Source organism: Schistosoma haematobium, assembly GCF_000699445.3.
Source record: "Schistosoma haematobium chromosome Unknown HiC_scaffold_215, whole genome shotgun sequence".
Classification (NCBI taxonomy): Eukaryota; Metazoa; Platyhelminthes; class Trematoda; order Strigeidida; family Schistosomatidae; genus Schistosoma; species Schistosoma haematobium.
This window is the reverse complement of record NW_026137051.1, coordinates 12,337-81,325: the sequence shown is the minus strand read 5'-3', so window position 1 is coordinate 81,325 and position 68,989 is coordinate 12,337. Positions and strand designations below refer to the sequence as shown.

General features: G+C 36.7%; 2 protein-coding genes across 2 annotated transcripts; both read right to left on the bottom strand.

Moving 5' to 3' along the window:
- Positions 1-18,113: 18,113 nt before the first annotated feature.
- MS3_00010532 (uncharacterized protein) lies at positions 18,114-50,168 on the bottom strand (the record flags this gene model as incomplete). Its single annotated transcript, XM_051218906.1, has 11 exons — positions 18,114-18,511; positions 20,806-21,010; positions 23,130-23,323; positions 27,708-27,987; positions 29,633-29,968; positions 34,607-34,887; positions 37,898-38,592; positions 41,664-41,694; positions 44,212-44,274; positions 46,039-46,174; positions 49,590-50,168. The coding sequence occupies 11 exons, from the start codon at positions 50,166-50,168 to the stop codon at positions 18,114-18,116; spliced, it is 3,198 nt and encodes a 1,065-aa protein (XP_051064069.1).
- Positions 50,169-50,209: 41 nt separating this feature from the next.
- Positions 50,210-68,146, bottom strand: MS3_00010531 (uncharacterized protein; the record flags this gene model as incomplete). Its single annotated transcript, XM_051218905.1, has 8 exons — positions 50,210-50,349; positions 53,218-53,446; positions 54,525-54,588; positions 59,044-59,257; positions 61,788-61,821; positions 62,597-62,765; positions 64,620-64,894; positions 68,057-68,146. The coding sequence occupies 8 exons, from the start codon at positions 68,144-68,146 to the stop codon at positions 50,210-50,212; spliced, it is 1,215 nt and encodes a 404-aa protein (XP_051064068.1).
- Between the last annotated feature and the right edge of the window lie 843 nt (positions 68,147-68,989).

Below are 68,989 nucleotides of genomic sequence, written 5' to 3'. Positions count from 1 at the left end.
TGTCTGATTCTATGCAGTGTGATCCGGTGAGAGCCGTGAAGCTTTGTGAATGCATTTGTGGGGGATGTTGTGATGCCTGTAATTAATTTGTTGAATGCACACAGATATAAAAATCTCTCCCCATTTCCATTTCTTTCTCCCAGTCAGTCAATGTCGTCCCATGATATTTTCGAAGCCGGTGTTATACATTGCTACTTTGGCGTTCAGGCCTCCAATGGGGATGATCAGGTCATTTGCCGAGAACTTCTCCATGATCGATTGTACAACCTCGAAAACTCGATCTTTGTCGTTGTCACGGCTATCATTGCTGTGTGCATAACATTTAGTAGCATTCATTTTGATTCCTTCCTTCTTTGTTTCGAATGATGCTTTGGTGTTTCTGGGTTCATGAGATTCGCATCGCACAAGTGCTTCGGGTGCATCTTTAAACGGCATCAGAGCATCTCCAACGAATCAAAACCATTTGTCTATGTTGTGTCCAATGGGTTTGCTGATGCCGAGCACTGTCAAGTTGCAATTCCTCATTTACATAATGATTGAATAAACCGCTTGATCTATGTTGTGTCCAATCTTTTTGCTAATATCGAGAATTCTATATTGTACCAAAAAGATAATATTGAACAAAGCCATTAATAATAATAATGATAATAATAATAATAATAATAATTATTATTATTATAATAACTGTCAAGTTGCACTTCCTCATTTACATAATGAATGAATGGTTCTCTTGATCTCACACATTGTCCGGACATTCCATGTATAAAGATTAATTAAGTGTTGTTCTAGTTATTAGGAGGGAGTTGGTCTTGAGACTTCGGAATAATCTCGACTTCACCTTGAAGCATCACAGCTGTGGCGTAAGAACATCCCTCAAATTCCAGGTCAGAGTTCGTATGCTATAATTTGTTTCTTGTGTTTGGCATACTTTTAGGGAGGTTGCTTTCTGAACTATGGAAAAACTGATTTCATATTAAATCGTCCTCATTTACTTGAATATATGATCGACAATAACCTTAGACGAGCTACAGGATTGACTTGAATAAAAGTTTATGTGAATTGTCTAGTCAAAGCAGTTTCGTGTTAACTGCAGTCTTCTGTTGCTAGGTCTCAAGCTATAAAGAAAAATCTCAACATCAACTGATATGTCTAAACGAATCCAGCCACACATAGGATTCCATTAAACTATGATATCCAAACTTAATTAATGTTCAATGAAAGCATACACTTGGGTAATAGTCTAATGTGTTAATTCAGAATATCGGCTAACGATGAGTGTATCCTTCACAGTGATTGGTATAAAAGATACACAGAACGTGTTGTGGATTATTTATTCAGGATTATTCTCCACAGTCTCCTTCACCAATGATAAACAGGACGTGATAACTAGTCGACTTTTAAAGAATCGAATTTAATGATGGACATTTCACAGATTGATAAATCACGGACCTGAAACTGGACGGTTTTATGAGAAGAAACGACCACCACTACAATCATTTGACATTAGTTGGTGAATGTTTACAGTGATTATTCACAGCTGGAACAGGACCATCTATGAATTGACAACCAGAACATTTGCTTTCACTTCATCTTATTTTTAGAAAAGCAGAAATATTAATATGCAAAATGTGAATTTCACTCCGTTTTGATGTCAGCCAAATAAACAACAACCAACATTCATATGACACCCACGATACACAATAGAGAATACCATATTATTGATTGATTAATGACATGCAATGAGGTGATCAATGATGAACAAAGTATAATCATAGCTGATTCTATAAACAAAAAGAGGTCAACACAAATATGTTTTGTTCATTAGACAAACACGTTGTTTACACTGAGATTGAAGAAGGAGTAATCAATTTTACCTTGAAAATGTTATCGGATGTATATAGAAAAGATGAAAGAACGTGGTGTTATGTTATATTCAATACAATGAATCAGACAGAATTCGCAATTCGTCTTTGCAAATCTTATTCCTCAATGCATACGGTATGCAGGTTTGTGGTGTTCGTACAAATTAATGATACCTTTGTACTTGGAGACTGTCCGATTTCGAATTCCGAACACAATACGTTGGTCTGTCCTCATCTAGTTGTCACGCAATATAACTCAATCTTGATCAGGAAAGATGGCTGGTGACTAGCGATGGAATGCATGATGTGCCTTTCTCCTTATTTCTGACTTGTCAGCTGGACGTACCTGCGTCCAATAATTGATGTTACCTCCGTGACTCGAACTCAGGATCATTCCGTTCAAGCGCCATCGTGTTATTCACTTAGTTTGATTTGTATCTTGAAATAATCGAAATCTACACAGATTGAATATTGTGATATTTTGTTATTCACTGATCATTTAATAGTGTGATTTAGTCAACAATATGTTGAATGATTCTTCGATTCCCGGAAAATTGTATCATTCAAAGAGTATTGGTGTAATGCAGCTAATGTGATTAAGGAGAGTAAGTCACATTATTCTATAAGTTTCCTCATTCTGATAATTCTAAACTGAAATTAATCCGCTTCTAATTGCCGACAGACTTCAATATTGTAGAGATTCACGAATCGATCTGGAAGATTTAAAAATAGGTTCATTGTGGCATTTTTGATGATGATGCCTTCAAAAATGGCGATTCGATCTACCACAAAGTGGCAAATATTTAATTATAAAATGAAGATGAACATGAAGTCCGGCTTCAGTCATTTCTGTTGGACATTACTGATTGATTTCTTTACTACTTATACAAATATCAGTAGCTTCTAACAGTACATCAAAACACCATAATTCAATTCATGGTCTAATGCATACGAATGTTCAAATTACCTCAACTGCACTATTAAGATGTCGTGTTCATCTTCAGATTCAAAATGCTCTTAGGGAAAATCATTTAGAATATTAAGTGAGGTAGTGCAGCATACATGTCAGAAGTTTCTTCATCATCATCTACCTCACCAGGAGCAGTTTGGCAAGTTATCAATTAATATTGATTGCCAGATAAGTTGAAAATCACTGTTCACTAGGTGAAAGATGGTTTTGGTTAGGATCAAGATACATTGAGACAAACATTTGATGGAAGGTATACACTGGTTGAATCTGAATCTGAATGGCCTTACCTTCCCGCAACAAAATACCCTCTTACAATGTTGACTGGTTTATTCAAATATTCGTTGTACTCACTTTTACTGTAAGTTTAGTTAGTTCGATAACTGTTTCTACTTTCTTCAACATGATGAAATAAGGTTTATATCTGTGGGATTGAAGCAAAGAACAAATTCTTAGTTGAACTGAGAATGAACTGCATTTTAACGAGTGGTGAATTCTGAGTTGAAATGTATATGTAACATTCACTATTTTGATTATTATGAAGCTGTTCCTCCAGTTAAGTGATTTGTAACGATCATATTACAATTCTTTTGATAAGATGATGCTCAACATTACAAACTGTGATCAAATATTGGGATTTTAGAGAGAAGATCAGTTGCTCAGAAAGTTGATGTTGTATCTTTTGAATCGACTTATTGATTAGTTGATCTATAAAGATGGTCTCTTCCATGTCGTTGCACATTATAAGGTTCAATGTCCAGTAATTGAAAGCAATCAAGAGGAGCCTATAAAGGTATGCATCGTGTTAGTTGACAATGATCAAAAAGATGTATCTCTTCACTTTAGGGAACTTACGGTGGTTGTGAGATGAGAATCTAAGTCTCTTTCCATCTGAAACTAGACCATTAGGTATTTCGAAAATTATCTGAACTCTAAAGAATGAAAGAACATAACATTGATGTAACGAATCTCACTCACACAGAGAGCCTAATTAGCTCGGTAGTAACTGGTATTCAGTATCTCTTATTCAAATTCTTTTTATGTTTATTTCTTTCTTAAACTTCCCATTCATCTTTCCCAATTCACATTGATTCCTCTTCATCGTATTGACCTCGACTATACCGCATTTATTACATACTGAATTCACAACAACGTCGGTTATATTACTACTACTACTAATATAATGATTATAATTATATTGAGAAAAACCTCACTACAACTCATTCTGACCTTCATTAACTGACTCGGCTTATTTACAAATCACACCATCTTCAAGTAGTTCCATAGACACAGATGAGAATGATTATCATTTTTCACATATAACATTGGTCATTTTATTCATGCCTGCCTTATATTGTCATACCCTTTAGTTGTGTAAAATAGATTTAAACTATTTATCGCATGGAGTAGTTTACAAAAGAATCCTTACAGAGGCTCTCAACAGTGAAATATCTTCCTCACCTCTCCTCTGACTTGCAAATTTACAACCATGCTAATAAGCTCAACACTAAAGCTTCACTTGACATTTGAGAAGACAACAATCCATCAAATGAAATCCATCAAAGGAAAAATAAATTTGATCGTAACAAAAGATACTACTTATGTGAGGATTCTTTTTAAACAACAACCATTTCAAACAAACAATATAAAAATTCCGGTAGGTGGGAAAAACAGTGAGAAGATCAAATAAAAGGAGAAATTGGTGAATGGAACAGAACAACAAAGATGACGACGATAATGACAACATCGAAGCACGCACACACACACTCACACATGCTTGTTTACATGTTACCAGATTTTAAAGATTGTTAGTGTTTACTAATTGTAGGCAAATATATCAGTGTCTGTGTGTGTTCAAGCAAAGAAACTCGACAACAACTTCACATCACACTAAAGTGTACTAATACATGGAATCAACTAGATTGGAGACTATTTGAAAAATCAGACATGATGTCAGGTCCTCCCTTGAACTGTGTTGCTTGATAACTCATGCTGTTGCTACAATGTGGAATATTGGTACGTAAATGTTTATATGAGTCAAATGTATTGAGAGGAGAAGACATGTTTAGTCAGTAATCAATCAAGTTCAAAATATATCCCAACTGACCTGCTCTTTTAAGTGAAACTTGTATTTCATCATTTTGTTTCCTACAATGTTATATCATTGTGCTAGACCTGTGATTGTCTTGTATTTACGAAACGTCAATGTCGAAGCTGGTTTCAGATTTGCTTAAAAGATGAACTATGTAGGTTTGTGTCTGGTTTGACGGTATATTATTGTTGAAGGATTGTGTTATATCCGAGCGAAGATTAAATCACGAGTAGCTTCTGAGACATAATAATCGACTAATATACATAAGCCATAACAATTGGCGGTGATTTTGGAGTTAATATTATTATTAACAGTGAACAAAATGACGATTTCTTTAGAACAGTTACAGTTAATATTACAACAGCATTAGCAATAGTGTGTGAATAAAATCGCGTATGAGGGAAATTGGAAGTGAAAATTGTCAGAAGGAAACATGTACGTTTAGAGATAAGAGTCATCGATGACAATGTCACATTTTCTTCAGTATACGATCCGATGCTACAACAGTTTGTATAATCATTATGTGAATACAATGAACTGTTTGTACATAGAGAATTGTTTGTACCTTAATCTTCTAATATAGATGTACCACATAATGAAACTACAACGAGATTGTTGAAGCCTTTTGGAATAGACGTAGCATACAAAAAGCAACAATATAATTACAACAAATACTATGCAAATCAAAAGATGAAACGACAAAAGAATAATAATTGAACATCATCTACAATATAGATTATGTCAATTGTGAAAATCACTACATCGGACAAAGTGAATGCCGTCTTCCTCTTCGCCTGCACGAACATGAATTATTGGTCAAACGCCATAGCATATCTCAATTCTTGTCGTTGATTTCCTTCCATGTGATGAGATATTTCACGCGTGCCTAAGTCAAAGGAGATTAATTCAACTGTCGTTGTACTTTTAATCCGAACTTCAATCTATACGTTGTACAGAATGTATCGCAAGTAGTCTTTTAACATTTCACCAGATTAATAGTAAGAAATTTAAAAGTGCACAAATGAGAAATGTCTGGCTGATTGATTATTTCACAACGATACATAGTTTCACTCATTTAGATATGAGGAGTAGTATGACCTGATTTTCATTCACATAGTGTTAGCTAATTAATAATCAATTAAAAGAACAGCATAATAAGAATAAATTGGATGGTTAAAATGTTGATTTACAAATTGATTAGACGTTTTGACTGAATACATTTGGCCAAGAAGGAACAGCAAAACTCAGGAATTGGTACAATTATTCGTCGATGATGTGTGATTAGGTTGATGAGTTCGCCAACACCTGGACCAACAACTCAACAGTATCATGCTCATGGCTATACTCGAGGGTTATGAACTTGATCTCATGTGAATTCAATGGTGTGTTCAAAATGGAGTCTGGAAACAAATTCACTTACTAATCATTTTTTTGTTTCAACCGAATTATTGTCTGATGTAACTTGTTTTTGTCAAGACATGTACTGCTAATCAAGATAGACATCTCAAGCAACGAAAAGGAGTATGAGGTTTATGGAAGAGAAGATCTAGATGACTTGAATGATGACGATCTAATTGAAAACAATATTGTTTGCTTACCTGTGTTGTTCTAATTTTCACAATGGGAGTCTTGAATATTGAGGAAAAGTAATACATTTTCCTGTAGTGTCATCATTTTTATTGACATTTTGTCACAACGTTGCTTTCTATCCTTACTGTAGGTCTCCCAGATATGAAATTAATCATAATTATCCAATTCCGATGAACCCGATTTTTCTTATTTGCACGCATTTACTCTGTTTATATTCTTTACTTTTCAATCTTCCGTTTTTGTATTCGAACAGGATCAAACTCGTCTGAAGGTGAAGAGAGACATCTTAACCAACCTTCAGTTATTCATGATGTTTGTTTGAATGGGTATTTCTTAGGACTAGTTACATTTACTGAGTATGTTTCACTGAATATAGAAACTAGAATAATTACTTTCCTTGAAGCCTTTACGGTTCGTTTAAATTTGATTTATTTGGTAATCTTTGCCTTATTTCTTCTCTTTGAATCTGATATATATAACAGTGTTTTTCATGGTACTGCTGCTGATGTTGTATAAGATTTTGGTGTTGTTAGTAGTAGTAGTAGTAGTAGTGGTAGTAGTAGTAGTAGTAGTAGTAGTAGTAGTAGTAGTAGTAAGTAGTAGTAGTAGTGGGTTTTCACCACTAGTTGTTTTGCTTAATCATTTACAACAAGCAAACATTCGTTTTTCGGTTGTGAAAATGGACTACTTCATCATCATATAAGTAGTATACGTTTATCTGTCTAAATGGTATGCAATTTGTTTCAATAGATTTTGATTTTCTTTCATACTTTTTGTTGAAAAAGCTTTGATGTCCAATTTATTCACTTATAATTTGGTCATGTTTGATTTCTTAATGTGTGCCTTCAGGCTGTCGTATTTGAATTTCTATCATGAACAATAACGTGACCTAATTAGAAATCTTTTTGAATCACCAGTCATCATCTACACTTTTACGATTCTAGCGGTTTACTGCTTGGTGTATGTATCAAAGCTAGATTTGTGACATACTCAATCGTCATCAGTAAAAACGCCGCTTTCTTCGTCGTTCTCAATTTCGATGATCCACTTAAAATTTCGGTGCTCAGGTTTCGTTTATGGAAAGTCGCTTAATCAAACTATTTCAACGAAGTTATCTGAATGATCATCTACATTTCGAATTATTATACGACATTTTGGATTGTCAAACATTCCAGAATTTCCATTCAAGCATGCTCAGTTCAATAAATCTACTCGATAGTGGGAAACTTCACACAATGAAAATTGTTTATATTTGCTTCACTGTTGTTTCAGAATATTCCTTAACATATATCCGTAGATGCTGAAGAGGTATTGGTATGTCTAGAATGAATTTTGTTTAGAAAGTGGTTTTGTCTACTGCTTCACAGAATAAGACTGTTTATTCCATTCACCTTGATTCGATTAAATTATCTATGTGTAAAATGTGAATTGTACAGAATTATTTATGGTGATCAACCTCTACTCAAAGTATCCCATTGAATTAAACAATGAAGTTAAATATCTTCTTCATTCGAACCCAGGGCCTTCAGTCTCCAGGATATATTTGGTCTCTGGTATCATATTGTAGACTGACTAAGTATACAGAAAGTGTATTTCAACTTATTAATAGTAATATAAATGGTTTAACCGATTAAGCATCACCTCATTATACGAAAGTACTGTGGTGCGTGCTACTTATATTGATATAATTAGTATATGACGCGAGTAAAAACATAATGTCTGGCAGTAGAAGATGGGGTAAGATCAAGATAGGAAGAGTGACAACACAATGCAATTTGTAAGGCAACTCATGAACAATGAAATGTGAGACAATCGATTGATGTTTGCAACAGGATCAATCCAGGTTGATTTGATGCATTGACATTTTGCAAATTGACGATTTACTATATGGTTTTTAATTTTACCAAGTAACTCTGTAATTTTGTGCTAAATGCAATCCGGTTGTCCTCACCTGTGTTCTCCTTCTCTACATTTGGTGTCGCTAGCTCCACTATAAGGACTAAGATTCCATGGCCGAAGGCATTTGAGGCGGAGATGTGCTGAACTCCCTGAAGCAGTTTGAGGCCGTGACGGAGCTGTTGGGGGTGAAGGGGCCGAGGGCGAAGCTGGTGGTAGTGGGGACGCTGCTGAGAGGCATTGCGAAGGCTGTATATGACAGCTTGGACGGTGCGGGCGGAGAGACGACATGGGAGACAGTCACGAGGCGGTTGTTGACGGAGTTCGACAGTCCAGTGGACAGCGAGGAGGCACTGCAGAGGTTCCGGTTGGCAAGGTTGCCGGTCGATGGTGACCCACTGGTGCTGGCTGTGGAGCTTACCAGATTGTTACGCCGTGCGCTGCCGAGTCTGGATGAGGAGTTGGAGGCACAGTTGCTGGCGTCGCAGTTTATCGAGAGCGTGCCTGCCACCGTCTCCCAATAGCTGAAACTAGTGAACGCAGCGCAATCAATGGATATCAGTGAACTGGCGAAGGTGACTCTTCAGTCGATGACGCGAGCAGTAGCTCCGGTCGGGAGATAAATAACGTCGAGAAGAAGATTGAAGAGATGCAGCGTGAGATTGCAGCAATTCGAGTGAACCATAAAAGGAACGATAAATGTTACGCTTGTGGAGGGACAGGACATTGGAAGATAAACTGTACAACAAGACGAAGGCGCAGATATTTCGGACGTTACAACGAGTGTTCTTTCTATCCTGAGAATCTGGAGGCTGTTGCGTTAGTAGACAGAGGAGCAGTGTATACGAGAGTGAACATAAATGAACGACATTTAGTTTCTCTGATCGATACAGGGGCAGCAGTATCGTTAATAGGCAAAGAACAATGTAAGAGACTCAGGCCGTGTACGTTAGTTGTCCACACTACAGGAGGCCATGTGTTAGAGGTGTTGGAGGCATCTAACAGCATCGTAAAAGTAGATCCTGAGATAAATTTTCCGTTCGTCGTAACCACAAGCTAATAGAGACTGATAGTAGGAGTAGATTTTCTATGAGGAGTAAAAGGGATAGTTCACCTAAGAAGCGATTGAGTGGTCACAAAGTATGGTTCATTGCCTATACACGAAGGTAGTGAAGTGGCTGAAAAAGAGTGGCAGCGAATGTCTCGTCGAAGAACACAAACATTACCGTGTTATCCAAAAAGTACGCGAAACAGTTCACTGGAGATGGAGAGTGATACGTCGTGTGGATTGAACGCTATATTAGTTTCCTAAGCTATTCCGGTAACCTGCAGTCTAGAACTACACAGCGACTTGAACACCAGAGAGAAGACACAAGTATGAGAGAAAATACTTTATCCCAAGGTTCATTTTATTACAGAAAATATAGGGTTTTTATAATATATCTAAATGTCCTTGTGTTGCTGGAATATTCTGGAACGCTACTAAACATAGTAGCAGTGTAGTAGCCAGCCAATCAGAGCTTCCGCACGTGACGTTTAGCTACCTTGATATTTTTGGTCAAAACTCCAAATGAACGCTGATTGGACGAAACACTTCTTAGTGTTTCTTGATGCTTGCTTGTCCTTTGCGAGCGACTTCTGTATCACCCCAACACCTCCCACCTTACGAAAAACAAAACCTCTTCTGCGGGTCTACTTGCAGCTTGATACTGGTTTCGGTATCTTGGTTCATCATAGGCCAGTATGCGTAACTTCGAGCCAACGCTTTCATCTTATTGATACCACGTTGACCGCTGTGGAATCGTCTCAGAATCTTATAGCATAAAACTTTCGGGACAATAATTCTGTCACCAAACATAATACATGAGTCGACCATCATAAGTGAGTTCCGTCGGCGAAAATATTGTAGCATTTCTCCTTGAAAACGACGGCTCGGCACTTGGTGAGAAGATAACCACTAACTTCTCTTAAAGTCTTGTCATTTTCCGTGGCTTCTTTGATGGCCATCAACTGCGTCTTCCAAAACTCGATGTACTTCTGTTTCCGTCCCGATTGCTGCCACCAAAGTGTCTTCTTCCGGTTTTACTTGTGAGCCAATCAGTCTAGATAAAGCGTCAGCTTGTCCAAAATCAGTAGTGGGCTGATACTTGATCTTGAAGTCATAATCGAAGAGTGCAGTTCCCCAACGTTGCAGTCTATTTGCAGTGTATACAGGTATAACTTTCTTCGACTTGATGATGGCTAGTAATGGTTTATGGTCAGTTAATAGGGTGAACTGACGTCCAAATATCATCTTGTGAAGTTTCTTGACAGCGAAGATAATCGACGATGCTTCCTTCTCGGTCTGACTATAGTTCCTTTCGGTCGTTGTCAAAGATTAGGCAGCGTGTGAGATAGCTTTATCAGACCCTTCAGGAAAAATGTGAGAGATAACTGCGCCCACACCATAGTTAGAAGCATCTGAAGCGACGACTATCGGTAGCAAAGGATCATAATGTGTGAATAAGAGATTGGAAGTCAGGAGTTGCTTGATCTTCTCGAAAGACGCTTGGCAGTCTGCAGACCAATCCCATCTTGTATTCTTTTGTAGTAGGTTGTTTAGAGGAGCACGTAGACGATTGAGATCGGGGAGGAAGGTACCATAATGGCTGACCAATCCCAAGAATGATCGTAGGGTAGTAATGTCCCTGGGTCTAGGCATTGTTTTCACTGCTTCAATGTTCTCTCGATCTGGTCGTCTTCAATCTTTATCTATTATGATCCCAAGGTACCGTACTTGCTGCATATAGAAGTCACACTTTTCCGCTCGGAGGCGAAAACCATAATCGGCTATGCGTTCTAGTACCTGGTCCAGTTTCTTCTGCAGGTCCATTTTTCTACTCCCATAATTATGATGTCGTCTAAGTAAGCTGCTGCCCCTGGAATACCTTGTAACATGGTACCCATAATTTGCTGGAAAAAGAGGGCGTTGTCTTCACTCCAAAAGGTAGTCGGTTATACCGGTACAGACCTTTGTGTGTGTTGATCGTTAAGAGATCTTTGCTTTCATCAGATACAGGGATTTGTAGGTATGTGTCTGATAAGTCCGATCTCGCAAAATATCTGCCACCGTTCAGCTTAGCGAAGAGATCTCCCGGTAAGGGCAACGGATACTGGTGGGACTCTAGAGGTTCATTTAATCCCGTAGAGTAGTCTGCACATAGACGGACACTTCCATTCGACTTCTTGATCACCACTATTGGTGCAGCCCAATTCGAGAAGTTTACAGACTCGATAACACCCACTTGCTGAAGTCGTTGTAATTCTTGTTCAACCATTGGAAGAGCAGCATAGGGTACAGGTCTTTTAGGTCGAAAAACGGGAGTAGCTGCAGGTTTTAGAGTTAGCACTGCTTTGGCCTTCGTACATTCCCCCAATCCTTCTTTAAACACAGTTTGGTGTCTTCGTAGAATGGCATTTTTCTGGCTCCACTCTGAGGTGTTGTCTGTTCTGATTCGTCTGCAGATACTGTTAATAGAATGGTCTGCTAATTTAAGTGTTTCTATAAGATCTAACCCAATTAAGTCGAGTGCTGGCCTCTTTGTAAGATATACTGTTGCATTTGTTGTTACAGTACCTTTAGAAACAGTGCATGGCAGTTCTCCAACAATATTTAACTTCCCCCAGATGCACTGTGTGCCAGCTGTGTTGTTGAGAAAACTGTGAGTCTTCCAATGTTCTTCCATGTTTCTGGGCTGATTAGAGTAATATCAGAAGCTGTATCAAGCTGAAGGCGGGTACGGTGTTTAATAATATTCAAGGTCACATACTTTCTTTGGTGGCAACTTCGTGCTCCGATATGTGATACCAATATCTTGTTGGTTGGAGCACCATATCTGTATTTCTTCGAGTAGGGCTTCAAAGAATGTCGTTTATGGGTTCTTTTTCTGCAGCAGTTTTCTTTATGCCCCTTCCGATGACATCTGCTGCAACGATGTTCTTCATATGGGCAAAACCTCTTATAGTGCCAACCTCTATATGCTCAGCATAGAGATGATGGTTTGTCGCTGTTATTTCGAAAATTATGGGTAAAGGAACCTTAAAAACTTTCCTCTTGACTGCATTGACGTTATGGAAACAGTTACCGTTTTCTACCATTGAGGTATCATGCTTCAAGTTTACTAACATTTGGCACTCGGTAGTCACTTCCTGCAGGGTCATAGTAGGGCAGTGTTCGAGTTTGCTTAGGATTCTGGTTCGGATATCGGCATCCTCGGGTGGACGCAGGCTGCAGATAAATACTAAGCATTTAAACTGATCTTCAGACATGGACGACAATCTGAACCTTTCACATTCTCGGTTCACAGTTCCTGCATGGTTCACCCAGTCATCTCCTGGTTCTTTCGTTAACTTGAAGCACTGGTAACGGATATTAAATGGAGATGATTGTTCTCCGAAGATTTGGGACAGGGTTTTGACTGTATCATCAAAACTCAAATCTCGTGGATTCGTCGGAAGAATGAAGTCGCTATAGCGTTCATGTTCCATAGTCCCAAGTTTTCTAGGAAGTATTCTGATTTTTGAAGCATCATCCAGTTTGCAAAGATCAATGTAAAACAAGTCTTTATACTTCTTAAACCACGACTCGAAAGTTACACCTGCTACACCATCAAAACTAAATTCATGGATGGCGTTAATGACTGAATCAATATGTGATACTTGTGATTCACTAGAAGCAGGGTTTCTCTCGGACAGGCAGAATTTCTGCATCAGGGTTTCCATGATTCTAACTTGCGACCCTTCAAACCTCTTTTCTTGACGCATCATATAGGCTTCTAATTGCTCCAAGGAAATATTCACTGTAGTTTTCATCCCCGTCGCCACTGATAAGTCGTGTGGATTGAACGCTTTATTAGTTTCCTAAGCTATTCCGGTAACCTGCAGTCTAGAACTACACAGCGACTTGAACACCAGAGAGAAGACACAAGTATGAGAGAAAATACTTTATCCCAAGGTTCATTTTATTACAGAAAATATAGGGTTTTTATAATATATCTAAATGTCCTTGTGTTGCTGGAATATTCTGGAACGCTACTAAACATAGTAGCAGTGTAGTAGCCAGCCAATCAGAGCTTCCGCACGTGACGTTTAGCTACCTTGATATTTTTGGTCAAAACTCCAAATGAACGCTGATTGGACGAAACACTTCTTAGTGTTTCTTGATGCTTGCTTGTCCTTTGCGAGCGACTTCTGTATCACCCCAGCAGGGAGCCGTATGTATTTTGTGACAAAATAAAGCACGAAATCCCGATAAACAACCACCGAGTAAATATATTTGCAACACGTCGTGTCCCGGTGCATTTAGAGGCTGAGGTAAATCGTCAGGTGCAGGAAATGTTGAAAGAAGGTATAAATGAGGAAGCGGACAGTTCACCGGTACTCTTGGTAAAGAAACCAAATGGAAAGTATAGATTTTGTGTCGACTTCAGAGAATTGAATAATATAAGAGACATGAAACCTTGTGCAATACCAACAGTGGTGGAAACATTAGATCGACTACACAATGTCGCGGTGTTTACAGTGCTGGATTTACGGCCAGGCTATTGGCAAGTGCTCATAAAACAGAGCGATCGGAGCAAGACAGCGTTTAATGTACGTGATAAACAGTATCAGTTTAAACAAATGCCGTTCGGGTTGACGGGTGCACCGTTCACGTTCAGAAGATCAATGACACTACTGCTCAAGAATCTAGATAATGTCGAGGTATATGGCGACGATGTAGTTGTGTACAGTCAGACAGAAACAGATCATGTCAAGCACGTGGAAGCGGTCTTAAAGCGAATTGACGAATTTGGACTTCGAATAATTAAGAACAGGTCGCCGATAGCGAGAAATAGCGTCACGCTGTTGTGACATAAAGTGGGAAATGGAGAAATAAAACCATTGCCGGAGAAAATTCTTACCATAAAAAATATTGCAGTACCTAATTCGAAAAGGAAGTTGAGACAGCTCCTGGGAAGACCGGCGTTCTACAGTCGGTTTGTCAAGAATTTCAAAGAAATAGCAGCACCCCTATATAAAATGTTGTGCAACACCAAGTTTACCTGAACTGAGACTGCCGAACAAACGTTCAACCGAATCAAAAACATGCTAAATCTCAGCACGGATTCAGAAAGCTCGTTTGGCCTTTGCCAACTTATGTCACCTCAGGCAAAGGAGAGCTATTTGTCTATCAATTAAGGGTCAAATATGCTGTGCAGCAGTTCGTTCTGTTCTACATTATGGCTGCGAAATGTGGCCATTAATTATAGAAGATACTCGAAAGCTACTAGTATCTGACCACAGATGCCTTAGAAATATTGCTGTTATCTGCTGCGATCATCGGGTAAATAATAGTGAGGTTAGACGCAGGGTATTAGGGGATGATGGTGAATCAGTTGATGAGGTTATGAATCTTCATCAACTGAGATTGTTGGCTCACGTGTTACGTATGCATGAACACTGATTACCACAACGTGCAATGTTGACTAGTGTTTGGAATGGTTGGAACGAAGTTAGGGGTGGCCAAACGAAAACTTGGCGTCACTCCTTTAAATCACTAAATTCTGGTGTGAGCCATTTTGGTAAATACAGACTACTTGGTTGGTGTCCGTGTCACTATCATAACCAATGGTTGGAGATTGTGGGTGACATAACTCAGAATCAATCGACCACAATGGTATGGGTGTATACACACTCTGTCTACCCTTAAACTGTGAGATTGAAATCGCTCCATATCTTTCTTTGTACCAACTAATTCTTTCTTTCTGCGCTATATCCTTACATAAAATCTTTCTTTTATATATTAATACTGTTGAATTAGCTACTTTTATTAATCCTGTGTTCGTGTTTTTGTGCTAATGAGGTATTGTAATTTGAACCGATAATTATATATGTCAATAAAAAACTATAAGAAGGAGTCCTTGTGAATATTTTGGTAATTTCAATAGTTGAATTCATGAATCAATTGAAGCTAAACCACCATGACAAACATGAAAGCATTGGATAGCCATTTTGTCCTATTATGGGACTCCTCAACACTGCGTATCCACAATCCAGAGACTAATATGTCCTGGGGTCAAATCTTCCGAGGCGAGAAATCTTATCGATACTAACCAGTCATACTATTAGGTCTTACTCTGTTATAGACTCTAACGAATTATATATATATAATTTTCTAAACATATAACAATATATCAGAAGGGGTTTTGTGGAGATTTTTAGAAATTTCACTGATTGAAATCATGAGTCAATTGAAGCTAGACCATCATGGTTTAGTTGGCTAAGCGCCTGGCATGAGACTGATAGGTCATGGGTTCGAACCTCACGGGGTGAGGGATCGTGGATGCGCACTGCTACTGAGGTGTCTCATACAAGGACGTAACGGCCGTCCAGTGTTTCCAGGTTTTCCATGCTGATCTAGCTCCAATTGACTCATGATTTCGATCAGTGATATAACAATTTATTAACGACGACGACGACGACGGGAGGTGGGGAGAAGTAGAAAAAACAAGAGAGTAAAACAAAGAATTATTTATTTTTCTTTCAATTTCTTCGTTGATTCGAATTCGATCGACTTTTTGAACTAGATTTTGAACTTCTTGATGATTTAATTCTTGTGCTTTTTTATATTTTCAATTCGATTTAGAATTGGTTCTGTATTATCATGTTCAATCATTGTTTGATTGCATGATGCTTCTTTATCAATTTTATATTGTTTTATTATGATATTTCTATAATTCATACACATTTCGTAGTATTTATAATGTGCTTCATCAGTGGCGAACTATTGATTTTAAAAAAGAAAAGAAAAAATAAGAAGAACAGAATGAAAATAACACAATCCTAAGTACATATTATTGAACAATAAATATCCAAACCAAATGAGACGAGTCAATTAGAAGCGTTAAAGGATTTCATGGTGATGGCGCTATTTTCAGTACCTGATGCCTACGGAAACCTGCACAAACTTGGATGTGTGCATCATGTCGTTATTTACAAGCGTTATTTTGTGGACCCTACAACTGGAGTACTCACTGACAATATTGAAGTTATGTGGTCGAAGCCAGAAAAGTTCTTACGACCCTATCATGGCTCGAGAGGTCGACTATTATAGAGCCATATGGATGAGTCCCTCTATCGTATGTACTATTATTTCAGTACCTCTGAAACTTTTTCAAATCACGATTAGTCTTCGAACCACTTTAATTCTTTGGGTTTTTTTGTAATATATATATATATATATTTATGAAGTACATTCAAGATTCGTTCAAAGGTCTTCCATAGAGTCTCGTCAATAAGAGATATAATCAAAATATTAAAAAAGTAAATAATGATGAGTTGAAGATCAACTAGAAACTAATCAACATGAAGATCTACACGAATAAGCTATGAGTTATATGTGGAGAAATGCGAACATTTCATTACTGATGATAACGTCCAGAAAAGCGACGAAATCTTCATAGTCAAATGATTTACTTTACTGAAGTAAACTTCATCTAGAATATGTAATAAAACAAAAACTGGTGAGATTATAATTTATAGACGACTCATTTGGAGTTAAGTATGGAAAATGTTGGATTTTGACATGAAATTCATTCATTGATTTGGTTAAATACTGTTATATCCAAGTGAACATTACATTACGAGTAGCGTTTGAGATCTATTAATGGACTAATATTATTTATATATTCTTGTGGTATAGATATTCAGTAACTAGACTGTGTATATCCATATTTCCCTGTTATAAGCTTCATTTCAACCTTTAGATCATTAGTATATGGTTTATTGTTCTTAAGCTATGTTCAGTTTATTAACCAGTGCCTTCCACGTTCATAGCCACATTTTTGACGTTATTGTGTATGTTATTTCCTATTTTATGGTGTGTTGCAGTGTGTTTGTTTGATATATAAACTCAGAATGTCTGAAATGAATGATTCGCGTAGTGGAGGCTGTAGTTGGCATTCTGGACTCAGCTGAACGGGTTAAACGAACAACGAACCATTAGGACGATAGGCTGATCAGACTGGTTGGATGTCGTTAGTTTAGTACAGTACACGGGCGAATAAGTCATATTTTGATTGTCGAATAGATCACGTGATAACTAGCCCAGCATAAAGACATAACAAATACCATTTTGATATTATAGCTGGTGTCTATTCATGATGAAAATACTAAATCTAGTTCCCAAGTCTAACATTCGACTGTAAGTGCTAATCCTCATTCCTCAAACTATATTATAACTGCCATTTAACCTTAGTAAATAGGTGAATATTGTCAAGGTCATTTTAGCGTTTCTTAGAGGTTGTCCATAAATTATAGTTGCACCATTGACTTCAGTAGTATATTAAGGTTAATCTGTATGGATAAATGATCGTAGTCTTTTAAAATTGACAGGTATTTTTTGTGTTTAACTGTAATATTGCCCATGAATGCCCTGTTATGGCCGAGGGTGGGTATAGTCCACTCTCCATCTCGAAATGCGCTCATATGGTCACGCGTACACAGCCACTGTCAGGGAAGTCCTACTCACTGTTGTTTACGAACTTGAAAGAACGAAAAGCATCAAGCACTGAAATTCGCATCGTAACCTTGAAATCTCTTTTAAACACCTTTGATTGACTCATTCATCAATTAGTTGTTATATTATATTAATCACAATGATTATTAATACTTACTTGAATCATTTTCAATAAATCAATATAATTTTGTTTATATTGATTTTGTTTTTTTTTAAATTTAAATCTTCAAATTTTAAATTTTTTAAATAATCATTAAATAATTGATATTTGAATTTTAAAATGTCATTTAAATTTTTATAAGATAAACATTGAATTTGTTTTAAAGAATATTCTAGAATAAACCATGGATTCATTGAATAAGAATTCATAATAGATTGAACTTGTTCAATACGTTTACATTCAATCTCATTAAAATGATGATAGAATTTGTTTAAATTCATTAATTGAATTGGATAAAGTGTACGATTTAATTCTGGTGGGAATTTTAAAATATAAATTTGAGATGGATCTAATAACAAAGTGTGATCTAATGGAGAATGATCTTTTATCATTTGTATTAGATTATCTAAAGAAAGAAAGAGAGTGAGAAAGAGAGAGAGATGGAGAATTTTATTAAAACAAAAGAAAATGAATGATTTATGAATTGATCAACATAGTGAAATCTAATTTAACGCATGTTTCGTCTTTTGTGAGATTCGTCAATTGTTCATATCTATGATTTACGATTTTATTTCATGTTAACTTCAGGTTATAGAATAAGTTAACCATGTATTGATAAATTATTTAGTGATGTTTAAAAGTTGAAAGAAAACAATCAAACTTTTTGAGAAAAAGTGAGTAGGATTTGTTATATCCGAGCGAAGATAAAATCACGAGTACCGTCTGAGACAAATTAATTGACTAATATTATCCATACATTCTTATGATATAACCATTCAATAATTGGATATAAATCGAATGTTCGAGTTCCCTAACTGAAGCAGGTGGGTTTCTCAGGGGTCATAACCAGAGCCTTTAACCTAAAGCTCTAATCCACAAGAATGTGGTCTCATGTTAGCTGGTTACCAATAATTGATTCATATGCCATTTGTTTCCTTGGGATATTGGAGCCCATGTGAATCAAGATGTTGCCACTCCCCTATGTTATATCCGAGAAAAGAATAAGTCACCAGTAACTTCTGAGACCTATTAATGCACTAATATTATTTATATATTCTTATGATATAAATATTCAGTAACTAGACTGTGTATATCTATATTCCCCTTGTTAACAGCTTTATTTTAACCTATATATTATTATTGTACGATTTACGATTCTTAATCTATGTTCAGTTTATTAACTACTGCCTCCTACATTCATAGTCACATTTTGGCGTTAATGTGTATGAATGTTATTTCCTATTTTATGCTCCGTCGCAGTCCGTTTGATTGATTTATAAACCCCAGTATGTGTGAAACAAATGATTCGATTCGATTTGCATAGAGGAAGCTGATATTGGTGTTCTGGACTCAAGTGGATGGACTAGGCGGATATAAGACCAATAAGGACGCCAGACTGCCTATACCAGTCGAACGTCATTGGTTTTGGCACAGTGCGAAGATTGTATAAGTCGTATTTTGATTGGTGGATAAATCACATGATAACTAGCCGGATATAAAGTCATAATAGGAATTGTTGAGTTATTACTTCTTCAAATGATACAGATGTGAATTTAACAAGGAATTGAATGATTGAGTTTTCATACCAGGGTCGTAACTACAGTGCAATGTGAATATTATTACAAACAAAATACTTTCCTAATAAAAACACTGGTAAGAGTAGGGAGAAATAAGCGTTTGAATAAATGAAAGATTCAAGATGTAAAAGAGAAGAGGTGAATGCATTTGCTTCATGAAAGTTCATTTCCATTTTAACAGTTAAGTTAATTATTATTTCAAAGTTCTTACAAGTTTTCAAATGACTATTTATAATTTTCTGTGATCAACTCTATGTCTTACGATGTTCCTAGTTAATGTTCAATAAGACAAAATATTACAATCGATTGATCATTGGGTGATGATCAATGTTATGTATGTCAGGTCCTTCTTAGTACAGATTGAATCCTATCGACCAATTTGTAATGTGGCCATCAGTCTAGGTGATTCGACATAACGTGCACTATACAACTTGATCGATAAGATTCGATCTGCACTAAAATCCAACTGACATAAATGGCATTGATCACTACTCAATGATCAATCAATTGTAAATACATTTCAGTCATACAGGAGGTCGGTCGAGGCCCGGATAGCTCAGTGGTTACGTCTCTAACTATGAAGCTGGGTGTCATGGGGTCGAATCTGCCAGGGAGCATCAGTCTACTCAAGATTACAGGTACACATTGCTGACAAGTGCCAAGTAGCACGAAACCTAGGTCAAGGGGTTCCTATTGACTACTTCAAACCACCATCTTATCTCAATATGATATCACTCCAGCTTAGTACGTACACAGAAATAGATGTCTGGGTATCCGTAACACATATATTGATAATTTTATTTCACAATACTAGTGACTTCCCCATTCGTGTTTAGGTTGTGGGTAACAGCTGACTGAATGTTCTAGGAATTCAGATCCGACAATATTGACAATTATCAGTCAAAACTCTTTCATACTCACATTTATAAAGTTTGTGAATTTCAAATGGACATGTTCGAATTCTGTACAATTTGAAACCTACAATGTAAATCAGTTCCATCAAGACTACAGACATGCTTAGTTTATGAGTAATGGTTGAGTTGAAACTTAGATTAAACAAGGTCTCTTGATGACAACACGTACAACCAACAATAAAAAAAGTTGATTGATTCACACAACTAACCATCAGATTTAGTTGTGATCGTCGATCCTGAATCATCTACAATAGTTTTATTATCCAATTTATTCATTAGACCGTATTCTTCAAGATAACGTGCTCTTGATAATTCAGCTCTTATTGCTCTACCAGGTTCCATTTCTTCCCAAGCTCTTTTTAAAGCTTTAATTTCTAATATTTTATTATCCATATTAATGACTTTAATGTCATTCTAATAAAATAATAAGAAAGTAGAAACATTCTATAAGCATAAAAGCAGGCAAATCAACAACATTCTATTCTTTCACTCAATTTCTATTCTCCAGAATTAATTATAAATAGTATTACTTACCTACTTACTTACTTACTTACTTACGCCTGTTACTCTTCGTGGAGGAGCATAGGCCACCGATAAGCACTCCCATCTGAACCTTTTCTTGGGCAACCCTTCCCAGTTCTTTCCAGTTGCTATTCATATCTGTTTATATTTCCCAACTTAATGTGTTCTTTGACCTTCCTCTTTTCCGCTTTCCTTCAGAATTCCAAGTTATCGCTTGCCTCGTGATGCAGTTTGGTGATTTCCTCAATGTATTTCCTATCCACTTCCAACGTCTTTTCCTAATTTCTTCTTCAGATGGAAGCTGGTTTGTTTTCTCCCACAAAAGGCTGTTGCTGGTGGCATCCGGTCAATGTATGTTGAGTATCTTGCAGAGACAACTATTTATAAATAATTGTACGTTTTCGTTGATGGTCGTAGTAGTTCTGGAAGTTTGAGCTCCGTATAGTAGAAGTGTGTTGACGTTCGTATTGAAGATTGTGACTTTGATGTTGGCTTACAGACAGTTGTTTTGAGTTCTATATGTTTTTCAACAGCAGGAATGCGGCCCTTTCTTTGACGATCCTCACATTTACGTCTGCATCGAATCCTCTTTGTTCATCGGTGATGCTTCCCAGGTATATGAAGGATTCCACATCTCCCAGAGTTTCACCATCAACTGCAGCATTACTCTGAATGAAAAATCTATTGCATGATCATTGTAGGTAATCTGAAAACGTTTCAATTGCTATGGTGAAGGCAACAATGAACCATCAACGTTAGGTACAAATAACAAAAGGAAGAAACAGCCCAGTTCAATATGACCAACCAATAAAACGAGAACTCATGATCTCAAATATTAAGATTACTATAATATCTATAAAAACCCCTTCTGATAATAATCAATATACGCTCACTAGTGACTGGTTTTTCAAAAGATATTTCATGAAGTTCTAGTGAGAAGCAATGACCAGTGAAGTTGAACCGCGTCTGTTGTGAGATAGTAATTCACTGAAAACAATGGTGAATATGTCGCTGAATTTCTTGGATTAGTTGAAGTTAGACGTTAAGACTGTTGGATGCTGGTCGGCTCAGTGATCTAATGGCTAAGCGCTCGCGCGCGAAACTGATGTGTCCTGGGTTCGAATCTCGCGAGGCGGGATCGTGAATGTGCACTGTTGAAGAGTTTTATGCTATGACAAAACGGCCGTCCAGTATTCCCATGTTTTCTATGATGATCTAGCATCAATCCACTTATGATCTCAACTATTAAAATTATTATAATATCCACAAAACCCTTTCTGATATTAAAACGAGAACATGCTTTTTTCAACTGACTAGTTAGATAAAACACACAGTATTAGCATCCTGAACTACAATACGATTGACATTTATAAATGTATACTTGAATTCATAAGTCAATTATATCTAGACTAACATGGAATTACTGGATGGCTGTTTCGTCCTCATATAGAACTCCTCAGTAACTCACTGACGATAGGGTAATTTTGTGAATTGGTTAAAGTTAGATATTTGTAATGTTCTACTAACAACTATGCATCTGTAGTGACCTACTGTTATCAAGAGAACGCGACTGGTTTAATGAAAATTATTATTATAATCAATTGTACCAATGATTGTTTTACTGTGCTCGTTTGTTTAACTGCGCTAAAGATAGCCTTATTGCTCTTCCATTATTCTCCATTACTGTTTCGCCGTTCGTGACTCCGTTTGCACGTACTTTCTTCAGCCGATTCCGCTTGTACCTTTTCTTAGCACGATCTCGGTATTCATTTGATACCACGAGATCACCAACGAATAAATTTGGTTACGTTCAACCTTCGCCTTCTGATTTATTTGGCGCGTGTTTCTTTGTAGTGGTGTTCATAGTCGATTGGGACTCGACACCACGCTACACATTTATTAACATGAAATAAAATTGACTACCATTAGAAAAATTGTCATAAATAAACAACAGATAAACATCGAAATAGTTCCACTTAAGAAACATACTATTTCTATGAATAAATCTTACAGAATTATTACATATTATTCTCATTTTCCAATGAGCTTGATTAAAATCAATTTTTGCTGAAGTACCACGTGTAGAACCAGATTTTTGACCAGTGATACCAACTGTTTTGTTTCCAGGTGATTTTGTTGCTGATTTAATAGTTCTACTGTCAGAACTTTTATCAGCTGAAGTATTTCGAGAAGTTGTATTATTTACTGAAAAAGTAAATCAATGAATGAACGATGATTAAGACAAATGATATTCTATTATTGTAGTATTTTCTTATAATGAGGTGATACTTAATTGGTTAAACCACTTATATCACTAATAATAAGTTGAGATACACTTTCTAAAAACTTGGCCAGTCTACAATATGAAACCAGAGACCAAATATATCCTGGAGACTGAAGGCCGTGGGTTCGAATCCCGCGAGAGGAATCGTAGATGCGCACTGCTGAGGGTCTCACAATAGGACGAAACGGCCGTCCAGTGCTTCAAGGTTTTCAATGATGGTCTAACATCATCACTCGGTTCATGATCTCAATCAAAACTTAACAATCTCCACAACCTCTATACTGATATATCCTAGAAAGTTGAATTCCCACAATAATTCGAATAGTAATTGACACAAACCTATAGTATATACATGTGTCAGGGCTGACCGAAATAGATGTGTGCAAGGAATTTTTGGTCCGATGAATAATGCACTGACATACTAGAGTCTATTCACACATCCATCCATCGCTTGTTATGAGATCTTTCAACAACTAAACATATTGGAATCCTTCTTCACCTTCTTCATTTCAGGAAGCTAGGTCGTTTCACTAGCATATGCAATGTGATTCAAAGCCGAGTCCGTAAACAAATATTTAGTAATTCAATTACTTAAACATAAAAAGCTTTTTTTGATTTAAATGATGTAATTATAAGCATTTTTAGACAAACATGTCTGCAACTCTGGACGTTCTTAATTCTTCAGCCAATTTCAGAGTCGAACTAGACAATATGATATTAGTTGATTTACTACTTATCAATTTTGAACGGTTTTGATATTTCTGAGTTTGATGTTTAGATCATGAAGCTTTCATTGGTTTTTTAAATATCCACATAGTACAAACTTGAAATATTCATTACATCATCTCGTCTACAGAATGCGATACCATTGAAACTCATTTTCTGTCTCACAGATCTCCAAAATACCAAGTCAGTTTATCAACCTATCGTGTTTCAATATTCTGTCATGTTAAATGACTGTATTATATGTTTCTAACAGTCGGTCAACCCAACTATTCAGCGAGAGAAAAACAAACTGACTAAGAAGCTGTGTCATCATCTGGTCCATGATGAGGGCGTGAGTTCGAATCCCACCTCCAACACATACTTAGGAAAGTAAGCTCTCCCTTTTGAAATGCTCTCAACTGGCCACATGCATACAACCACTGTCAGGGAAGTCCTACTCCCTGTCTTCTGGTTGCATTGCTGTTGTTTACGAAATTGAGAGGGCGAAAAACGAATATCCGGTACTTCAACCGGGTTGGTTTACTCGGGAGTTTGAAGACCATGGTTATAAATCAGGGGTGTACATGCGTTCCACGATCCTGAAAAAACATATGGTGTATGAAATAATCGTTGGTCACCTGCTACCATGAGAATACATCTCCTTACTTTGCTCCACTACTTTGTGGATCAGACCTTCAGGTCGAAGGCTCTGGGCGTGGCCCCATAACAAAACCACTTACTTCGGTTTGGGAACCCGGGTAGTATCACAGCCCTCACACAAGTCAAATGAGATTCGTGTGGCGCATATATATCAGCTGCCCTCCTTGTACCAATGTTTGTGTTTAAATAGATAAATAAAAAGCTGTATCATCAACCTACAAATAATTTATTAACGAACTTTACGTATTTATAGGTGCCCAGATTGATACAGACAGGGATATATGTGCGGTTACCGTGGATACATGAATGACCTATACTTATAGCTGACTGATCATCTGCATATCATTTCATAAAAGCTGAGAGTCAGAGAATAAGTTATACAACACAAACAACTAAACTAACTAAGCTTTTCTCGGGCATATGTTAGTTCAAACAAAACCAGTTCCATTTGTAATGAGTAATAGATGAACAAAATAGTAGAATTTCACTGGTCACATAGTGTCATACGATTTGAAAGATTTCAGACTGATTATTCGAACCTAAGACTATCAAATCACTTCTCATGTTAGAAGGTTAGGTGAAATCTATAGGAATCCCTATATTTCATATACATTTCATACTAGGTGAAACGTATCAGCAAGGCATGTATCTACACGTTTGAAGAAATAGATATTTACTCTGAAACACAAAGCTGCACTAACCAGTATCAGAGTCAAAAAAGTTGCCACTATTGTAGAACGTATAAATCAAATCTTCAATGAAGATGTTAGAATAAACATGACATACTCATTGATCAGTCAGTGTGTATATTCTGGTTATATAGAAAATCAATCACGACTCAAATAGCCACATTAGTAACATCTTTATGAAATTGAGTGATATGGGTTCAAGTCCAGTAAAAGAAATGGGATTCTTCGAGATTGTGAATATGTATTGATGAAGGATAGTACATAGCACTGGGAATTATATCTAATACCTCTTCTTGATAACATTCTACGACCTACCACTAGAAAAACTGGGTACTTAATGTCAAGTCACCCATGATAATGATCAAATAATCAACACTTGTTGAGGACGATAGATCCCCAAACTCATATTTTGTGATTTTATCATATCGATTAAATGATTAAATAGCAGTCAATTGACGAACTTATCGATTGAATATTTGAATGGCTGTCCATTGATGGACTTATTGATTGATGTTTAAAAATTTTACCATGACAATATCGATTATAAATATTTGCATAAATACGCTTGACTTGTGTGCCTGATTGACTTGACTTGATCTGACATGACTTGGTATCTGCTGGTTACCTGTAGAATACACTTCTACGTCTTACCAAGACTTCTTGATCGAGTTAGCTGAGTCGGGGACAACGGACCGGAATAGTTCATCGAATCTCTGAATCCTGATCCTTCGTTCCGTTCCGAATAAGCCGAATCAGTAGTACCATTCAAGCTTAACGAACCTAACAATTTGGCGACGGTGGTTTCGGGAACATGGATCCTTCTAAACTTGAATTATTACTCGAGCAGCAGATGAAACTTATTCAGATGTTAACAGATACAAAGCTTACTAGATGTCGCTGTGGTAGTTTTATGCGAGTTGGGTGGTTGTTGGACTACATGAACTTCGGCACGATCTGAACCACCACTCTGTACCATCGTAGTATCACGCTGTAGGTTGATTAGGCGTTGATATTCGTTTGCACTATCATTAAGAGTTAGTTTTGGATCTTGATTCAAACGACTTAGCAAGCGTGTTCTAATGTCACTGAACTTCTGCGATTGAAGGCTGCAGATGAGAATGAGTGCTTTAAGTTGGTCTTCAGTAAGCGACTTCAACCGGAAGCGTTCACATTCTTGGTTGACGATACCCACATGTGTGAGAAAATCATCATCTTCATTCATAGTGAACTTCAAACATCGATAGCGCGCATTGAATAGTGAGTTGTCTCCGAATTGTTGGCTCAATGACTGGACAGTGTCCAAGAATGAACGATCGCGTGGATTTAGAGGCAGAATTAGATTGCAATACCTGTCTAGTTCCTAATATGCCGAATCAGTAGTACCATTCAAGCTTAATGAACCCAACACACTATACTAGACAAGAATGAGTTTGATAAATCAGTATCAATGGTGTCTTCGAATCAATAATTGTATATCCTGGAACAACCGAGTAAGTAATCCAGTTGTTAGGAAACGAGTAATAGATAAGGATGGCAAATCAATTGATGAAATGATGAAACTTAATCAGTTGAGATCAATGAGACATGTGTTACGTATGCCCGACCACCGATTGCTCCGACATGTGATGTTTTATGATGTAGGAGTAGGCTGGAAGAAAACCAGGGGCAGCCAAAACAAAACATGACACGAATTCATGAAGTCACTAACAAGTGGACTGAGCCATATTGGTTGGTGTATACTACCTGATTGGGATCCACGAGATGATAGTAACTGATGGTTAGAGACCTTGAGTGACATGGTTCATAATCGTTTGCAATGGTGCGGGTGCATCCACCCTCTATGTTCTCCCAAGTTATAATCTTCTGAATTCTTCATGTCCTTTTATTTCTTTTCTCTTTGCAACTTTATTTCACTGGGTTGTACTCCCTGAATAACATTTTCAAACTGTAATGTTTCCGATTACTGCTTATACTTTTACTACTTCTACCAGTATGGGATTTGACTGGACAATTGTATGTGTGTGCTGATGTGGTATAGCAACTCGAACTGATGTACGTACGTACGTACGTACATACGTACGACGTTCTACGTTGTTGTTGACTGACTGACTGATCAGTCAGTATATAATAGCCTTGATCAAACCATGGACAATTGTTTTCATAAAACTTACTTAAATTATCTGCTTCAATATCAAATAAACAAACAAATAATGAAAAAAAGAAAGAACAAATAAAGTAATCAATAATTAACCTTGACACTCTTCAAGTTTATTACAACGCTGTTCTTCTAAAAATGCCCAATTACTTATACTCAATGGCCAATTTTTACCATCTACATAAGCTTCAATCCAATAATATCGTTCTTCTTCTTTTTCTCCTTCTATTTGCTGACTATCTGATCTATGTGAATGTGGTGAACTGGAATTGAATTGTTCATATTGATTTGATCGCTCTATATTAGCACTATTAGTACTACTAGAACCTCGACCACTTCCTGTTGTACTACCACCAGTTGAACTGCCAGAACTACTCTAAATTATGAATTGATTTGTATAGAGGAAACATTGTTGTTAATTATTTAAAAGGAGTAGAATACTAAGTTAAGTAAAGTTATCAAATATATTAGAAAATAATGGCAACCTGTTCAAACGTTTAACTCCGCCTGGAGCCCCTCTTGGGCTACTGCCGATCCTAAGCTCGAATAAAGGAGGGTTGGGCATGGGGTTAGCAACCCCATCCCGTAGAAAACGAACTCGCTAAAAATAATTCAAACCATTTAAACTCTGCTCTGAAAGTTAGAATGTCTTCATTTAAAGTTTTTAGTTTATGTTTAAACGTTCGCATTACCTATTTTCTAATTGTACAATATCTTTCTAAATAACTATTCTGTTTTACATTTGTTTGAAGTGAATAATTATGATACCCAAATGTATGTGCTTACTCAGTATTATGAAAGAATTAAAACCCATCATAATGGTAAATTGTCGAGGAAGGTACTGAGTTTAATTTCAAATATGAATATAAACATTAGGCTGCTGACTAATCCAGCTGACGAATCTCAAACAGGATGAAACTCGCTTCCTGTATTTCACTACTACATATAAATATATTTATTATATACTGTTGTTGTTATTTCGATACAACGCCGTAACTACTAAGATGACCGTACTGATTATTTTTCTCAGTAAATGTTTGAAGTGGTCGGAGGTAGTCGACTGGAAGCTCTAGAACTAGGCTTTGTGTTATTTATATCTCGTTAACAAAGAATACCTGTAACTCTTAGTAAACTGGTGTCCCTTAGTAAACTTGATCGTGCGTCATATAACCTTACAATCTGAGACATCACTACTGAGATGTTTACAGTGCTCATTCTAGTAGAACTTATTATTCCTATGGGATTAGAACCCAATTCAAAATTTACTGAAATAAGAGACTCCAACTATTTTGTCTTAGTTTGTCACTAACCAGTTGTGTACAGACACAACTTTAAACTGGATCGATCCCAGAATCTTGACGTTTGGCAGCTAGTATAATAATGCCAAGTCATTGAATACACTAATCCAAATTCCCAGCTACAAATAATATGTGACATAATATGATCCCTAACCAATGTCACTAGTGAGCTTATAATTCATTCTCAGGTTGAATGGTCTAAATAATCTAAGTCTACCATTTAAAGACTTCTAGAAATTCATACCGAAACTACTCATTAGTAAGCATAAAATTATTATTAAGTAACTTCTAGTTCTCATGAAAATTAGCTTCTAACTGTATAAAAACTCTGGAAGCTAATATTTGAAGAATTAGTTCGTATCACTCTAATATAAATCTATTAATTAGTTGATTTGGTATTTCACAGGTTGAAATCATGAGTCGATGGAAGCTAGACCACGATGAAAAACCCGGAAGCACTGGACGACCGTTTCGTCCTATTGTGGGACTCCTCAGCAGTGCACATCCACGACCCTGACTCGCGGGATTCGAACCCAGATCTGGCTTCAATTGACTATTTGCAATCATTCATCAGACCTTCTAATGTTCTGTTTTTTTTTGTAAGGTTGGAAAAATTTGAATGTTCTATGAGATTAGTAACCATGATGAATACAACGTCATAACTAATGGATTGATTACATAAAATACGTAATTATTTTCATTGATAGAATTTATTCAACTTACTCCCGGTTTCATATTTTTCTTCACTGATGCAGATCTTCTTGGAGATACTTTAGTAGTATTCAATTTATTCGATATAACTTTTGAATTGGTCACATCTTTTATACTTAATTTGACATTGTCACCTTTATTCACTTCTAATAGACGTCCTGAATTAGATGTTTGACTATTTCTGTCATCTATTATTGTATCAGCTAATATAATATAAGCAAAAATACATGCTGCACCAAAACCTTCAGCAGAGATCATTTCTTTATTGCCCATTTTAATGCATAAACGCGTATAAACATTTGGTACAGATAATCGTAAATGAACCGTTGTCAAACTATCATTAGAAGCCTATTAGTAAATGAGAAAAAAAAGAAAATATAAATGGTTAGAATTTTTTGATTGAGATCATGAACCGATTGATGTCAGACCACCTTTGGAAACCTGGTAGCACTGGACGGCCGTTTCGCCCTATTTTGGGACTCCTCAGCAGTGCGCATCCATGATCCCGTTCGTGGGATTCGGACCCAGGGCCTTCGGTCTCGAGCGCGAACGCTTAACATCTAGACCACTGAGTTGGCCGGCATGCGACGGTGTTAATGTCCAACTTCAACAAATCCACGAAATCGCGCGACCATCTTCCATTGTACTGAGACAGATACCTATCTCTACCCGATATGGATTAGCTCCACTGGTCACGGCGAATAAGTAGTTGTTTTCTTCCAGATTTTCCATGGTGATCTAGCTTCAATCGACTCATAATCTCAACTATTGAAATTATTATAATATCCATAAAAACCTCTTCTGATATTCATCAACATATGCTCACTAGTGACTGGTTTCAAGAGATATTTCGTGGAGTTCTTCTAGTGAGAAGCAATGAACGGTGAAGTTCAAAGGGGTCTGTTGTGTGATAATCACTCACTGATGACAATGATGGACAGTGGTGAGATTTCGTGAATTGTTTGAAGTTAGACATTAACACCGTTACGTACCAGTCGGCTCAGTGGTCTAGTGGTTAAGCGTTATCGCGTGAGACTGATAAATCCTGTGCTTGAATCCCGTGTGCGGGATGGTGAATGCTCACTGTTGAGAAGTCCCATACTAAGACGAAACGGCCGTCCAGTTTTTCCATGTTTTCTATGGTGGACTCATGAGTTCAACTCTAATTTTATTTAGCTTATTCGATAACTGTTATGAGATAGAGAACCATTGAAATCTACATAGCACTTAACAATCGTTTCTTCATAACTTATTCGCAGAAGTGAACAATGATGCTATATGAGATTGATAATATGAACTTCAAATTACATAAACTGGAATATATACCCTATCATAACAATCATCATATGTTTACTAGTAATTCTTGAAATCCGAATAAGAACCTATAAGCTATAGAATTCAGGAATTGATTGAATTTAGAAATAGAAATCTTTACATTCAAACTTAGTAGTCTAAAGGTTTGAGGTCTCCTACATTCAATCCAAAGTCAGGGTTATGAACATGCTCTGTTGATAAATCACATACTAGAATGAAATAGTTATGTCATGAATTGACTGACGTTAGACATATCAATGTTTAAAGCTATGCCTCGTAGTCTAATAAAGGTTCTAGATCTCTTATGTTCAATCCAAAGGTACAGTTATGAACATACTTTGTTAATCAGTCATATACTTACTGACTTACTTACGCCTGTTACTCCTCATGAAGGAGCATAGGCCGCTCACCAGCGTTCTCCATCCAACCCTGTCCTGGGCAATCCTTTCTAGCTCCGTCCAGTTGTAATTCATCGTTTTCATATCTGCTTCTATTATCCGACGTAATGTGTTCTTTGGCCTTCCGCTTTTTCGCTTCCCATCAGGGTTCCAAGTTAGGGCTTGCTTCGTGATGCAGTTTGACGATTTGCGTAATGTATGTCCTATCCATTTCCATCGTCTTTTCCTAATTTCCTCTTCAGCTGGAAGTTGGTTTGTTCTCTCCCACAGAAGGCTATTGCTGATGGTGTCCGGCCAATGGATGTTGAGTATCTTGTGTAGACAGCTGTTTATAAATACTTGTACTTTCTTGATTGTGGTTGTTGTAGTTCTCCAAGTTTCAGCTCCATACAGTAGAATTGCCTTGACGTTCGTATTGAAGATTCTCACTTTGATATTGGTTGAAAGTTGTTTTTAGTTCCATATGTTCTTCAATTGTAGGAATGCGACCGTTGCTTTGCCGATCCTCGCCTTTACGTCTGCATCGGATCCTCCTTGTTCATCGATGATGCTTCCCAGGTATGTGAAGGACTCTACATCTTCCAGAGTTTCGCCACCAAGTGTGATTGGATTGCTGTTCTCCACTTCGAATTTGAGGACCTTAGTTTTCCCTTTGTGTATGCTGAGGCCTACTGATGCAGAGACTGCTGCTACACTGGCTGTCTTCATCTGCATCTGTTCGTGTGTACGTGATAGGAGGGCTAGGTCATCTGCGAAGTCCAAATCGTCTAATTGATTCTGAGCTGTCCATTGTATTCCGTGTTTTACTTCAGATGCTGAGGTCTTCATAATCCAGTCGACCACCAGAAGAAAGAGGAAGGGAGAGAGTAAACAGCCTTGTCTGACTCCGGTCCTTACTTGGAATGCATCTGTCAGCTGTCCTCCATGCACTACTTTGCACTGTAGTCCGTCGTGTGAATTCCGGATAATATTGACAATCTTCTCAGGAACTCCGTAGTGTTGAAGAAGTTTCCATAATGTCTTCCTATCTACACTGTCGAATGCCTTTTCATAATCAATGAAGTTGATGTATAGTGATGAGTTCCACTCAACTGATTGTTCGACGATGATCCCTAGTGTTGCAATTTGGTCTGCGCACGACCGATCCTTACGGAATCCAGCTTGTTGATCTCGAAGTTGGGCGTCTACTGCATCTTTCATCCGGTTCAGGAACACAGTTAGAGACTTTCCGTGGTACTGACAGTAGTGTGATGCCTCTGTAGTTTTCACATTTGCCCAGATCTCCTTTCTTTGGAATCTTGACGAGGTCTCCTTCTTTCCAGTCCATCGGCACTTGTTCCTCCTCCCAAATCTTTTTGAATAGAAGATAAAGCATGCTTGTGGTTGCTTCGATGTCTGATTTCAGTGCTTCAGCTGGTATGTTGTCGGGTCCTGCTGCTTTGCCGTTCTTGATTTGTCTGACGGCCATTCTAATTTCTTCCGTAGTTGGTGGATTGACATCTATAGGAAGATCTATGTGTGCTGCTTCGATGTCCGGTGGATTCACTGGAGCCGGCCTATTCAGGAGTTCCTCGAAGTATTCTACCCATCTGTTACGCTTTTGTTGAATTTCGGTGATTTTCCTGCCTTCTTTGTCTTTGACCGGCCTCTCTGGTTTACTGTATTTCCCTGATAGTTTCTTCGTTGTATCGTAAAGCTGTTTCATATTTCCTTCTCTAGCAGCTTTTTCTGCCGTCGTTGCTAGTTCTTCAACGTATTTCTTCTTGTCGGCTCTAATGCTCCTCTTCACTTGTTTGTTTGCTTCTATGTATTCAGCTTGTGCTTGGACTTTCTCTGCTCGTGTTCGGCTGTTGTTTATTGCTGCCTTCTTGTTCTTCCTTTCTTTGATCTTGTCCAGTGTTTCTGTAGAGATCCATTCCTTATGATGGTATTTCTTTAGACCGAGAACCTCTTGACACGTTGAAGTTAATGCTTCCTTGATGCCTTGCCAGTTTTCCTTCATAGTAGTTTCTTCTTCTTTCAGTAGATCTTGTAAGGCTTGGAACCTGTTGTTGAGAGCTATCTTGAATTCATTGAGTTTGTTAGTATCTCGAAGGAAGGCTGTATTGAACCTTTGTATTGCTGTTTGTCCACTTGTCCAGTTCTTTTTTAGCTTCAGTTTCAAATTGGCTACAACTAGGTGGTGATCTGAAGCTACGTCAGCACCTCTCTTGGTTCTCACATCTTCCATTGTCCTTCGGAATTTTTTGTTGATGCAAATATGATCTATTTGGTTCTCTGTAGTGTGGTCCGGTGAGATCCATGTAGCCTAATGTATACGCTTGTGTGGAAATATTGTGCCTCCTATGACCAATTTGTTGAATGCACATAGATTTGCAAATCTTTCTCCATTTTTGTTTCTTTCTCCCAGTCCATGTCGTCCCATAATATCTTCATATCTAGTGTTGTCTATTCCGACTTTGGCATTTAGATCTCCCATCAGAATAGTTAGATCCTTTCTTGGGCATTTCTCAATGATTGACTGCAGCCGCTCGTAGAACTGATCTTTAATTTCGTCGTTGCTATCATTGTTGGGTACATAACATTGGATAATATTCATTGTGATCCCCTCCTTCTTTGTTTTGAATGATGCTTTGATGATTCTGGATCCGTGAGATTCCCATCCTACAAGTGCATTTCGTGCTACTTTGGACAGCATAAGAGCGACTCCCTGAGTGTGTGGAGCATTGTCCTCTTCGTGACCGGAGTATAGCAGCATCTCTCCCGTAGCTAGCCTTTTCTGTCCAGCTTGGGTCCAGTGGGTTTCGCTGATTCCCAGTACTGCTAAGTTGTATCTCCTCATTTCCATTGATATTTGACTGGTCTTCCCGGTTTCCCACATTGTTCGAACGTTCCATGTACCTATAAAAATTTTTGCTCTGGTTGTTAGAAGGGGCATCGGCCTCGTGGCTTCCGAAGGAACTCGGCTTTCACCATGAAGCGTCATAATTCTTCTAAATGAAGACCTTCTAACTCCCAGGGCAGAGTTGAAATGGTTTGGATTATTTTTTCTGGTAAGCGTTTTTTAGCGAGTTGGTTTTCTACGGGATGGGGACGCTAACCCCATGCCCAACTCTCCTACTTTTCCCAGGCTTGTGACCGGGAGCAACCCTATAAGAGCTACAGGCGGAGTTAATCAGTCATATACTTAAATAAAATAGTTGTTCAGGGTTAACTAGTTTTAAAAATGATTCCCTAACAACAAATAAGGCAGTTACTATATAAATAAACTTACTATAATTCTACGTCGAAATAATAGATTTTTCCGATTTGGTTCATAATAATCTTCTAATTCAATAACATGAAAATTTGACCATAAATTTAATGTTGTATTTAATGGTTTAGGAAGATTTTCATTACCAATGATACCTGGTCCTAATAATTGTAAATTCCATTTACCATTTGGTATAGGTGTTATATGATTAGTTACTAATCCTAATAAACTATATCCATGTTTATTTTCTTTAAGATTTAACCAACTATAAGGATATTCAATGGATGGATGAATGATTTCACCTATAAAAAAAGGAAAACATACATATATATAGAAAGGGGAGTGGTAAAGTGGATAGTTTATGATATTTTTCTTGCTTTTAGAAGTACTTTATATAACTAATCACTTCATATCATATCTAGGATTTACAATCCAGAATAAACAACCAGATTCAATCAGTTAGTCAGTAACAAAGTAGAATTTTGTACGTATGTACATCATTTCAAGTTGCTATACCACATCAGCACAGAGATACAATTGTCCATCTAAATCCTATAGTGGTAGAGTTAGTAAAAGTATAAGAAGTAATCGGAAAGATTGAGGTTTGAAAATGTTATTCAATGAGTATAATACAGTGAAAGGAATTTGGAAAGAAAAAATGGGATATGAAGAATTCAGAAGATTAGAATTTGGGAGAACACAAAGAGTGAATGCACCTTGCGCACACCATTTCAAACAATCTTGAGTCATGTCATTCAAGGTCTCTAACAATCGCTTACTATCGTCCCGCGGATCCCAACAAGGTAGTCTACACCTACCAATATGGCTCAGTTAACTTGCCAGTGACTTCATGAATTCGTGCCGTGTTTTGTTCTGGCCGCTCCTAGTCTTCTTCCAACCTACTCCTATACCGTAAAGCATTGCTCTTCGAGGCGGTTGGTGTTTGGGCATACATAACACGTGTCCCAGCCATCTCAACTGATGAAGTTTCACTACTTCATCAATTGATTTGCCACCCTTATCTAGTACCCGTTTCTTAACAACTGGATTACTTACTCAGTTGCCTCAGGATATACGATCAATGATTCGAAGACACCTATGATCGGATACTAGTAACCTACGAATATCCTCTACTCTTACAGGCCATGTTTCACAATGAAGTTACAAGTGATCACTCTCCATGAGTCCGGTGTATAAATCAAGGAGAGGAATGGAAATCACATATTTTCTAGTTCATAGGTCAAGTGCCTATTCGTTCACACCCAATGAACAATCATATTTTACATTCATAACTACAGATCAATATCACTGATTGATATGAGATAAAAAGCTTTAGAAAACTATAAAACTTTATGTATTACATTTATTTCATCATTTTGAGTAATACATAATCATAGTTCAATTCGTTATCCAACATATGATCAACAGTGAACATGATAGTGTTAAACTACCAATTCAGAATCCAACACTTTATATTTCTCATTTCACTCCGTTGAAAATGGTCATTTATTGGTTCTATGTTCAAGGGATTAAGATATCACCTAGGATCAGCAAACGGAACGAAAGACAGCAAGAAAACAACAGGACAAGCCAGGCTATTTACCTGTACCTCAGCGCTGTTAACTAAAAGGAGAAGGCAAGCCCTAATCAGAAAAATATGTATTTCACAAGGAGCCCGAAAGAACGCAACTCATGCGTATATATACAATTCACTTGAAAATTATAAGAACTAAGATAAATACTGAAATTACTTCGAATAATCAGAGTTTTTTAGAAACATCCGAGAGAATTCAGAGAAAGACGTTAGTTTTTCATTATCCTGAGTGGACAACTACCAATTTTAGTATGTTTTCCAGAATCTCACATCTAATTACATTAATATCCTTGTACTGTGTTCACTACATCATCAAGCAGGAATTAGATCCGATGTTTCACAGCGTGAAAGCTTCTCGAGTACTTACGTTTCCCCAACTCTGTACATAAACTAAGCTCCAAAGTTAAACTTCTTTCATATTTACTATTCGTTCGTCGTTCAAGAGTATAAGAGTTTTGGGGAGCAGGAAATAATAAGGAAATTTGTGCAAAATCGCTCGAATATAAGATGTATCAGAATGACTGAAAATTAGATAACGCTAGATGACTCGATAGTCATGAATATGAATAAAACTATTTACCTGTGTCCCCTGATTTTCAGTGATATTTTAATCTCAGAATGGGTTTTGTGGAGAGTTATTTTTTAGAAATTTCACAGGTTGAAATCATGAGTCGATGGAAGCTAGACCACCATGGAAAACCTGGAAGCACTGGACGGCCGTTTCGTCCTAGTATGGGACTCCTCAGCAGTGCGCATCCACGGTCCCGCACCACGCGGGGTTCGAACCCAGGACCTACTAGCTTCGCGCGTGAGCACTTAACCACTAGACCACTGAGCCGGCATCTAACGGTGTTAATGTCTAACTTCGACTAATCCACGAAGTTGCGCCACCGTACACCATTGTCTTTAGTGAGTTGTTATCTCACGACAGACTGGTTGAACTCCACTGGTAACGGCTTCTCACTAGAACTCTAGGAGTTTTTCCTGAAGTCAGTCACTAGTGAGCAGTTGATTATTATCAGAATGGATGCCCACTGCTGAGGAGTCCCATACTAGGATGAAACGGCACTCCAGTGCTTCCAGGTTTTCCATGGTGGTCTAGCTTCCATCGACTCATGATTTCAACCTGTGAAATATTTTTATCTATTGGTTTTCAGTGTCAAATCTTATCACCAAGTAAAGTTGACCTTTATCCAATAGACTAGCTGTTTCTTATAGAGTAGCTGACTGTGGGATACGGTAAACAGGTTAGAACTGGATTTGTACTGGTGTCCAGTCATAAAGTTCAACTGAACATTTATTACTCTAAAATCTTGAATATTATTCATCAAACTACTTAAAAGCTACTTCTTATTTTGTAAACACATGTTGTCACTTTGATTTGTAGCTTAGGATATATATATATATGAGGTTTTCATCATGAACTGACATCAGCTATAATGATAAAACTTTATTTAGCCAAATGGATAAATGAATTTAGCGCCAAAATCCGAAACCTATTATCTTATACATGATTGGTTTGTCGATAAATTTTAGCCTCGCCGTTTTATTAGTTATAACCCCTCAATTATCAGGTTTTGTATGAACCGATTTTACGTTAACATCAGGTAGTGGAATTGGCACCGTAACCTTGAAATCCTTCAGACACTTCTGATTGGCTCATCCATAACTATATACTACTCATATATAGTTACTTATTGTACATATTGTAAACTTACCATTATCATTATTGATCAATAGGATATAACTATCCGGTATAGTAGTTTTTAAACGAAATGAATATTGAATTTCTTCTTCATCATTGATTATTATGCTCTCATTTTTTAAACATTTTGATGAATAAATACAATCACGAAATAATAAATGAATCCAATCTTGATGTAATGAATTATGTAATTGATTCATATGATGTAATTCTGGTCCTGTATGATGCATTGGACATGGTGATGGTATATCACCATAGTTACCAGAATATTCTTTAATACTTAAATAAGAATTCATATCTTTATATAATTTATTTTGTATACTACTACTATTATTATTATTATTAATATTACCAGTAGTAGTTTTGGAATTAGTAAGAATTAAGTTTTCAATTAATCGATTTCCCGCCTCACATTGTAAATGACCTTGTCGTAATACATTTAAACAAGACATCCAACCAATTGATAAACGTTTAATTCTTAATAATGATCGCTTATGCATCAAATGATTATTATCTATATTTGATTTATTCTGTGAATTGATGATAGATAATAAAGTTTCTATTAGATATTTGGTTTGACTTAAACGTATTGTATTTCGAACACGACAACCACGATAGAATGATTGTATACGTACTATAGCAATTAATAGATCAGGATTAATGATTGGTTGATTCCAACGATTAATAATTGTTTCTTCAATTGGATTACTATAAACCAAAGTAAATCGATGGAATAAGAAAAAAAAAGAAGAGTTATTGGTAAAACTATAATTGAAGGATGAACATATGCGCCACACAAATCTCATTCGATATGTATGAGGGCTGTGATACTGCCCAGGTGCCCTAACAAGAGCGGATGGTTTTCTTAGGGGACCACACACAGAGCCTATGACCTGAAGGTCTGATCCACAAGGCAAAGGAGCATCGTAAGGAGATACAGTCTCATGGAAGCCGGTGACCAAAAATTGGTCCATACGCCATTTGTTCCTTCAGGATACTGGAGCCCATGTGCACCATTGGTTTGGAATCCTGTTAAAGCACTGGACACTCGCTTTTCGTCCTCTCAATTTCGTAAACAACACCTCCGCCAGGAGAAGGCAGTGAGTAGGACTTCCTTGGCAGAGGCTATATACGCGTGACCATGTGAGAGCATTTCGAATGGGAGAGCGGACTCTCCCCACTCTCGTCTGCACCAGGGCATTTGGGGGCAAACGATGGACTAATCAGGTATAAGTTCATTGGGTTTCGGAGGTTAGAGCAAAATTCATTCATCTATTTCTTTAAATTGAGTTTTGATATTATAGCTGATGTCAGTTCGTGATGAACAACAACCCCCCCCCATCAATTGTGAATCATAATTCTAATACTTCACACTGGTTTATAACATTTATTTGATCTTAGTTATTAAGCGCACACTCTCATGGTCAGTCTGGCGTCGCTCAAAGTTGTCCATAAATGATAGTGAATTATTAGTGGATAAATATAGTCAGGCTATCATACAGAAATTCAAGATCCTCAGTCAATACATTGAATCAGTTCTTATACAAACAAAGTTTCGACTAAAACAAGAGAATATCATGTGATTAATCATAAGGAATAGTGCTAAATTCGTAGGTCATGGAATCATATAAGTAATATATACGCTTGATAAGAAAGGGATGATAAGAAGATGAAATTAGTTAGGGCAATATATATATATATATATATATATATATATATATATATATATATATATATATATATATATATATATATATATATATATATATATATTATCAATTCATTATGAACGTTGGTCAGAGTTTGAACTACGTTTAAGGTGACATTTTCAGGTCACTCCTTTTTCTCCTCACTAGTGACTAGCTTCGCGAGGGAATTCTGGGAGTTCCAGTGAGAAGCTATGACCAGTGGAGCTAGTCCGTGTTGGATAGAGACAGGTATCTACCTCATTACAATGGAAGATGATCGCGCGATTTCGTAGATTTGTTCAAGTTGGACATTAACACCGTCGGATGCCAGCAAACTCAGTGGTCAAGAGGTTAAGCGTTCGTGCGTGAAACTAAAGGCCCTGTGTTCGGACCCGCGAGGAGGTTTGTGGATGCGCACTGCTAAGCAGTCCCACAATAGGACGAAACGGCCTTCCAGTGCTTCCAGGTTTTCAATTGTGGTCTAAAATCAATCATGTCATAATCTGAATCAAAAACATTTTTTGTATCAATTCAGTATAAACTTTGTTCTACAGGACAAGTATGAACTCTCGCCCATAGTGACAACTTTATTCCCTCTGATAATTCAGGTGAACTACATTTATTGTATGTGCTTTTACAGTAACTGTAATTACTTCCCCCTTTATGTACTATAAACTTGTTATATAAATGATTGTATTATAGTCTAAAGATGGTGTGATTTTGAAATTTTTTTGGAGACGGGTTTTCAAAGAGTCAGTAAATCTTCATCACAACAATCTTTCGTGTTCTCACTTTGTGTTGTGGGAATTGGAGTGGATGGAAGGACGTCAGTGGTTCCAACTTATCAAGATTATCAAGGCAATAAGACTGTGAATTCAACAGAGTCGATACGCACATATAAAGCGACAATCCCCTATATTTAATAGTTGCTTATCCAGTTACAAAAGTGCCGAGAGACTCAATTTTACAGTTATCATAGAGATAAAATGTATAGGTATGTTCATCACTTAGAACATTTCAGTTAAGAAAAAATGGGATAGTCTAATTTGAACTAAACGATTGTTTTAAAGTGTACAATGTGTGAATAATATTAGAATCCCGATTGAGCATTTCATCCTATTTAGAGATTATCAGTTGTATTTACCTGCTATAACTCCTCAAGGTTGATGTTTACACTTAACCTCAAGTCCAATAATTTACATGTCAAATACTAACGTATCATTCACTGAACAGATAGCCATCAACCTTTACGACGGGTTAACAGTATTATATTGTTAGTTAGCGTTTTTAGGAATAAACTAAAAGCACATATAAATGCCATACTATTCTAGTTACAATCAGGTTTAAAATTTACTCCTATAGTTAATTGTTACCATTATCAATAATAGTGTTGAATGACTTGAAGTCGAAATTCATGAAAAGATATTTATCATATTGTTATGATTGATACGCAAGAATATATGAAACAATGGCCCCCAAATGCTCTGGTACGGTCGAGAGTGGAGAGATTAAGCTCTCCCTCTCCAAATGCTCTCATATAGCCACGTGCATATAACCACCGTCAAGGAAGTCCTACTCACTGCATTCTCTCGGTGAGGGGTATTGTTTACGAAATTGAGAGAACAAAAAGTGAATGTTCGGCGCTTTAACCAGGTTGGTGAATATGGAGGATCCCCCTATCGAGGTTGGAAAACCCTCATTCCGAACTAATGGTGAACATGGGCTCCAGGATCCTAAGGAAACAAATGGTGTATGCAACCATTGTTGGTCATCGACTACTCCGGGACAACACCTCCTTACGTTGCTCCACTGCCTTGTGGATTAGACCTTTGGGTCGAAGGCTCTGGTTGTGGCCCCTTGAGTAAACCGCTTGCTTCGGTTTGAGCACCCGGGTAGTATCACAACCCTCAAACAAATTGAATGATTTATGTGGCGCATATCTATTTGGTGCCTCCTTGTGTTTAAATATATAAATAAATAAATGAAATAACAGTTAAACAAAGAATCATATCGACTTCATTTATTCACTCATCAAATTGGGATCATTTTTTTATTACACTGATTATATACAAAACATGAAAATCAACTCACATTTTAACTGACTGATTAGTTTTCTCTCCACCTATTGAAAGAAAAAATGTTTGATAGATGTAGTAGAAACTTAGCGAACAGAACACCAGTGGGAACAATAGAATGCGTTTAACACAAAATTACAGGACTTGCTAATAAAATCTAATAATCAAATAGTAAATACGTACTTAGCAAAATATCCATCAGTTGTCGTCTCATAATCACTCAGACTTCATTGTTCTTACATTTTCATACAAATTGCATTCTTTTCCCATTCTTTACTATTCAATCCTCTTGTGTCTCTGCTGCCAGACCTTCTGTTTACGACTAACATCATCTACTACTTATGTCAATATAAGTAGTACACACCACGGTAACAGTAGAGTGAATAGTACTAGTAGTGGTAGTAGTAGTAGTAATCACTACTAGGATTTCATTTCACAACCGTTTCTATTCGAGTTGATTCATCTATATAACGTTCGTTGTTAATCCAATGCAATGTAGTAAAAAATTAATAAATATGTTTCTCTGTTATGAGTCTGCTATATTTGAAGACATTAAGAGATCACCTAAATTGGTGAACAGGACGAAGTCAGTCAGTCAGCTACAACAAAAGACCAGGAACATATATAAGCATCGGTTCAAGTTGCAATACCTCATTAGCACAACAACACGAACACCAGATTCATAGGAGTAGTTAACTCAATGATATAAAAGAAAGATTGCAGATAAGGTTATAGTACAGAAAGAAAGAATTAGTTGGTACAAAGAAAGATATGAAACGATTTCAGTCTCACAATTTAAGGAAAGACAGAGTGTGTATACACCCATACCATTGTGATCGATCGATTGTGAGTCATGTCACACACAATCTCCAACCATTGGTTATGATAGTCACACGGACACCAATCAATTATTCCAATGCACCCCAGCCTCACTAACTAGAGTAAGAATTTCAAGTTCAGATGAAAAAAAGTACATTCCAAAATCCTTCAAAAGTACAAACAATAACAAGCACACAACTTAGGCGAATATTTAGCACATAAAAATGTCCTTGGGAAAAGTCACACATTAAAATGTCCAACGAACCAATGACATTTAGGATCCTTTCAAGTAGAAAATACAATCTGAAGGTAAGAATGGGCGCTCTTGGTGCGAAATCCAGAAATAAAATCACAAAAGCAAGACATTTACCAAGTTAGTTCTTGGTGTTCTAGCATCCCCAACAAAATCGTAGTGAATCTTCAATGATTACTGATTCTACTCAACTAATCTCTGATTACATAGATCATAGTTTAGATTCGAAAGCTCAGATCCTCGATCAACTAAGCTGAATCTATAAAATAATTTCTAAATGATGCTTTGTAACTATTCCCTTAAGCTAGATAGGTTTGGATCCAATCCTATTCAACTAGAGCATACGAGTCCGCAGTAATGTTTATGATGCGTATAAATCTGAAACTGAATATGAACAAATCACTAGAACTGAACGTTTAAAATGATACTTTTTTCAATCATTGTAAAAGATGTTGAATTTGTGAGTGTTGATTATCAGCAGGAAGCTTTAAACACATATTTAGCATTTCAGTAGTTGAAATCATGAAACAATTGAAGCTAGACCACCATGGAAAACTTGGAAGCACTGAACGGCCGTCTCCTCCTGTTGTGGTACTCCTCAGCACTACGCATCCACAATCCCCCGCGAAATTCAAACCCAGGAGTCCCATACACGGACGAAACGACCATCCAGTGCTTTCAGGTTTTCCATGGTGATCTAGCTTCAATTAAATCATGTTTTAAACTACTGAAATCCCTAAAATCTCCACAAAGCCCCCTTCTGATATTTAGCATTGTTATCGCTCAAATAAAATATTTGACCTTTAGAAGTGGAAGTAAATAGGATGTCCATTCTTTGAGATGGTAATGTTAGAATTTAACTCATACAGTGACAACCGCTAATGAAAATCACATTGAACTAGGCGATTTGCCCCCAAATTCCACGGTACGGACGAGAGTGGGGACATTAGGCTCTCACTCCCAAATGCTCTCACATGGTTACATGTATACAGCCAATGTCAGCGACGTCCTACTCACTGACTTATCACCGCATTACTGCTGTTTACAGAAGTGAGAGAACAAAAAGCAAATATCTGGTGCTTTAAACGAGTTGGTGGACACGAGAGGTTCACCTAGGAAAGTTGGAAAACCCTCATTCCAAACAGCTGGTGCACATGGGCTCCAGGATCCTAAAGAAACAAAATGTGTGTGAACCAATCGTTGATTACCAGCTACCGTGAAAATGTATTTCCTTGGGTTGCTCCACTGCCTTGTGGATCAGGCTTTCGGGTCGAAGGCTCTAGTTGTGGCCCTTAAGAATAGTGCCTATTTCCGTTTGAGCACCCGGACAGTATCCCAGCACTCATATAAATTGAATGATTTATGTGGCTCATATCTATTTGGTGCTTCCTTTTATCAATGTTTATGTGGTTAAATAAATAAATAACGAAAATATGGTATTTCAGCTCAAATAAAATACTCGGAAAGAATAATAAATCTATTCAATACTTACGTGAACTAAGCACTTTTGATTTTTGTTTTGTTATAACTGAAGGAGCAGGATTTGAAACCGTTTCTGAAATATTTTTTTTAAAAAAAAGTCTTTAGAAAAAGATATAATTCCTATTGTGATGTGAGCTACTTATATCCACATAAGTAGTATATGACACTTGATTGTCCCCACGCGTGTTCTTGTTTACTACACTATGGATATCAACTAAATTTCTGTCATATTTTCTGGAAAGTCACTTAAAATCTGGAAAGACAACATAGCCGTTTCTACGTATTTCTTTCGGACTCCACAGTGTTATATACGTCGACCAAAAAAACTATTTGAAAGAAAAGTAATTTTACTTACGCCTGTTACCACTGATCGAGGAGTATAGGCCAACCATCGACATTTTGCATTCAACTCTGTCCTTGAGAATACTTTCCAGTTCCTGTTTATCCTTTTCATATCTGCTTCCAACTCCCGACTAAGTATTTTCTTTGGTCTTCCTCTTTTTGTTTCCCTTCAGAACTCCAAGTCAGGGCTTACCTCGTGATGCAGTTTGATAATTTCCTCAATGTGCGTCCTATACACATCCAACATCTTTCCCTAATTTCCGCCTCGACCGGAGGTTGGTCTGTTCTCTGACACAGTAGGTTGTTGTTGATGATATCCAACCAACGGACATTTACTTTCTTACGTAGACAACTGTTTAGAAATACTTTTATCTTTTTGATAATGGTTGTAGTAGTTCTCCACGTTTCAGCTCAGTAGAGTAGAACTGTCTTGACGTTCGTATTGAAGAATGTGACTTTAGTATTGGTTGACAGTTGTTTTTAGTTCCATATGTTCTTTAACTGTAGGAATTCTGTCCTTGCTTTGTTAACCCTCGCCTTTACGTCTGCATCAAATCATCCTTGTTCATTGGTGATGATGCTCCCCAGATACGTGAAAGATTGCACATCTTCCTGAGCTTCTCCATCAAATGTGATTGGGTTTGTGTTCTGCGTGTTGTATTCGAGGACCTTCCTTTTTCCCTTGTATATGTTGAGATCTGCTCACGACAGGAAAGTGTGGATTGGCGGCCTATGCTCCTCCACGTGGAGTAACAGTCGTAAGTAAGTAAATAAGTATGTTGAAGCCTGCTGATGCAGAGACTTCTGCTTCACTAGTTGTCTTCATCTGCACTTTTCCGTGTGTATGGGACAGTAATTTTAGTGCTCACTAATAATTTGCTTTTATATAGATACTCCAATTTTATTGTAAAAAACAACAAACAGTTAATCGTCAATATGTAACTTTTAAACTTCATGTTGAATAAGTAAAATCATATTTCATTACCAGTCATTCTAAAACCAAGGAATAGTGGAAAGTTGTTTCAGACTAGTATGAGATTTCTCAGTAGTAAACACCTACAACCTCCAAACTCATTTAAATTTACTACCTTCACAACCTTTACCATCGTTGTTATCTATCTCACTTTCAACATCATTGAACTCTATCTATCATAGATGATAACTAGAGCTTCAGAGATCTATCTTAAATTTGGCCGCTAGTAAGGACATCATCATTTTCAAAATGATAAGGTTAAGCATTCGCGCGCTAGACTGAAGGCCATGGGTTTGAATCCCAAGGTGCAAAGTCGTGGATACACACCGCTGAGGAGTCCCACAATAGAACGAAACAGCCTTCCAGTGCTTTCAGGTTCTCAGTGGTTGTCTAACATCAATCGGTTCATGAATTAAATGTCATCAATATGAATCTACTTGTTGAACTCCATATCATTACATATACCTAAACGAGCTAATCAATGAAATAATAACAAAACAGACAATTATTACATCATATTACCATGACTATAAACTACTCGAAATGGATTGATTGTAATAAAATCTGTTTGTAATATACGCCAAGCATAATTCATATCGGATGTTCCAGAATTTTCAGTGAAACGTTGTAGTATTGACAATAAAGTTGGTTTAATTATCTAAATAGAAAAGTATATCATACTTAGGATTATAATTATGACACATAGAATGAGATTTGTGAGTACCAAGTAGTACTGAACATGTAGTGACCTACTTTTATCAAGAGAACGCGATGGGTTTAATGGAAACAATCATTATTATAATCAATTGTACCAGTGATTGTTTTACTATGCTCGTTTGTTTAACTGTGCTAAAGACAGCCATATTACTGCTCCATTATACTTCAATTGATTGTGACCTTGCACGGGTTGGGTTACGCTCGCTTACCACGCTTGTACTCCTTTGGAACGATCTCGGTATCCTTCCGATACCACGAGATCGCCAACAAATGCATCTCGACTACAGCCATCAACTGCCTTCTGATATTTGGCTTACGGGGGTTTTTATCGGTTAACTGGCACGTAGACTTCTTGTAGTGAAGTTCATAGTCAACCACGACTCGACACCACACTACAAACATCTACTATATCCTAGTTTAGAATTTTATTTGTAATAGACATCAACAAACTATTAGGGATCAAATTAAATATCCGCAAATCGATTGAAGATTGTATTACTCCTAGATTGTTAGGCTGTATACTAAAAAGTTCCATATCTGATAAATCTTCTTAATTTGAACGCTTTATTCGGTTCCTAAGCTATTCTATTAACCCGCAAGCTAGAACTACGCAGAGACCTGAACACGAAAGAAAAGGCGCAAATTAAGCAAAAACACTTTAATCCAAAGGTTCATTTTTGTACAGGAAAACATGGGTATTTATAGATGTTAACATTTGTTAAATCAACATCATATTTTGGCCAATCCGCTAAAAGACATATTATGCTACTGACCAATAGTAGCACGCCACGTTGGCATTCTAGAAAGCTCCATCATGCTCTGATTTTCTAGGACTCTTCGGCTCTTTTAGGGCCTCTAGAGGCTCTGCTGCAGTTCTCGGAAAGCCGACTCAACAATATTCCGATAAGATATCCATCTAGTGTTCTTTTAATTTTCAATAGTTTTCTAGTTAGTAACAATCCATGATGTACAATACCTTTAACTAACAATTTACTGAGGAATCTAATAGAGATTCCAGTTTAACGATCTTTAAAACTGGATTACAGATTATAGCCTTGTGGCCTTGTTCCCCTATCAATATATATGACGTAATGATACCGTCAATTAAAAAATAGTGACTTATCAACCGGATTTATGATGTATAAACCCGTACGAGAAGTCTAGAGTTCTTATCGGTCATTCTTCCTACCTGGCTCTGCCTATCAAGTTCAGAACATTAATCTCAGCCTCTATGATATGAATCATGATATTTCAAACATACTGGGTTTATATACAAACGAAACAGACTACATCATACTATAAAATGGAAAATAACATTTATACAAGATCTAAGCCAAAAGTCGCTGTGAATGTGGGTGACTGTAATTAATAGACAGGGCATAACTCAAAGACGGCGAATTGTATAATAATAATCTTTGAGTCAAAATAAAGCGTATAATAACAGGAATATAGATATATATGATCTAGTTACTGAATAGTTATAGAATAAGACAATGTGTATAGTATTAATCCATTAATAGATCCGAATAGTTACCATTCAGTATTCTCGTTGAGATATAACAATATGATCTAAACGTATTATGTTCTATCTAATAAATGTTCATCATGTTCTGAATTCATAAATACAAACCATGATAAAAATCCTCCTTGTTCTTCTCTGACTATTCGATCACTACACAACCTTCTTATGATATTTGAATGTTATGAACACTTTATGATGTAATCTATTTCTGTTCTTTTGAAGTCTCATATATCTGCTGAAGAGTCTTATAATAAGACGAAACGGTCGTCCAGTGCTTCCAGATTTTCCATAGTGATCTAGCTTCAATTGACTCATGATCTCAACTAGGGAAATCTTTCATATATATATATATATACTAAACAACTTAAGGACGAGACTATAATTTATGGATGAACCAATCAGGTATAAGATAATAGGTTTCGGATTTTGTAGCGAAATTCACTCATCCATTTGGATAAATAAAGTTTTGACATTATACCTGATGTCAAATCTTGATGAAAACCCTAAATCTAATTCCTAACCTTAACCATCAACTATAATCCATAAATCGAATTCCTCTCACAGGTTTTGAGATGGTGGAGAAGATTTGTGGCTCAGATGGATGATTTTGGTGGAGTTTTGTTCTCTGAGCTGAATGGTTTGGTTGTGGAGCTTTCATCGTTCTTCTGAACGACATCATCAGCACAAACTTCAGATAGAAGTGAAGTGTTCGAATTTCTCCATATGTGTGTTCACAGCTTGTTCTGTGCACAGAACTCCACCAACATCCCACAGGTTTATAACCCTCATTTTGTCCTAGTTACTAGGTTTACACTCTGAAGCTCACTTTACCGTTACTCAAAGGCAGAGGAAATTCCAAAAACACCAGAAAAATTTTAGAAGCCTGGCACTGAGGTAAATCAGCAATCAACAAGCACATTGTTATTGATCCAATATATCAACCAATTAGAAAAATTATGCACAAATATAGGAACGAAAATCAAAACAATGGGGAACACAACGAAAACAAAGAAGTAAACAATGACAAATCTAAGGTCAATAAGAACCAATCAACATCGAGCTGTACAGAACAAGCTGTGAAACGCATAAGGAGAAATTCGAACACTTCACTTCTATTTGAAGTTTATGCTGAAAACAGATATATCCAATCAAAGATGGATAGTGGCTAGCAGTGAAATCCAAGAGGCACGTTTCGTCTTTATTTAGGACTCATCGGCTGGATGTACCTGCACCCCAAAGTTGATTTTCACTTCAGGATTCGAACCAAGTACCTTTCGCTTCAAACCCTGGGATACAGATATATCCAGCTGATGAATCCCAAATAGGATGAAACGTGAATCAAACTGGATTCCACTACTAGTCACTATCCATATTTGCTTATAAATGCTTAATTAATGTAATATCGAGACATATGCACAGTATGCACATATGCCGATAACAGATTGATCAATTGCAGTCTTAAATCTCAATGGAAAGATACAAGCCAAATAATACCATATGAATTTAAATTCACCCCATTGCACAAGTAAGTGGCTATCAGGACTCAGTAGCTAAGTAGATAACACAATAGCGTTTGAAGCGAATAATACTGAGTTCAAGTTCCAGAGTGAACATCAACTCTTTAAGATCCAGGTACATTCAGTTGATCAATCCCAAATAGGACAAAACCTACATCAAATTGAATTCCATTACTAATCACTATCCATCATTGCTTACAAAAATCTTGTGAATTAAGTCAATATCGCGGTAATACTCACAAGATACACATATATTACTAACAAGAGATTGATTAATTACACTTTCTAAATAACAATAAGTAAATACACTTCCTTACTTTTTGATTAGGCCATATAGATAATAATTGTTTAAGTTCATTTTCTTTAGTAATTAAATTGTTTATAGCATTTGTAAATTTTTCTTTAAATTCTAATTCATTCAATTCTGTATTATTTATTATAATACTACTATTATTATTGTTACTATGAGTAGTGGTAGTGGTGGTAGTTGTGGTGGTGTTGGTGGTGTTGGTGGTGGTGGTGATGGTGTTGGTAGTCATGTAAGATACATAGATCTCAGTTAAATGTACTAATATTTCTATAGATTGTCCAATATTATACATACAATGAATCAATTGATTTGCATAATATTTAATTAATAATGGACAGATTGTAATCCCATTTAATAAGATATAATCATAATCATCAAATAATATATTGATTGATTGATAAATATCTTTGATAGATAAATTAGATGATTTAATGAATTGATTATTGATATGAATTGATGAATGTTGACGTCCAAGAATAGTAATAACATAACCTAATGGTGCATAAATGATTAATTTATAACAATATCGACTAAATGTTAATAATAATGATATAGAATTAGTACCAGTTGTTTCAAGATATTTCATTGGATCACCTTGTATTGATTTATTCCAATGATAAGATTCAATTAAAAGTGTAGATGGATGATTTGATATAGATGATGTAGATGGTAATGTTTGTATTGATGGATTATACCATAAGTTGTAGATTGTAAATCATCAGGTGAATTATTTTGTGAATTTGAATTATTATCTTTAATAAATGAAGCTAAAAAGAATAGAAGATATTTCAATGTTACAGTATTTAGATATGAAGATAAGTTAATTAGTGCTAGAATCATCAGGTAAGTAATAGTGAAGTTAGAAAGATACAGGATATTTGGAAATGATGATGGTAAATTAGTTGATGACATCATGAATCTTCATCGACTGACCTGCATCAACACCTGAACTAAGGATAGGAAGTGAAGTAGTTGAACATGCTGACAATTTCACTTATCTTTGATGTCTGATCAGACCTAATTAGTTAGTGTCTGACTAAATCTCAGCACGGATTCATAAGCCTTGCTTGGCTTTTGCCAACTTACGTCAACTCTGATGAAGGCGAAATATCCGTCTACCGATTAAGGGACAAATATGCTGCGTAGCAATTCGTCTTGTTCTACATTACGGCTGCGAAATATGGTCATTAAGGATAGAAGATACTCGTAAATTACTAATATTTGACCACAGATGCATTAGAAATATTGTTTGCATCTGCTGGTACCACCGGCTAAGTAATAGTGAGGTTAGAAAGATACAGGGTATTTGGAAATGATGATGGTAAATCACTTGATGACATCATGAATCTTCATCGACTGAGATGGTTGAGTCACGTGTTACGAATGCATGAACACCGATTACCACAACGTGCAATGCTGACTAGTGTTGGGGATGGTCGAAAGAGAGTTAGGGGCAGTCAAACCAAAACGTGGCATCACACCTTGAAGTCACTAAATTCTAGTATGAGCCATGTTGATCGCTGCAGACTACTTGGTTGGTGTCCGTGTGACTATCATAACCAATGGTTGGAGATTGTGTGTGACATGACTCACAATCGACCGATCACAATGGTATGGGTGTATACACACTCTGTCTACCCTTAAATTGTGAGATTGAAATCGCTTCATATCTTTCTTTGTATCAACTAATTCTTTCTTTCTGTACTATATCCTTACATAAAATCTTTCATTTATATAATACCATCATTGAGTTAACTACTTCTATGAATCTGGTGTTCGTGTTGTTGTGCTAATGAGGTATTGCAACTTGAACCGATGCTTATATACGTTCCTGGTGCTTTGTTGTAACTGACTGACTGAATTAGTGCTTGTCATGGATCTATAACGTTTGAGGCATCACTTAAAATTATGGAGCATTAGACAGATCTTCAATATTTCTATTTAATCATAACACATCCAGAAATATCAAACCTCTCAGTGGGCATGTTATTTATAGATCATTAATGTTGTATCAACTGATTTAAATGTTAGAATTCAGTCAATTTGTAAAAGAAAACATATGCGCATTTCCAAAAAGAACTTGAGATTGTGTGACAACGGACCACCGGTGAACTCGAGGAAGCTGTAAGAGGCTCAGAAGGAGCCGAAGACGTTCCATCCAATCACCTTTCGGAAGAATGTTCTAGAATTCCAACGTGTAGCTTCCCCATTGGATAATGCTAATAACCCCTGTACGCGGATTGGAAGACTGTAATGATGATTTCGTTCTCACTAAAAACTATAAATACCTGACAATTTTGTACTATGTTCGACACTGTTTGGAATAATATTCCTTTCATTAGTCTTCTGTCTTCTTACTGCGACTTGGAAGGGTTTTGGTGTTCTAGTGCTCAGTTATACGCGGTAGTATCAAGAATAATCGTTTTTTCAAGATATAACAGATTGAAAGGCGCAATGGATGTGAACAGTGCAATAACTCTCCATAGCACTTGATTGACATTCCTCAATCTTTCAAAATGATTAACAGACAAAGAAACACATCGTCTTGATGGAGTTTTGTTCTCTGAGCTGGATGGTTTGGTCGTAGAGATTTCATCGTTCTTCTGAACGACATCATCAGTACAAACTTTAGGTAGAAGTGAACTGTTCGAATTTCTCCAAATATGGTTCACAGCTCGTCCTGTAAACCTCAATGTTTATTCATTTTGATGCAACTAGTACATAACAAATAAATTATTTCGTTTTGTATTCCTTAGTTCAAGTTTAACTCTAAGGTAAAACATCTTTTCATTATTTCACCGAATAAAAGCTACTTCGATGGTTTAGAAAGTACTAAAACAGATCAAAGTTTCTGTTTATTAACTATCTAAATCGTTGTCTTACAATTCAGTAAGATTGTTGAAAAATATCGTAAAACCAATGACCGATAGATCCTGGGTTCGAATCTCGCAAGGCGGGATCGTGGATGCATACTGTTGAGGATTCTCACAATAGGACGAAACAGTCATCCAGTACTTCCAGATTTTCCCTGGTAGTCTAGCTTCAATTGATTCATGATCTCAAGTATAAAACTTTATTCATTTATCCACAATTCGGAAGAAGGTTTATCTACACTAAAACAGATGAGTTTTTATCATAGAATTTCTTTAATAAGATTAGAAGACTGTTAGGATTTCTTGAAAAATTCATAAGTTAAGGGAAACCCTCAAAACTAATTTACATTTAACTTGTCTTTTAACTGTTTGTTCATTGAATTCACTTGGTGCTATTTAACTTGTATCTTCCCATTGTTATTTAGGACTGCAATTGATCAGTCTCATGTTGGAATATGTGCATCATGTGAAGATTGTCTCAGTATAGCCTTAAATCACAAGCTTTTTAAGCAAAGATGGATAGTGGCTAACAGTGGAATCGAGTTTTTGATGCGCGTTTCATCCTATTTTGGACTCATCAGCTGGATGTACCTGCATCGCACAGTTGATGTTCACTCCGAAAGGGACTCGAACCCAGTACTTTTCACTTCAAACTCTGTCGCGTTATTCATTGGTTAAAAATGTACATACTTATCTGAAGGACATTCATAACACTACTAAAGATCCATATAATGAAAACAAACTGAAATTTTGTACACATACCTGATGTCGTAGTTATCGGTAAGAAATGTGTACTACTATGTTCATTTACTGGTATTGTTGATGTTTCATCTGTTTCAGGCATACAAGTAATACCACGTGAATAAGTAGATGGAGTTAAACGTTTAGCAATAGGTAATGGCCATTGATAAATAACTGAGAATTGAAGAATAATTTCACATGGTTGAATACTATCACAAAATAAATAATGTACTTTTGATTGATCAGATGGCTGAAATAAATTGAAATACAATATCATAGAATGCCTTTTTTATGGCAAATCTAGGTCGTTTATAGGAAATGGAGATAGATATGAGAAGAATGAAAAACAATTTGATAGAACTGAAAAGGAAAGCTCAGGATAGAGTGGGTTGTAGAATGGTGATTAGCGGCCTAAGCTTCATGGGGAGTAACAGGCGTAAGTAAGTATGTATGATCTGTACTTTAGGCATTGTCTATGAGATCGAAGACCTTTGGTTTGATTACTGTTGAAATCATGGATGTGTCACTACGGAAAAGTCTCATATTAGAACAAAATAGCTATCCAGTATTTCCTGGTTTATAATGGATGTCTAACTTTATTCGGTTCGTGATATCAATTATGAATGAGTTCTTCAGAAAAACTATGAAGTTCCAAAAGCGGATATTAGAATTAAGAATACTGTTAGGACACGAAACTGATTTGATGTCATTGATCGCTTGAATAATAACATTCAAAGAGATCAAAGTTTCTTCTCCTCTTGTGTGTGCACCTATTTCATACATCCATGGATCAGATTTGTATCGCCCTCAAATGCCCTGATACGGCCGAGAGTGGAGAGATTAAGCTCTCCCTCTCCAAATGCTCTCAAGTGTCCACGTGCATACAACCGCTTCCAGGAAATTCCTACTCACTGACTTCTCGTGGTGGGGGTGTTGTTTACGAAATTGAGAGGACGAAAAGTGAATGTCCGGCGCTCTAACCAGGTTGGTGAATATAGAGGATCCACCTAGAGAAGTTGGAAAACCCTAATTCCAAACAGCTGGTACACATGGGCTTCAGGATCCTAAGGAAACAAAAGGTATATGCACCAATTGTTGGTTACCGGTTACCATGAGAATGTATTTCCTTGGGTTGCTCCACTGCCTTGTGAATCAGGCCTTCGGGTCAAAAGCTCTAGTTGTGGCCCTTAAGAAAAGTGCCTGTTTTGGTTTGAGCACCCGGGCAGTATCCCAGCCTTCATGTACTAATGTTTATATGTTTAAATAAATAAAGATTTGTATCAATATGTTAAGTCATAAAAATTGTATCATACATTGGATTGACTCACTTTTAAATTGGAATATGTTTTCACAATTGAATATGTATTTGGCTTATGATAAATGGTCACTGTCCTGAATTGATTCATTAAAAAGAAAACTATATAAGATATATAACATGATAGTAGAGATTCAAATACTATTTACAGATATAGGCATTCTTATAATAAAGTTGGATTAACTCCGACAGTATAATATATAAGGTGTGTTTCATCCTGTTTGGAACTCACTAAACGGATCTACCTCTTATATTCGTATTCGGATTGAGATTCGAACTTAATATATTTCTTCGGATCAGTATAGGGTTGTGGAGATTAATAAGTTTCTGATCGCGATCATGAACCAATTGATGTTAGACCACCATTGAAAACCTAGAAGCATTGGACAGCCGTTTTATCCTATTGTGAAACTTTTTAACAGTGCGCATTCACGATCCCGCTCATGAGATTCAAACCCAGGGCCTTTAGTTAAACCTCAACACCTTCGATTGTACTGAGGTAGATACCTATCTCTACCCGACACGCATCAGCCCCACTGGTCACGGCTTATCATTAGAACTCCTTTTCTTTTCAAGCGATCAAATGAGCTACTAAGTTCAAACAGTTTGTCCCTAGCTCAATCGGTATGTAGCTATATATACTTGGGAAAAATGAAGCATATATATAAGTACACTTATTTGATGTAGTACTATTAACGTTATTGATATGTAAATCAGGTACTTTATTTGTTTACTGTAATTTTAATGTAGAATGACAATAGATTCTGATCAAGATATGATCTGGATAAGGCAATCGATACAATAAATAACAAATACGGAATGTTTATCATATTACATTTTATCCTATTAAGGTACAATAATAACTAAAATGAACACCTAACCTTTGAATATCTGGAGTTATGAAAGAAGTTTCACCTTGAATGTGTTTTGGGGATTATTAATTCATGTTATGTATGGTTTCAGATTTCATATTAATTATGTATTGTAGTCTAGTAATTAATGTATACTATCGTGTAAGTTTTAGGCCATAATATATGCAGAATGAATTGGAGTTTTTCGGTACTCTGATTGTGCAGGATGAAGCCGGAGAAAAGTTATATGTGTCAATTAGAGTCAGTGTTTTTAGTGGGGATAAGGAGTAAAACGAAGGTCATTCATGTTGTTACAGTTGGGTGAACTGACTATTAGTGGATGTAGTAGTTTAATAATTCGACAAAATGGGCATACAGAAGGGAAGATACGCAAATGATAATTTGTCAGTCAGTCAGCTACAACAAAGGACCAGGGACATATATAATCATCGGTTCAAGTTGCAATACCTCATTAGCACAACAACACGAACACCAGATTCATAGAAGTAGTCAATTCAATAGTAGTAATATATAAATGAAAGATTTTATGTAAGGATATAGTACAGAAAGAAAGAATTAGTTGATACAAAGAAAGATATGAAGCGATTTCATTCTCACAATTTAAGGGTAGACAGAGTGTGTATACACCCATACCATTGTGATCGATCGATTGTGAGTCATGTCACACACAATCTCCAACCATTGGTTATGATAGTGACACGGACACCAACCAAGTAGTCTGCAGCGATCAACATGGCTCACACTAGAATTTAGTGACTTCAAGGTGTGATGCCACGTTTTGGTTTGACTGCCCCTAACTCTCTTCCAACCATCCCCAACATTAGTCAGCATTGCACGTCGTGGTAATCGGTGTTCATGCATTCGTAACACGTGATTCAACCATCTCAGTCGATGAAGATTCATGATGTCATCAACTGATTTACCATTATCATTTGCAAATACCCTGTATCTTTCTAACCTCACTATTACTTAGCCGGTGGTACCAGCAGATGCAAACAATATTTCTAATGCATCTGTGGTCAAATATTAGTAACTTACGAGTATCTTCTATCCTTAATGACCATATTTCGCAGCCGTAATGTAGAACAAGACGAATTGCTACGCAGCCTATTTGTCCCTTACTTGGTAGACGGATATTTCGCCTTCATCAGAGGTGACGTAATTTGGCAAAAGCCAAGAAAGGCTTATGAATCCGTGCTGAGATTTAGTCAGACACTAACTAATTAGGTCTGATCAGACATCAAAGATAAGTGAAATTGTCAGCATGTTCAACTACTTCACTTCCTATCCTTAGTTCAGGTGTTGATGCAGGCCAGTTCTGAAGCAACAACTTGCATTTAAAGAGGGAGAAACTCATTTTAGACATTCTGGCATTGTCCTTCAGTGCTACCAAAAGGCTGTGTTTCATCAGCGTCTTCATCAAACAGTACTATATCAGCTACGTACTGTAAGTCGGTAAGTGGACCTTCTGGTTGGAGATCAATGTCCGAGAGTTCAGTCGACGAGAACTTTATTTCCATCAGTATGTTTATGATGAAGTTGAGCAAAATTGATGATTTACATAATAACTAATTCAGAATAAAAGTACTCTAATCAAAACTATGGTCTTTATAAATAAACTTCAATTATAATTTGTTCTATCGAATACATTAAAATATCACTGAGTATTAATCAATGAAATCTTGTCTAATCCTTAGTTCGAATCAACGTTACCATGAGATCACTAATCACAATGTGATTTGAGTTTGACATTAGATACTTGAAAACAATTAACAAGAAACCCTAATTAATTCCATATTTTCATGCTAGTCTAACAGTTGCTAATGGAATACAACTACAATCCTGAAGAAGTTGAAGTTCTTCAAAGGATCAGATTATGATCAACAGAATATGATCAGAATCAAGAAATACATGAGATAACAATTGGTATTACTCCGTGATAATTTGATGTAGCATCCCAGTTCTAGAGGAATCCTACTGTGTTAGAAGATACTGTCTTGACTAATGTCGATCAGAATGTAACATAGGTTAAGAAAATCTTTAAGAAGATCTTTAACTGCCTAACATTATGATAATAGAAGGTTTATGAGAAATAGACTTTACATATTTAAATGAGATACGAATGTATTTTTAAACCTTTGAAGTTACTAATTAACAAATAAAATTACAATTATCTTGGAATCAGAGTAGATTTCGTGGCGAGACTCTAATTTATGAACGAGCCAATCAGTGGCGTTTTAGAGATTTCAAGGTGACGGTGCCAACTTCAGTGCTTAATGCTAACGTACGATCGGTTCACAGGGAATTCTGCACAAAACGTGATAATTGAGAGGCTATAACGAATAAAACGGCGGGACTATAATTTGTGGACGAAACAATCAGGTATAAGGTAATAGATCTCGGATTTTAACGTGAAAGCCTTTCATCCATTTGGTTAAATAAACTCCTGGCATTATAGCTGATATCAGTTCGTGATGAAAACCCTATTCATATATAATTCCTAACTAAGGCAAATTATGACAATTATTGAGAACTGGATAATAAAAGCAACAGTAACACTAGCTCCAGCCAGGTACTACAATATATACGGATGTTTGGAGAGCGTACAGACTCTTACATAGACTTGGTTATGTGCATCGTGTCGTTATCCACAAGTAGCATTTCGTGTACTCAACAACCGGAGTGCACATAAACAATATTGAAACTATGTGGTGGAGCCTGAGAGAGTTTTTGAGACTTGATCATGGCTCCAGAGGCCGATTATTCTGTAGCCGTATGGATGATTTCCTCTACTGCATGCATTATGATATTAGAACCTTTGAACCTCTTTCTAACCCTGACAAATTTTTGAACCACGTATAAGAAGTGTATCCATTTTATTTCCTTGGTTTTGTATAATATATTTTTACTCTATACTGACTGTTTGCTGATTGACTAATAGTTCTCTAGGTCGCTTAAGTTTCGTTCAAAGGTCGTCCATAAATTAGAGTCTCGCCGATTTCGTATGTCAAAGATTATCTACGAATCAATATTGTAACTTTAGTCAGTAAAAGTTATAATGATTATCATAATTAAATAAAATGTAATAAAATGTTTAGTTCATGTTCACTCGGTATTCCTTACTTGAATGTTCCCATTGTTGTATTAGGACTACAATTGATCAGTCTCTTATTGGTATATGTACATCCTGTTCAGGTTACTTTGGAATCCAGAATGCACGTTTCGTTCTGTTTCGGACTCGTCAACTGAATGTATCTGCATCTCAGAGTTGATGTTCACTCTGAGACTCGAACTCAGTACGGTTTGGCTCAAACGCCATCGTGTTATTCACTTAGCTACTAAGTCCTAATAGCCACTTGCTTGTGTGATGGGGTGTATTCTGTGTGTATTGCCTCGATATCGCCTTTAATATTTTTATTCTAATTTCAACTCATTTCATATTTACTAGTATAGGGGTTGTGGAGTTTATTAGGTTTTTGATTGAGATCATGAACTGATTGATGATGTTAGACCACCTTTGGAAACCTGGAAGCACTGGACGGCCGTTTCGTCCTATTGTGTGATTCCTCAGCAGTGTGCATCCATTTAATGTTTATTGTCTAAAAACGTTTGAATCCATACTTCATCGTAAACAATGATTTTTACAAAAGATTAACTTACTTGAATATTTCACAAAAATCTTTTATATCAAGCCATATTTCTTTAGGATTCGTTACAGAACTAGTTGTTATTGATACTTCAGGTACAATATCTTCACCGCATGATTTCATGTGTAATGAATTGTTTGTACGTGAACTAGAATTTTGTTGACTACTTCCACTTGTTTCTGGAGTTTTATTCTGTCCTTTAGCTTCTTTTGATTTACTTGTCATCCCTAAAGTATATTTTTTTTTAATCAATTTAGAGGTATGGATGATAATTCGAAAATATGAATAAACTCACAATTTAAATAACTAACACTGTAGCCGTTAAGTGAACGACCTAGATTTCGCAGATGATCTGGCCATCCTATCGCAATCGCAATAGCAAATGCAGGAGAAAACGACCAGTGTAGCAGCAGTACATCTCAACATACACAAAAGGAAAAGCAAGATTCTCCGATACAACACAGCATGCATCAATCCAATCACAATTGACGGAGAAGATTTGGAAGATGTAAAAACCTTTACATACTTCGGCAGCGTCACTGATGAATACGGTGGATCTGATGTAGATGTGAAGGCGTTGATCGGTAGAGCAAGAGCGGCATATTTACAATTTAAGAACATCTGGAACTCAAAACAACCATTAACCAACACCAAAGTCAGAACTTCCAATACAAATATCAAGACAGTTCTACTGTATGGGGTGGAATCTTAGAGAACTACGAAAGCCATCATCCAGAAGATGTAAGTGTTTATTAACAGTTGTCTACGAAAAATACTTCGCATCCGTCGGCCGGACACTGTTAGCAACAGCCAACTGTGGGAAAGAACAAACCAGATCCCAGTGGAGGAAGAAATTAGGAAGAAGTGCTGGAAGTGGATAGGACACACATTGAGGAAATCGCCCAACTGTGTCAGAAGACAAGCCCTCATATGGAACTCTCAAGGCCAAATGAAAAGAGGAAGACTAAAAAACACATTACGTAGAGAAATGGATATAGACACGAGAAAAATGAACAAGAATTGGCTGGAATTAGAAAGGAAGGCCCAGGACAGAGTGGGTTGGTGAATACTGGTCAGCGCCCTATGCTGCATTAAAAGTTACAGGCGTAAGTAAGTAAGTAACCGCTAAGGCTTAAATAGAGTACCGTATGTGAGCAATTTAGTGACCATCAGTGATCAATGAAAATACGGCTTTTCGGTATATATTTATTTGTGAAATTTAAAGGCATATAACATCATACAAAGAATTCTAGGATCTACAGACTTTAAGTTTATAGATTCAATATCTGATTAGGTCATACACCCTTAATGCTGAAGAAACTCCTACTGGAATTGAACACCTGTCCAACACTTTCCAACTTTCAGTGGTTGTATAGATTATATCGACTCATGATGTAAACTATCTTGATGGAGTTTCCCTTGTTAATTGCGTGTCAACGATTCATCAAACCAACGATAATGAAATTTATCTTAAAGCTCATTTAGATTCAATGAATATAGATTCACTCGTGATAGACTTTCACGTTGAAATATCTTGCTGATCGTTCATTATTGTTCTATTACAGAATAATCACAAAAGATCATCAGATTAAGAAAAACATTTTTGATAATCTTTAAGTCTAGATAATCCACAGTAGATCCTTCATCGATATTGTTCATAATCAACCAATGAATATCAAACTTCATTCTGATTGATCATCATTAAGATCCTGCAAGGACAGTAAATTCTAAGGGACTAAACATTTTCACTCTAATTAATGTAACAATAAATACTATATTATCAGAATGGGTTTTGTGGAGATTTTCAGAAATTTCACTGGTTGAAGTCATGAGTCATTTGAAGCTGGACCATCATGTAAAACCTTGAAGCACTGGACGGCCGTTTCGTCCTATTGTGGGACTCCTCAGCAGTGCGCATCCGCGATTCCGAACCCCGCGGGATTCGAACCCAAGACCTACTGGTTTCGCGCGCGAGCACTTAACCACTGAGCCGACACCTAACGTTGTTAATGTCTAACTTCAACCAATCCACGAAGTTGTGCCACCGTACACCATTGTCTTCAGTGAGTTCCTATCTCACAACAGACCTGGTTGAACTCCACTGGTAACGACTTCTCACCAATGGTTAAATGCTCGCGCGCGAAACCAGTAGGTCCTGAGTTCGAATCTCTCGGGTTGCGGGATCATGAATGCTCACTGCTCAGGAGTCCCATACTAGAACGAAACGGTCTTCCAGTGCTTCCACGTTTTCCATGGTGGTCTAGCTTCAATTGACTCATGATTTCAGCCAGTGAAATACTATATGTTGTAGAATAAAAGACTTACTAGAACTCCAGGAAATACCTCTTGGAGATAGTCACTTCTGAGCATACGATAATTATAATCAGAGAGGGATTTTGTGGATATCATAGCACTTTAATAGTTGAATGTATGAGTCAATTAAAGCTAGACCACCATAGAAAACCTAGTAACACTGAATCGCCGTTTTGTCCTAGTGTGGGACTCCTCTACAGTGTGTATCCATGATCCCACTCACGGAGTTCGAACTCAGAACCTGAGTTGTTGATGTGATACTCGTTAAAAATAGACTCATCATTCTAAATAACTAATGGAAATAGCTTCTCAGTTGAAGATGGTTTGTGTTTTATTATAATGGGACAAATCACAATGTACTAGGGTATTTACAACATCTCAGTGTTCACAATTACAATACTAGTCATCATATCTTTATAGGGTGGTTTATATTTTACAACTTACCTTTCTTTAGTATGTCTTCACGTGAACCCCTCTTCTAGAAAAGATAATTGAAAAACACTAGTACTCTAGGATACATATATGTCATTTTAATCACTAGCTATGAATAGGTAAATAAAAATGAAATCAACCTCTATCAGGGTAATCTATTTCCTCAAGATTACAAGTATATCCTACTGATAAATGTCAGCTAGCATGAAATTTAGTGGTGAGACTATAATCTATGGACGACCTTTGAGCGACACTTAAGTGATCTTGACAGTGCACACCTAGTAACTAAGACAGAATGAGGGTTATAAAACAGTGTGGGGAATTCGAATTATAAATTATAGTTGATGGTTAAGGTTAGGAATTAGATTTAGGGTTTTCATCACGAACTGACATCAGCTATAAATTCTAACAATTAGACATCAGTAGTCCATAATGAATCTTTCCATTGATGTTTGGGATAGCTACTGATCAATTTCTTGTTAGCATATGTACATCTTGTACCGATTGCCTTGATATTGCCTTAATTCACAAGAATTATGAACAAAGATGAATAGTGGCTAGCAGTGGAATCCAGTTTGACTCATGTTTCGTCTTAGTTGGAACTCGTCAGCTGAATGTACCTGCATTCCAGAGTTGATATTCACTCCAGGATTTACCTTAAAAGATCGTAATGATCAGTTCAATTATAAAACATTTTGATTATTAAGAACTATCCAATACTAACTCGTTTCAATGTTTCCTAGGTAACATAAATTCCTTTTAATAAATGATCTTTAAATTTCCACTTATTTTTCATGAATCATGAATAAATTTTTACTAACTTGAGATCTAGATGGACTTGGATTATTTGAAATGGATTCACGTCGACGACGTGTTGGTGATGTTTGAGAATTTGATCTAGTTTTTAATGTTCCACTAATTTGTTTTCCTGTATCAGGTGAAGAACTTGACGTATAAACTGATTCAACAGTAGAAGTAGGCGGACTTGTTCTATAAATCAAAGGAATAATAATATGTATTTAAATATAAAACTTCAACTTATTAGTTTGAGGGTAAAAATAGTCGATAAAATGGTTTTGAAGTGTTTTCAGACTAGCGAACTATATCATTCAACAGGACTCAGTAGCTGAGGGGATAACATGATGACGTTTGAAGCAAACGGTACTGCGTTCGAGTATCGTAGTGAACATCAACTCTAAGATGCAGATACATTCAGTTGACGAGAACTCAAATAGGGTGAAACGCGTGTCAAACTGGATTCCACTGCTAGCCCCCATCCATCTTTGCTTAGAATGTTTTTGACTTAAGGTAATATAGAGGCAGTCCGCACAAAATATGGATATACCAACAAGAGACTGATTAATTAGAGTCCTAACACAACCTACTCTTACACCATAAAACACCACACGTCGGGGCAGTCGGTGGTTGACCATACGTAACACATGTTCCAGTCATCTCAACTAGTGAAGTTTCACTACTTCATCAATTGATTTTTCATCCTTACCCAGTACTCGTTTCCTAACAACTGCATTACTTACTCGGTGGTCACAGGATATACGAGCAATGCTTCAATGACACTTATGATCGAATACTAGTAACCTACGAATATCCTCTACTCTTACCGGCCATGTTTCACAGCCATAAAGTAGGACAGAACGAACTGCTGTGAAGTAAACCCTTCATTTGTTTGGTAGACGTATATCTCGCCTACGCCACAAATGACGCAAGTTGGCAAAAGCTAGTCGAGCCTTCTCTATCCGTGCTGAGATTTCGTCACACCAGACCACAAGGGCTGATGAGACTCCCAATATAAGTGAAGTGGTCGACACGCTCGACTACCTCGCTCCCTATCATTTTGCATTTCGAGGGGGAGAATCGCATCCCAAACATGCTAGCATTGTTGCTTATAGTGATCAGAAGACTGCATTTTGTCAGCGTCTTCACCAAATAGAACTGTCATTGGAATATTCTAATTGAATCTCCTGGTAGAAGTTCAATCCCTGGACTGAGCCATGTTGGTGCGTATAGACTAACTGGTTGGGATCTGCGAGATGATAACATCCGATGGTTAGAGATCTTGAATGACATGGCTCCAAATCATTTGCAATGGCGTAGGTTTATCCACTCTTTGTGTTCTCCCAAATTCTAATCTTCCGAATTATTCATGCCCCTTTTTCTCCTTCGAAATCTATTTCACTGGATTATACTCCTTGAATAACATCTTCAAACCTTAATCTTGCCAATTACTACTTATACTCTTACCACCTCTACCACTGCGGTAATTGAATTGATAACTACATTTTTGTGCTAATGTGGTATGGCAACTTGAACTGATGTACGTACGTACGTACGTACGAAGTTCTACGTTGTTCTGACTAACATCACTTGGTTTCAATATATTGTAATGAAAGCACTAGCTTGTTCTAATGCTTAACTGATCAGTTAGTGGCTTAATAATACGGTTTGGATTTGAGAAATAATCCTTTAAACGAAATAATTCAATCTACCCATTTATTAATTTCAATACTTTATCAACTTTAATTGGTTAATAATCTAAAATTAAAAATTTAGCTTTTCAAATCTATGTAAATGATAATTCATTAGAATTGGTTGCACAAGCCAGTGACTATTTGGATTTAGTAGCTAAGTGGATAACGCGATGGTGTTTGAAGTGAACAGTATTCAATTCGATTCTTGGAGTGAATATCAACTCTACGATGTAAATAAATACAGCTGATGAGAGTCCGAATAGGATGAAACACGTGTATCCATCTCTATTTGATTGATAGTTACACTTAATACACATCATTACAACAAAATCTAATATAAATACTTATAACATACATAACTTTCTCCGATTCATAAAATATATGCTCTTGTACAGGTGTCCATAGAAGTAATGAACGTATAGGTTCTTTCTCTTTATTACTTTGTAAATCATTATTGTTAGATGAATCAAATGGAAAATCAGATGGTCTTGGTCTGATCAACTTCCATTGAGGTGTAGGTTGTATAGGTGATGGAGGAATAAGTGGTATAGTACGACGTTTAGCTATACGAATTGGATATGAATCTGTATAAGTGAATCCAAATTGTTTAAGTTTCATTGTAATCTCCTCCTTAAATATTAAGAAATTTTATATAAAATGTATTATTGATTACTTGTAAAAACATATATAAGTAATAACCTATACTTTACAGTTCACATTATCTTCTTTCTTTCTGTACTATATCCTTATATGCAATCTTTGCTTTTGAGATGATGAGGAAGATTTGTAGCTCAGGTGGATGATTTTGATGGAGTTTTGTTCTCTGAGCTGGATGGTTTGGTCGTGGAGCTTTCATCGTTCTTCTGAACGACATCATCAGCACAAACTTCAGATAGAAGTGAAGTGTTCGAATTTCTCCATATGTGTTTCACAGCTTGTTCTGTGCACCTCGATGTTGATTGGTTCTTGTTGACCTTAAATTTATCATTGTTCACTTCTTTGTTTTGGTTGTGTCTCCCATTGTTTTGATTTTTGTTCTTATATTTATGCATGATTTTCCTGATTGGTTGATAAATTGGATTGATTTCAATATGTTTGTTGATTGCTGATTGACCTGAGTGCGAAGCTTCTAAAAATTCTCTGGTGTTTTTGGAGTTTCCTCTGTCTAAGATTTCCACATTTTTCCAATCGAATGAGTGTCCGCAGTTGTCCACGTGTATTGAAATAAGTGAAGAGATATCATGGCGTTTGACTGCTAATTGATGTTCATGTAGGCGTAGGTGGAGGGGGCGTCCGCTTTGTCCGATGTAGTGTTTGTCGCAGTTGGTACAATTTATTTTGTAGATAATGTTTGATTTGTTCTCCTTTGTTATTTCATCTTTTGGTTTGCATAAGATTGATTGTAGTGATTTTGTTGGTTTGTGTGCCACACCTATCCCGAAGGTTTTCAGCAGTCTCGTTGCAGTTTCTGATATTCCTTGTATGTACGGTAGGGTGATCCACGACCAAACCATCCAGCTCAGAGAACAAAACTCCATCAAAATCTTTGCTTTATATATTACACCATTGAGTTAACTACTTCTATGAATCCGGTGTTCATCTTGTTGTGCTAACGAGGTGTGGCAACTTGAACCGATGTATGTACGTGCCTGATCCTACGCTGTAACTGACTGACTAACTGACTGACTGACCATTATCAGATAATTTAATTAATATTTCATACAACTTTTCCCGTTTATAGTCTTTGTTACATCCTTAGACTATAAGATTATCGAGAAATACGATTACCAAATGAGATACACTGATTTATATAATCAAACTAATGATGCATACACCAGTACAAGTAGTCTAGAGTTTCGGTTGGTCTTTCTACCTACTTAGCTCTACCTTTTCGAGTTCAGAACGCCTATCTCAGCCTCCACGGTACGATTCATATATTTCAAATATACTGAGTTTATCATACAAGCTAAACAGACCAGATCATACCATAAAATAGAAAATAATATTTGTACAAGATCAATTCATAAACTGGCTGTGATTGTGAGATGCTGTAACTAATAGATTGGGAATAATTTAAGAGTGGTAAATCATATAACAGTAACCAATAGGTCAAATGGAAGCTTCTAATGAAATGAATATGAATGTACATATAATATAGTCGTACAATGAGAATATTCGTATAATATTAGTCCATAAGTAATTCCTAACGGTTACTACTCATTTATTCTCGTCTGGGTATAACACTTGGATAAAGAGCTTGTTGTGGATGCGGAGGAATAGACCAATAATTATCATGTTAAGCCCAATGGTGTCCTTGGACTTTAAATGGACATTTCCTATTGGTCGATATCTGTTCACTTGTTGAATACTGTACAAAATGTTGTTTTCTATTTTATGGTACGATGTGGTATGCTTGGTTAGTATATAAATAGAGTATGTTTGAAATATAATGATTTATATCTCCGAGGCTGTGACTTGTGTTCTGGACTCAACTAACTGGGCTAGACAGGGAAGTGGGACCAACCGAGACTCTAGGCCGTCCGTACGTGTTTACGTGTCACTGTAATCGATCGGTAAGTACTCTGCTCTCTAATTTTCCAGTCAAGGACACAACAATTAGCACAGGGTAAACAACCACCGCAACCTAAAGCCATAACAGAGCTCCAGTCAGCTACTAACAACTTAAAACAATAATATTAATCAATAAAACAAGTGTTGTGGATACGCACTGCTGAGGAGTCCCATACTAGGACGAAACGGCCGTCCAGTGGTCCCAGGTTTTCCATGGTGGTCTAGCTTTAATTGATTCATGATCTCAACTGTTGAACTTAATACAATCACCACAAAACCCTTTCTGATACAAATGTACATACTATTATATCTAGGGCTTAGATCCTTGAGATACCGCATACAACTCGAGCATTTAGATGCTAGAACCTTCCAAGTCACAAATAAGAAGATAGAAGACAATTGAGAAGGAATGCTACTTCAAACAGTGTCAAATATAGTACAAAACTCTCAGGTATTTATAGTTTTTATTAAAAGTGAAATCATCATTTTAGTCATCTAACCCGCATACAGTAGTTTTTAGTACTTTTTAATAGGAAGCTACACGTCATGATTCTGGAATGTTCTTTCAAAAAATTACTGGATGGAATACCTTCTATTCTTTCTGAGCTTCTTAGAGCTTCCTCGAATTCACCCGTGGACCGTCCTCACACATATTTAATATCAAAAATGTCTAAAATGAACTGAATTAAAATGTTCAGAACACCATTGAATGCCGACTCAGTGGTCTAGAGGTGGAATCGTGGATGCCGAACTGTTCACTAGTTCCATACTAGATTGGAACGGTCGTCCAGTGTTTCCAGGTTTTTAATGATTGTCTTATATTCATCCATTCATGATGATGTATATGTTATTTCCTTTCTTGAATTGACACTTTAAGAAATCAATAAAATTTATCTAATGATCAGCGCCTGATGCGAAACTGATATGTCCTGAATTCGAATCTCACGGGGTGAGGGATCGTGGATGCACATTACTGAGGAGTCCCATACTAGAATGGAACGGCCGTTCAGTGCTTCCAGGTTTTCCATGGTGGTCTAGCTTCAATCAATGAGATCAAATAACTAACAATACAAAATGAATAGAAATTTATGTAATGCTTATACATAGATCATCATCGGTTGCCAAGTTAGAATTCTCAAATCAACTCGAAAATAACAATCTAATTAGTAACTAAATAATAAACTCAATAAACTAACAATCATTTCATAGAATTCATCTAACCTTTGATGCTGAAGGAACAAGTGATGCCAATGATGAAACTGTATTTTTACACGATGCAAATATTATAGTTTCAGGAATCTTAGGATTCATTAATTCGGTTGTATTATGCCCAACTAAATGTAACAATATATAAAGAGAGAGAATGAGTAAAACGAAGAGAAAACTTATGACGTTAGAATATATTCAAACCCTAATTACTGGTAGATGGACTAACAACTAGATTCATGTTTTAAAAGAGTCCAAACCAGTATTTATCAGTTGAATAATGTAAATTGTAATAAACGTTTAGTTTAGTTACTTACTTACGTCTATTATTCCCACTGGAGTACTACAAGCCGTCGACCAGCATTCTCCAACCCATTCTGTGCTGAGTCTTCCTTTCCAGTTCTATCCAATTGTTGTTCATTTTTCTCATATCTGTCTCAATTTCTCGGCGTAATGTATTCTTTGATCCTCCTCTTCTCATTTGGTCTTGAGGATTCTAAGTGAGGGCTTGCCTTATGACGCAGTTTGGTGTTTTCCTCAATGCGTGTCCTATTCATAAGTTTCAAATGTAGTTTTCTGTAGAGATTTTCTTTTTCGACTCTTCAAACTAGGATACAAATACAAAACTTACATAAGACTGAGACCAGTAAATCATTGAGGATTGAAAGCATTTTTTAAAAATCGCATCTCATTTTCAAGTTCAGTAGTCCTTTTCAACTCCAACTTCATAGATCCTAAATTCCATATGGAGTCATTAATGTACAATGATGAAAAGTTTCATATTAGGTAGGATATAATGATCAGGATGGGGTTGTGGAGATTATTAAGTTATTGATTTAGATGATGAATCGATTGATGTTAGATTACCATTGATAACCTAGAACCACTGGATGGCCGTTTCGTCCTATTGTGAGTCTCCTCAGAAGTGCGAACATACGATCCCCTCGC